The sequence below is a fragment of the Hemibagrus wyckioides genome, linkage group LG18, assembly GCF_019097595.1.
Source record: "Hemibagrus wyckioides isolate EC202008001 linkage group LG18, SWU_Hwy_1.0, whole genome shotgun sequence".
Lineage (NCBI taxonomy): Eukaryota > Metazoa > Chordata > Actinopteri > Siluriformes > Bagridae > Hemibagrus > Hemibagrus wyckioides.
This window is the reverse complement of record NC_080727.1, coordinates 23288017-23358238: the sequence shown is the minus strand read 5'-3', so window position 1 is coordinate 23358238 and position 70222 is coordinate 23288017. Positions and strand designations below refer to the sequence as shown.

Here is a 70222-nt window from a genome sequence, read left to right as displayed (position 1 = left end):
CCCCAGTTGCTCTCACTCTGTTTTTCCCTCTTTCTCTCTCACTCACTCTAACTCCCTTCTCCCTTGTCTCACCCCCCTGCTCTCTCTCTATCTCTCTCTCTCTCTCTCACTCCCACTCCCCCTTCCTTTCTCTCTCTTTCTCTCTCTCTCTCTCTCTCTCTCTCTCTCTCTCTTTCCCCACTCCTTCTTCTCTATTTCTCTATTTCTCTATCTCTCTCTCTCTCTCTCTCTCTCTCTCTCTCTCTCTCTCTCTGACTATAATAAGCTCTGCTTCCTTTCTCTTTTTATTGGTTGCCATGTTAAACAGTTGAAATAATAACTTTAAGACTTATTTAACATTAGCATTAAGACAGAAAAATGGTTATTGGCATCGGTGGCTAATTTTGTACTATTATACATAAAAGTATGCATAAAATGAAGTATAGTATAATTAAAAAAATCATTTGTTTAATTAATGAGGTTAATTAATCTCAAAATGGCATCTCTGTAATTATATAATCCTCATGAAACGTTCTTTAAAAAGTCATCTGATTCTAATATATATTTTGTGTAAACTAGGGGTGGAAAATATGACAAAATTATAACGATACTTGGAAAATATTTCTCCAGTAGTTGCTGACTGTGAGATCCTGCGTTGTCAGAGTTCCACTAAAAAAACGAGGAAATTCAGTGATACTTTTATTTAATGTCTTCAAAAATGAAAGGAAATTAAATGTCTTACTAACTTAACACCAAATCTGCTACTAATCAGTTTGTAATCATTATTCAAAATAGAAATTGCTTAGTATAAATTATTGGATATACACTATATTGCCAAAAGTATTTGGACGTCTGCCTTTACATGCACATGAATGTAATATGGAGTTGTCCCGCCCAGGACAGTCAAGTTCCTCCACACCAAACTCACTCATCCATGTCTTTATGGACCTTGCTTTGGTCACTGGTGTGCAGTCATGTTGGAACAGGAAGGGGTCATCCCCAAACTGTTCCCACAAAGAGCATGAAATTGTCCAAAATGTCTTGGTATGAAGCTGAAGCATTAAGAGTTCCTTTCACTGGAACTAAGGGGCCGAGCCCAACCCCTGAATACAATGATTTGGAGGGGTGTCCCAATACTTTTGATAATACAGTGTATATTCACATATTTTTTTATGTTCATTACACAGGTTTAGTCAACTATATAAAACTGCTATAAAAGAGAGGTGTACTGTAACCTAATTTATCACAGTCTTGATTAGATATCTTCCTCTTGCCTGGAAATGGAGCATCGGGGAGCTTTTCCAGCCTTCTTTATTCTTCATCTTGACCCATGTATTTTTTTTCACTAGACCCTCTAGACATGACAAATTATGTAAACACGTCTGAGTTTACCTGCAGCACAGGAAATGCAAATCCACCTCTGCAAGCCTTTCAAGTTTTGGAACAGAGTCAAAACCATGAGTCAGAAACGTCTGTGAAGCACTTGGACCAACGTGCTAACACAAAACACGGTGTTGCTCTGTCACTAAGCCTCCTGTTGCTTTGTGTGTGTCCTCAGCACACACTATGAGTTTTAAGCAGAATATGAGGTACGAGAGAGTACGCATATATAGCTTTGTCTGTTCTGCGCAGTGATTGTGGAGTGCTGAATGTTCCCTGCAGGTAATAATTTTATATTTGCGCATGGGCTGAGGAACTGCTGCAGAAGTATTGACTCGGGGAGAAAAAAATGCAATTTGTCTTGTAGTCTTGCTCCACATGAGATCAGGTTGTACGGTACACTGAGAGCAAGGTGTTATCACGACACACATTTTACACCGGGCGGCTTCAGCTTTTCATGCTGTCACGTTAAAAATCGTCTACTTAAACGCATCATGTGAGCGAATCTTCCGTCTAATTTCTTTGTGGAGCTTGATGTGCAGCATTTTATTAACTTCTGTCCATTTTGACCATCTCACCCTGTCCTCTCATCTATTGTCTCTTATCTCAAGGGTTCTTAAGAGACCTCTTTATCTGTGAAATAAATTTCTCAGACCTCTTCAGCACAGATTTTTTATTATTATTATTATTTTAATGAACAAGTGTGTGAACATTAGCCGCATTACTTAAAATGGGTGCGGTATTATTCTAGTTATTTATTTGAGCCATGAATCTTTATTTTTAATTTTATTCCTGAACTTTCCACCGATAGAATTCTGTTAGATTCGACTCGGCATTATTTATAAGCCTAATTGTTCGAGTTATTGATGTTTGGATTAAACCTAGGGGCGTCGAAAATGGCAGAAATCGCTCAAACAGTCTAATAATACTGTTGCATTGGTTTACAAACCTAGATATAGTTTGAATCAAAAATGGAAAAATGTTATTGATGTGGGAAAATTGATGCACGCTACAATCAATGAACACTCGCCGGTTAGCACGTGTGGACACACCCTCTGGGTCTAATGTTTCTCCCTTAACCTCCTAAGACCTGAGCTTGCATTTTAGATTTCTTCTACCTATTTGGGGTTAGGAGGAACCAATAAATATAATAACCAGATATTATCTTTGAACATGAAGCCACTTCTTTTTGTGTACAACAGGTTCCAGTTACAAAGAATTAAGTGTTATGATGCACACAAGCAAAAATGTGATGTCCTCGTATGAGGACGCCAGGTCTTAGGAGGTTAACATCAGCTCAGCACTTAAAGAAAACAAATATATGCAAAACAAATCCTGCTTTTTATGTTTTTGTGTTGTATCATACACATATAATGATTATATTATATTATATATATATAATGATGTAATTCAATTTAAATTTATTTGTACTGTGTTTTTAACTGTAGACATTGAGCTTTACAGGAATTTATAATCAGGATATAAATGATTGATTTTACATTTAAATAAATCCCTAACAAGCAAGCCAGGGATAGAAAAAAGCCAGGTAAAGCAAAACTCTGAGATTATATGAGGAAGAAACCTTGAGAGGAAACATACGTCCTAATCTGGGTGACCTGCGGATAATCAACCCAACTCAAGCTTTATTGTCATTCTTCCACATACACAGTGTACGAAAGAACGAAATGTCGTTATTAACGGACCAAGGTGTGATAAATATGAGGTAGATGTGATGAATTTGAGGTTGAAATGTAAGTAATATAAGAAGAAGAGTAAAGTAGAGTGTGAGTGCACAGTCAGAGGTGACCGTCTGCAAATGTGTGCAATGTCCAGTGTGTATATTTTAACAGAATGAGCGGACGTCTGTAGTAAACAGTGAACAGTTAACGTCCCTGTGTGCAGATGTCTGCAGATGTGCTACATATCCAATGTGCATTTTTAGTGCATTTACATTTCTGGCATTTGGCAGATGCCCTTACATTTTTAACTGAGTAGTTGAGGGTTAATTTCTCAGGGGACCAGCAGTGGCAGCTTAGTGGACCTGGGATTCAAACCCACAACCTTATCACAACAGTCAGAAATCAAACCCCTTAACCACTAAGCTACCACATCTCCCCCAGTAAAGTGGCTGAGTGCGGGTACGTGTTAATGGCCATGGAGTGACCATTAATGTCCATAGTGCACAGTTAAGGAGTTGGGAGCAAGGTGATGGGTGGCACCACGGTGTTCAGGGCTCTTGAGAGCTTGAGGGAAGAAAAGTTGTTGCAGAACCTTGGAGTGCAGGTCCTGATGTTTCGGAACCTCAGGGGCTTGAACAGACTGTGGGAGATGGATCCTTCACAATGGAATTATAAAACAGTATTTCCCTTAATCACTGTACTCTATGGTCAAAAAAATTTAATCATCTGAAAGAGGGAAGTTTAAGCATTTTCAAGGGTTTGGCTCAAGCAGAAAAAAAAACATATTTTTCTTCTTATTAAAATAATAAAAATATTGTATTGATTATTATAACTTTGTTAGTGGTTGGTTATGTCTCCAGACACTACTTTAAGAACCACTGTTTTATCATATGCATCTTTTTCCTTTCCTGTAGGATCCCATGGGCAAGAGCAAGAAAGTGTCCAAGTTTAAAGAAGCGAAGAAAGCTCAGAAGAGAAACTTTAAAGTGAACACCAAAAAGGTCTTCACCGACAATGGAGAGGTTTGTATCATCATCTTGGAGGTGTTCATCTGCAGAAGAAGCCATATTTGTAGTCCACTACTTGAACACAGCATAAATATTAGGACATTTTGTTTTACTGGCTAGAATCAGTTTAATATGAGAAATATTTTCCTTTTTAGTCTAAATGGCAAAAACTAGGCATCTGATTGAATAAAAAAATAAATCAAACGTATCACTATATGTATTTGTATCATCTTAACCATGGAAGGTGGACCTTGTTTGACTTTCAAAGCCATTTTAGAAACATTTAGTTTTACCAAATAAGAAGTTTTGAGTGATTTAAGCAGGTATGTGACCAGTATTCAACTAATTTTTTGGTGATTACGCTGCAGGCAGTGCAGCAGTGGCCTCCACTACAGAGGACCGGAGTGCCGGATGATGAGGAAGACGACGAGGATGTGGCCGGCATCAACATCGAAGCAGCAAAAGAGCGATTGCGCAGAGAGGACCAAGAGTTTGACAAGAAGGAACACAGCAGGAAGATTAAAGACAGACACCGGGTAAGACTTAACACTTCCTGTTTATTACCTACACAATTACAGTCTCCAGTCTGATTGCATGGCATGTTCTAAGCTATTTTAAAGGATTGAATCATTCATCATGTTTACATTTCTGCTTTAGCCTAGGATCTGATTTACAGCGTGTACTGAAAGACTCCTTCACATTTCAGCCTTACTTTAAAATTGATTCAGTTACTTTTTCCTCATCAATCTACAGATGAAATGCTCATTAAAAGCATAACCTTAAACAGGCTTTACTGGTGTCCAGATCAATTATTCAGATTTTATTGAATGAAAACCTCTGAGCAAACCTCTCAAGTTTAGTTTGCTCGGACAAGGAGTGTTGTATAGCTATTTTCAGGCCTCTCCAGAGAGGGGTCACTCGGGGACTTTCGCAGACTTGTCCAGAACATTGTCCTGGCTGCGTGTGAGACATTAGTTTAAAAGCGATGAAGAGATTGTAAAGGTGTCTGAATATTTCCCAAAACACCAAACAAGCTAAAACATGACTAAAAAAAGCAGATGTTGATGCTGATACTGCTATAGGCATCCTGGAAAAGTGTCACGTTTACAGTGGGTATAAAAAGTCTAAAACCCATGTTAAAATGGAAGTTTTTGTGATGAAACCAAGATAAAGAACTTTTTCAATAACAATCAAACGTTTTAGGGGGGAACAATACAATAATCACCTGGTTGTGTAAGAGTGCACGCCCTTTCACGTTCATGTTTAAAATTAATTATCATACGGCTGTCATCAATGAAACTACTCTCATTATCCCTAAAGAAGGATCAGCTGTTTCTGTAGGATGTTCTTCACATCATCTAGGCTGAATCCATGTTCCACAAAGAGCTGACAAAGCATGCGTGATATCTCACTTTGTTTGTTGAAAGATATCGATAAAGGAGAGGGGTGTAAAAGAATTTCCAAAATATTAGATGTACCATGAAACAAAGGCCGTCATCGACAAATAGAGGAAATACACAACGATTACATTGCCAAGAACTTACCTGGGAGGCTGCCAAGAGACCTACAGCCAAATTAGGAGCTGCAGGAATATCAGACAAGTACTGATTACTCTCTGCATGTGACAGCACACTCTCATATTCTTCACATGTCTGTGAGGTATGGGCTAAACCAACCCCAAAAGATATAATAACTCCATAATTGTAGTGCAGCATGGCGGTGGCAGCATCATCCTTTAGGGCTGATTTTTCATCAGCCAGAACTGGGGCTTTTATCAGGGCGAAGGGAATCATGAATATCTCCAATTTAGTGCAAAACCTTCATGTGTCTGCTAGTGAGCTGAAGATGAAAAGGAATTTCACCTTTCACCAGCATGGCAGTGTCCTAAAGCAGAACTCCAAATCAACAGACAAGGGGTTTAACCAAAAGGAGATCAATGTTTTTGCACTATCGAGTCCAACTAGAAATCTGTGGCCTGACCAGCATGCTGTATACAGGTGAAGCTTTTATAAATTGATGGATCTTGACATTTTTTGCCAGAAGTGCAAAGAGTGATAAAATATGGCAATATTTCCAGATAGGCCTAGGTGATAGACCCTTAACCCAAAAGACTGAGTGGTGTAATAAAATGAAAAGGTGCTTCAGCAAAGAGTTTATTTTATGTGTGTACATACATACACCTGATCAGGAATAACATTGTAAGCAGTGAGAAGTGAATAAGACTGAGTATCTCCTCATCATGGCACCTGTTAGTGGGTGGGATATATTAGGCAGCAAGTCAACATTTTGTCCTCAAAGTTGATGTTAGAAGCAGGAAAAATGGACAAGCTTAAGGATTTGAGAGAGTTTGATGAAGGGCCAAATTGTGATGGCTAGACCACTGGATCAGAGCATCTCCAAAAGTGCAGCTCTTGTGGGGTGTTCCCGGTCTGCAGTGGTCAGTATCTATCAAAAGTGGTCCAAGGAAGGAACAGTGGTGAACCGGTGACAGGGTCATGGGCGGCCGAGGCTCATTGATGCACGTGGGGAGAGAAGGCTGACCCGTGTGATCATAATGTTATGCCTGGTCGGTGTATGGTTATTGTAAATTCTTCTATTTCTATTTTTTCTGTTTACCCCCTAAAAAGTTTCTTATAGCTTTTCATTTATTTTTTTATAAATTGTAATTTCACATTGCGGCTGGAAAAAGTTCTGACATGATTTTTGTTCCCTGCCTAAACCTGCCATTTTAATCAGGGTGTGTAGACTTTTTTTTCACGATAAATAAATCCGCCGGATAAAACTATCGGCTTTGCCGTGAAAAGCTACAAATATTGTCCCTAGTTGAACTACAACAGGAATTAGCTGCCAAATAATCCCTGAAAATGCTGATCAAGGAATTGCAATATAATAATTATTTTCATAGTATAGAAATTTATAGCTTCCCAACCTCTCACTGTTGGCACAGTTACCTCTGCTTTGGAAACATACCTACCCAGCACTTTCATCACACTCATTATACCAGGCCTTATTTCCTGTAACAGAGCCAGTTTGATTTAGCCACTGGGTAAGTTAAAGTGAGCCCTTCTGTGTGTGCTGATCACATGTTGAGGCAGATAGGAATAGCTGAGATGCCTGTGTAGGGTGCACAGCGTTAGGCTTCAGGCAGTGTAATGGAAGCAGGCTCTTGAGTTATTACTGCAGATGCAGCTTTATGATGAGTTTCTAAATGATTTCTTTCCAGCAAGTTCGTACAGTTCGTGCCGCTCAGAGGAATGCGTTTTTTTCCCCCCTTTCTTTTCTTTTTTTTTTTTCCCCTTTTGGCATCAGCAATTCTGTTCAAGTATCGAGAAGAACGCCCAATTTATGTCGACCAGCAGAGTTCACATTTTGCTATTGATCTCTAAAGACGCTCCGTAGTGAAGAGGCATGAAACAGTGACTTCTGAAATTATGTAATAAAAAGCACGAGCTTGGAATTCATCAGTCCAATTTGTCACAGCCTTCTTCCATTTTCTCGGGAAAATAAAGCCTCTTGGTCAGTCTAACTCTGGGATAAGGCATCTGCTGTGAACAAATGCACTTCCCATTCATTCTGCTTACATCGTTCCCGACCCTGGTGGACGTGAAGAACGGTTCGGAGAATAACTTCACTGAATGGAGTCACAGGTGCATCTCCTGCGGGGCAATTAAAATGATATCAGTCTTGCCTAAACACTTTGGTGGACACGGGGCTTGCTTTCTTCTCCTCAGCAAAGTTTTATTTACTATTTTAATTTTCCGATGCTGTGACTTGGAAAACAAAAGAGTAACATATGAGCAGCCATTTTTTTGCGTTAGCCTCATTTTAATCTGCACATTTATTACAGTTTCCACCAATCTGACGAAATACAGTAAGGTTGTTCCGATCTGTATTGGCATTAGCATTGAAAACTGTAGCCAAGGTTGCAAATATTCTCTTCATCAGACAAACAGAAGTCACATTTAATGTAATTTACACTTTTTCAGAATAAAGCATTTATTTTTAATACCCTGTTGGTAAGGATGTTCTTATAGATGTATGAGAGTAAGGAATTTTAACCTGAATTCAATTCTCATTCTATGTGCTTCCCATGTGACACATCAATGCCAGCTTTATGTAATATTTACTTTGTCAACTTTGGTAATCAACATTTTATTTCTGAATGTTTAGAATTGGCAATAATTTTACATTGTTGACGTTTATTAATCTAGCTAAACCTGGGTTCAATTAGCGACAGCGCTCGGTGTAAACCACTTTTATTTCATTTCAGTTGTCTCTTTTTTTATTATTATTATTAATTTAAGAACACATCTAAGATAAAATGACATTCCCAATATTTTCTCGTTTCCACTATTATTCTACTTTGTTTCTTTAAACCATCAGTCATTAGCTAGCTTATTCTCAGCGTCCCTGTTTCCAAGTTCCCCTAGCAAGAGTGTTTTTTTAATAGCTTTAACCCCTTGAACACAGAGAAAGGTTCTAGCTGTCCAGCTTTGTAGAGAGGCATTCTGTGTCCAGTACGGTGTATTATAGATTTAAATGATAAATAAGCTTCATTATAATGTGGCAAACCTCCAAATTATACTATAATATTATAAATTAGAACTCTAGGGAATAGCATTGAACAGGGATGTGTGACTGGAACAAAGTTTTCACAGTGCTGAGCTACAGCAAGCCTAGACGACTTCAGCGGAGAAGTACCGAAGTAGTTTAAGAGTTATTTCAGATAAACATTCCTTCTGCATTCATGTGCCTTATTATATTATTGTGCATGTCTTTCACTCCTTATGGCTTTGTCTGGAAGAAGCCGTATTCAGAGTATCTTCTGTGCATAATGAAGCTGGCCTAAACATCATCTCACTTGTCTTTATATCCTGTCAGTGACGATGTGAAGCAGTAATCCAATAATTAGCAGTCTAAACAGAATACTCATATCAGGTCCACTCTGGAATCTGCACTGCAGTTCTTCTCACCGCTCCTCCAGCGAGCTTCTTGATGAAGTGAAGAACCTGATTAAACTTCTAGACAGTTTTTTTTTTGTCCCCCCTCACTCACAAATCCAAACAACACCTCATGAATTTGAGCTAATCCAAGCTGCTTCCATAACACTAATCCAGTTGCTTTGTAGCAGCAGCATTTAATCTGCAGTACACCGAGAGCATCGCAAATCAGATATTTATGGATATTCATGGCGCGTACATTCTCTTAGCCTAAAAGCATTTTCATCTCTGGCTATTGGATATGCATAACTATATATCATTATTCACCTGTCCAGAAGCAAGATTTATCCATGCATATCATTAGAGCTTCATACCTATTTTTTCCCCCATCATCTACGTCCCAGATGGATTTAGGTATATCAAGACTGATCTAGAGATTTCTCCACATGTGGATACTTTACTTTTTTAAAGAAATTAAAGCTCATGAAATACATCTGTTAACGGTCCGCCCCTACGAAAGCCCCAGCACAGTGGTTATAGTGTTTGTTACTGTAGTAGACTATTTATCTTTCAGCCCTCTGCATTAGGGATGGCAGTTCACATGAGAACGTTTAGTTTCGTTTGGTCTGTGTTCTTTCTGAAGGACATGTCCAGTCTCCTTCCGTCAGACCGTGCCCTGACTGTGCCGTCTCCTGCTCTTTCTATCTCTCCCCACTACGCTCTTTTATTCATCCTTTCTCGTCTCTTCTTCCCGCACAGCTGCATGTCGCTTTGCTCTTTAGCGTGACTGATGATATGTTTGCTTTCGTATCATGCTCTGCTTACATAAGGGCACTAGGGTGCGGGGTTTGTGTTGGCTTCAGCTTCAGTGCAGTTTATCAATCTGTTTCATGTGTTCCTAACAGGAGAAAAGGCTGAAAGAGAAGGCGGAACGAAGAGAAGCAAGCAAACGGGCTAAAGAGGTGAGTTGGAGTTTCCACAACACATCGGCAAACTTGGAGATTAGACTGCACTTCTGTAATGATGCGAGTTCCCTCTGTTATAACTCGGTAATCACCAGATTTGAGAATCGAATGGATTAAGTCACAGAGTTCGAACTGTGTCTGAACGGAAACCAGACTATTTTAAAAGCCATGTTTCTCACAGCCAAAGGCTGACATATAAAAAGAGGTTATCAGACCTTAAACCTAAAATTTCCCTGTCTGAGAAACTGTATGTGAGTCACACCACTATAGGGGTGCCCTTTAGTGTGCAGCCTGTCGACGGACAGCCCATAATTTTGCACTGGCAGCTGTCGCATGTCCACTCTTGGGGATATCTCAGTCTACATCCATATGGAAATGCAGCTGCTCATTCAATTGTCTTCTGATCAATGCAGCGGCCTGTCCAAGGACGGTTCATTATTCATCAAAACCCCCTAACCTCCCCAACAGAGAATTCCCCTGGCATTCATCCAAGCCCAGCACAATGTCAAATCCCTTCCCTGCCTCAGCATTCAGTATGCTCGTCCGGTCTTCCTGCTTCTGAGCCCAGCTGATCGTTACACCTGTAAATGAAGGCACTACAAGTGAGGCAAGGGAGAGATTTATTTTAATGGAGACCTCTGCTAGAGATGGATAATAGAAACACAATTTTATATACTAGTATGCATTACACTGCACACAGTTTTATGGAAAATTAAAAAGGCTAAAAGGCTCTTATGGCTTCGATTAGATTAACCAACTCACTTAAGTCTTTAAGAACTAAAACACAAATAAGTGCGTATTTTAAAAAAAGATTCCAAGGCTGCATTATGGTGTTTTCCATCCAGCTCTTTAAATGTGTAACTAAATACTGTAGCTGAGGTGGAAAATTTGGTGCATCAATAAAAGAACAGGCAAAAATATTATGGAACCAGGGTGCTGGCATAACATTATGACCACCTGCCTTATATTGTGTCGGTCCCCATTTTGCTACCAAAACAGCCCTGACCCGTCCTGCACTGTGTATTCTGACCCCTTTCTATCAGAACCTGCATTAACTTCTTCAGCAGTTTGAGCAACAGTAGCTCGTCTGTTGGATCGGATCACACGGGCCAGCCTTCTCTCCCCACATGTATCAATGAGCCTCCATGGCTCATCCATGACCCTGTCTCCGGTTCACCACTGTTCCTTCCTTGGACCACTTTTGATAGATACTGACCACTGCAGACCGGGAACACCCCACAAGAGCTGCAGTTTTGGAGATGCTCTGATCCAGTGGTCTAGCCATCACAATTTGGTCCTTCATCAAACTGCTCACAATGTTATTCCTCATCGGTGTATGTATAAATGATGTGATCATGTTTCAGTGGTATATCTTGAGCTCTAAACATAATCATAGCAAGGGCTCACATTCACAGGACAGCTTTCATTTCATCAATTTCATTTAATCAATGAAAGCTATGTGAAATATCTCTGTGGCCCTGGCCAGGAAACATCAGTTACGGAAAATAAATGAATGAATAAATGAATGAATGAAACGGCACACATTGAATTTATCCATTACATTCCTCTTCTCTAAACAGATTCCTTTGCATTTTCTTTATGAATAAATTCAGGATATCAGTTTAAAACTACTTTTATACTTTTATATTTTGGTTTTAAAAATTCCAATATATTTGAACCAGAACTTAACTATTCTGTCTATATCCATTTGGTTCCTGCTCCACAACATCTCAGTATCTCAGATATTGAATCTAATAACAAAATAAAAACCCAGCACTGGCTGCAATCAGCTGATGATGAAGTTGCAGTTGTACTTTTTAGGATCGCTCGCAGTACTTCATAAAAAACACGGGTCACAATCTATTACAGTTCCCTAAATTTGTCTTCGGAAATGTTTTAGATTTTTATTTGTACGCTCATTTAACAGTAATGAAACAAACCAGAGAACAAACGTCCAAGAAATGTTTATGGTCACCAGTAGCTGTGCTGAGCCACAAACCATTGTGACAGCAGTATAAAAGCACTCAGTTTTTCATCATATACTACTTTTACAGGGTTCAGTTTGGTTGTTAAGCTGAACTTATTTTACGCTATAAAAGAACACATCATACATTTTGTCCATTTATAGTTACAATTAACGTTGAATGGAATATCTGAGAATCAACATCCTTTTATCGCTTGCATTATAACGGCTGTTTCCCCTCCTCACCAGTCTTATGTTATGTTAACAAAGTTAATATGACGAAGAAATATTGCAGAATTTTAGCAGGAATTTGCAAAGAGCAATGTCTTCTCTTCTGGAGACTTACCCATGAGTGAAAACAGCTTTCCCTCTGACTGACACATGTTTTTATAAATAATATCATACACCTATCAGCCATAACATGACTGACCAGTGACCGGTGAAGTGAATAAGACTGATGATCTCCTCATCATGGCACCTGTTAGTGGGTGGGATATATTTGGCAGAAAGTCAACATTTTGTCCTCAAAGTTGATGTTAGAAGCAGGAAAAATGGACAAGCATAAGGATTTGAGCGAGTTTGACCAAAAGGGCCAAATTGTGATGGCTAGACCACTGGATCATAGCATCTCCAAAACTGCAGCTCTTGTGGGGTGTTCCCGGTCTGCAGTGGTCAGTATCTATCAAAAGTGGTCCAAGGAAGGAACAGTGGTGAACCGGAGACAGGGTCATGGGCGGTCGGGGATCATTGATGCCCGTGGAGAGAGAAGGCTGGGCCCGTGTGATCCGATCCAACAGACGAGCTACTGTTGCTCAAACTGCTGAAGAAGTTAATGCTGGTTCTGATAGAAAGGGGTCAGAATACACGGGTCAGGGCTGTTTTGGCAGCAGAAGGGAGACCAACACAATATTAGGCAGATGGTCATAATGTTATGCCTGATCTGTGTATTTTTGGTGAACAGCTTTAGGATCGTACAATGGGATGAAATCTCATTCGTTTCTGCTTTATCTCCCTCAAAAGAGATGTAAATGACTGAAGTCTGGATTATACAGCCGGTTTACGCGTGTGTACACTGGCATATGTCATGAAATTTTCAATGGATAAGGGAATATAATTATTACACGTGGCTGTGCGTCGACATGAGTTGTAAGTCAACACGTTATTCTCATTGAACTGAATGGTTGTGTTGTGTTTCTTCAACCGATAAAGTCATGAAGTGAACTGGAAATGAGGTTTTCTTTTTATTTACCAGTGTGTATGATGTTTTATGTGTAAAACTTTAAGATGCTCATTGAGATATTAAAGCAGGCACACACAATCAGCTTGAAAACAAAAACAACCTCATTTTCCTTGTGGTCTGTGAAGTGTGAGGGTACTTTTGCCTTGAGGTACTTCCTTAATGTAGTGCGCTTATGAATGATGAATGCTGTTTTAGGGCTAGATCAGCTGATTAATTAGTCTTCTGTGTAAACACCTAGCTTTAAATCAGCAGCTTAGGCTTGTAGGGTCAGATTTAACAACCTTATATTACTGTGCTATTAATCATATATGAATAAAAATTAGTTTTGCACCAGAAATTATTGTAGGAACTTTCTGTGGACTGCGCTTAATCACATTTACATAAACGCTATAAGGGATCGGGTTGATGCTGAAAATCTGCTGGACATGCTTTCCACTGTGTTTATATAGACCTTAAAGTTGGGATGTGTGCAAGATGCTTAGAAACATAAGAGTGTGAAGTTTACCAACACCACAGACAGTAAGGTTGCTCTCGCACCTTTTTTTTTATTTTCTTCTCACCACCCAGTACACATTTAATGTGTAATCCTACAGGAAGCGTGTGTGAGACAGATGGAATGTGGCTGGTTTTAAAGCTCTGTCATCTGTCGGTCTTTTCTCTCTCTCTCTTTTTTTTGGTGACAGTGGAGCTTCTAAAATTGACAAAAGTCAAACTTTTTCAGAAAATCATCCAATGATTTGATTTATTTGTTTTTAGCTCTCAGTCCATCAGACAGCGACTCGAGGTGGACCCGAGAAATAGCAAATGGACACAGAGGCAGTGTTATGGCATTAAAAACCCCTTCAATTTCCAAAGTGCACTGTAACTAAAAAGATCACCGTCTGTTCAGAAAGAGGGATTTAAAGAGAGAGAAAAGGCTGGAGAGGAGGAGCAAGGAGAAAGAGAGAGAGAGAGAAACAGACAGAGAGAGAGAGATATACAGACAGGGTGAGAGAGAAAGAGAGAAATAGGGAGAGAGATGAGAGATACAGACAGGGAGAGAGAGAGAAATACAAACAGAGAGAGTCTGTTGCACAAGATTGGTGATTAGTGGAGAGAGACGAGTGAGAGATGAAGGGGGGAGAGAGGTGGACAGAGAGAAAGAGCTGGAGAGAAAGAACAAGAGAACACGAGAGAGAGAATGAAAAGGATAATAGGAGAAACAGGGAAGGAAAGGCAATGAGAGGAAACATGGAGAGAAATGTAAAGAAAAACAGAGAGAGAGAGAGAAAACAGGGTGAGAGAGAGAGAGAGAGAAATACAGACTGTGTGTGTGTGTGTGTGTGAGAGAGAGAGAAATACAGACTGTGTGTGTGAGAGAGAGAGAGAGAGAGAGAGATAAGATGATTATTATAACAAAAGGCTCTTCCAGTTCTGTGAGTTGTGTCAGTTGACCTCTGACCCTGTTATATGAGGAACTGCTCAGAGACATCAGTAACAGTGAACTTGTGGGAAAGTTCTGAAAATGTCCAGAACAACCCGGGCTTTCTTTCTTTCTTTTTTTTTTTTTTTTTTTTTGAATCCAGTAATCCCGGCTGTGTGTTGTGGAGCAGTGGGAGTGAAACAGTGCTGTGGTCATTAGGATTAGTGATTGCAGTACACGGTCAGTGCATCCTGCAGAAATGTGTAATGATCGTTTGTCTGCCTGAATGACCCGATGTTGTAACCAGTAAAAGACCAAATCCTTTCTGGGGTTTTGTTCCAGCTTTTTTACAAAAAAATTTATTATAGTAAACATGAAGTACCGTGACACGCAGACATAAACATCTTTAAATCCAGAACATCAATGCCGAGTGTTCAGGAAGTGACACCGCTCTGATGAGGTCGTAAAATATAAATGGGTTGTGTTTTTCATTCAGTTATTCATCCTCCAGTGCTAGCTGTGTGGGGCAATTGCTTCTGGACTGGTGTATGTGACGTATATGTATATACACGAGAACCGATGAGACGTGCTTTGCCGGATAGATGACATGAATTTCAAGTAGTTGCGAGCCGCAGCCGTTTTAGGAAATGATTTCCCGGGCTGAAGCGATGGTGCCGATTTTGGGAGGGTGAGGAGGCTGAGATTGAGGAGTTATTTAAAGCAGGGAGCTGAGTGATGAATGTGTAAGTGAGAATGTGTTCAGCGTCGTGACTGGTGAGACAGGCGCCTAGGCCGAGTTCAAGCAAATGTCGGAAAAGGAGAAATGGCGCTGCATGCTAACCTAATGCATACTAATCACACCTCGCTAACGAGCGTGCAGCCATTTAAATCCTGAGCATGTTTCTCGCTGGAGTCTATCTACACTTATTGTGTTTTACCTTTTGCTCGTCCCCTCAAAATCCTCCTCTCCTTCCACTCCTCCTGCTTTCTCTCTCAGCAGTCGCTGTGTAAATCACCGAAGTTTCAGCTTTGCACATGTAGACATGAGTCTTAACCACAATTGTATCAGCAGAATTTTTAATGAATCTCACACGGTAGATATGAATCCCGGTAGATTAAATCCCTTAATACACAAAGAAATTTCCATCTAATCCCCAAACACGCAGGTTTATATCCCGACTCTGATTTAGTTCAGTATGGTTCAACGGTAAGGTCTAAAATCATGATGGTTAATTATCATCATTAGCCAAATTTTGTACTGAATTCAACACAATGCAGCTTTTTCTTTCACCTTATGCATCGACTGAGGAATGAAACATGACGCGGAGTTACTGTTAACACTAAAGAATTTTTTTTGCCTGAAAGTGCACTATTTCTCGTTAACTACAACAATTTGCCAACGATTACAAGTTTTATTTATTAAAGTTTATTAAAATTTATTAAAGATTTCATTTATTACATTTATTTTTTAAAAAGTGCATGGTTATAGTTACAGGGCAGCACAGAGGCTTAGTGGTCAGCACTGTTGCCTCACAGCAAGAAGATCCCGGGTTTGAACAGGCAGGGTCCTTTCTGTGTGGAGTTTGCATGTTCTCCCCGTGCCTGTGTGGGTTTACTCCGGGTACTCCAGTTTCCTCCCACAGTCCAAAAACATGTACATTAGGTTGATTGGTAATTCTAAATTGCCCATAGGAGTGAGTGTGTGTGTGGTTGTCTGTCTATATGTGGCCCTGTGATGAACTGTCCAGGGTGTACACCTGCCTTTCACCCAATGTGTGCTGGGTGACCTTAATTAGGAAGAAAGCGAGTATAGAAAATGAATAGAAAATTAACATTGAGAAATGTCCACAAGGTTCCTTATCACATATCACCGATATTATCTGTCTCTCTACTCTTTGTCTTAAAGTTAATATGACAACCAAAAAAAAAAGTTTGTTATAGAGAAAGCTGAACCTGAAGTCCTTTGTCCTGGACATTTCCTGTGGTGATGAACTTCACTGATACAAAGAGCTTAAGCGGGGAATTCCTTTCACATTGTTAAATCTCGCAAATTATAAGTTTCCCACAGGTGTAAGGTTTACCATATTCATTAGTTTGAGGTCAATATTGAAAGCCCAACTCTTCAGTAGAGATAACTGCTTTCTGCGGTTTCCTCAGTGACGCGTCAAGCTGCGGTTTCTTTTTGTTTGTGAAAATGAGACTTGCTTCCAGAAGAGACGTAACTAGAAGTGGATAAAAACTATAAGCTTGTTTTTTCTGCATTCTTTCATAAATTTTAAATGTAATTGCGTATTTCTGTGGTTTAAGAGGAATGAAGGAAAATGTTGTTATTAAAAAATATTGTGTCTACGTTTGTTGATTATTTTCCTAAAACAGCACGTTTTCTTTATTCTATTTATGAAGTAACTTTAGCTGATTAAAGAAACCCTTATTTTTAATTGCAGGTGATTTCCACAGTTAATAAGGACTGTGTTGAGACTGAATGGATCAGTAGATTAAACAGGGAATTTGTTTAATCACAATTTAAAGGGGTGGTGGTAGCTCAAGTGGTTAAGGCTCTGGATCGTTGACCGGAAGATTGGGGTTCAAGCCCCAGCACCGCCAAGCTGCAACCATTGGGCCCTTGAGCAAGGCCCCCAAACCCCCTGCTCCAGGGGCGCTGTATCATGGCTGACCCTGTGCTCTGACCCTAAACCCCTAGGAAGGGATATTCGAAGAAAGAATTTCACCGTGCAGTAATGTATATGTGACAAATAAAGACTACTTAACTAGCTTAATGAGACTCTTCCCTCTACTCAAGTTCACCAACCGTGTAGACATTGGTCCAGACTTTCTCCATTTTAACTAGCTAAACAGAAATGTGTCCAGTTTTACTCTTCCACCACATGCTGCTTTTTTCCTGCTGTGTTTCACAAGTTTAGTATATTAGCAAGACCTGAAATAGTTTCTTGATAAAGTTGCATATAAATATGTATTTGTTTCAAACAGGAGAAGAAAAAGAAGGCTGGTGTTTGGGATAAGGATGGAGATGATGATGAGGAGGAGGAGGAGGAGGTGGTGGCGTATCTGTCAGGGGCTGATGACGAAGAGTTTGACCCCAGCACACTCCCCGACCCTGACAAAGTACGCAATTCAGAGGATGAAGATGAAGAAAGGTAAGACTGCCTTTATGAAAAGGCTTGAACTGAAAGATTCAATTCATTTTGCTTATCCTTTTCATATTCCTCTGCCTCTGTGGGAAAAAAAACAGCACATCATTTCAGTGTTGCTCTGCTACTTCTTCTTCTTCTTCTTCTTCTTCTTCTTCTCCTTCTTCTTCTTCATACTGGTTTCTCTTTACTTTGCTTCCTGTCTTTTCATTCTCTCTGAAATCTGTGTGGAATTCTCTGTAGCCTCATTACAGGATTACAGTTCTATTGAATTAAATGATTTGTCTAGCACTTTAAAGAATAGACATTTTTACAAAGAAGCTTTACAAAATTCTCTAATTATAATTAAGAATAGGAGTTCTGAGCTGATCGTTTCTGCATTGTCTGAGTGAAATTATCCACTGCAGCAGGAAGGTGAGGTATAAACTGTGATGCGATTTTTATCTTATTAAAACAATTCATGAGCCAAATGGCTTCACTGAGCCTTTAAACTGCATGTTTGTCATCTTGAACCCCTGACAGTGTTTTTCTTTTACATTATACTGTACAGTACTGCTGAAAGTTGAAATTATCAATAAAAAATAAAAATATTCACAGCAGAGCTCAGTAAATGGGTTGATGAGAACGAGCACCAACTGAGCGAATACCTTTTAGAGGAAAGGTGTTCACTGAGCTCCAGAGAATTGCCTCAACTCTGAGGAAGACCCACAATGCACTTTTTTTACTCATTGTGTTGCCCCGCCCTCTTTTTTCATGCACTGCCTACCTGCTTTTGGGTGTGTGTTGCATTTTTTTCTCTGCAGTGTAGATATATCAAGTGCTTGATTTTTCTGCCCTGTTACTTTTGTGTAATTTGCTGAGACGTACAGTAACTCCGAAGCGTTCTATACTAAAGCAAAGCAGAGCATCGAATCATAAGCCTCTAATTATCTCAAAATGAGAAATTGATTCTTGCTGTACTTAATTACTGCAAAGGCTCTCACCGGGTCTGTTGGGTCTACGCTTTGATTAGGTTTGCAGCACAGTCACTCCTGTGTGTATCAGCTTCGGACTGCACCGCATAATTGCTTCTCAGAAGAACTTATTCCCTTATAGATGAACAAGATTCATTTATTGTTGGCGGTGTAAGGCATTGATCCTTGTGCTGGCAGTGAACTGTCTATAAAACGTGTAATTACATTCAGATTTAAAGCAGGGGATGTGGTGAGGGGAGGAATTATGTCTGAAATGTACTGTATATGAACACTAGTGTGGGTGCTTTACTGGAATTTGTCCCCTTGGAGCACATGTGCACAAGCAGATGTTGGCCTCTGAAGCCTAGCACTCCTCCATATTATTATTTACAAGATAAACAAAAGTGTATCGATTAAAAAGCTTTTCACGCTGCAGTTGGCTCTCTGCTCCGCATGTCTCCACTTCGTGTATGAAAGGTCAGAATTTCCTGCTCTGGCACAGCTTTTCATACAGCAGGTGAAAAATCACTTGTCTCACATCGTACACTGGGTTTTTTGCTTCCGTAGCAACCGAGCCAAAGCTGTGGGCACGGTCACGTCGGTTTCTCGTTTGTCTCCACCCATGCATGGAGCCTCTCTTTGAAAATGATTAGAGGGGCTAACAGTTTTCAGCTCCATGTGCAAATCTCTAAAGAGTGCTGGCACAAAGTTCACCTCTGTTAATGTGACTAGTAAATACGTAATAACCTCACATTTTTGTTAAAAAAGAACATAAAAATGTTGACCAAAAAAACTCTTTGTTCCTTTCCCATTTTATTACTTTATTGCTCTTGACCAGTTCCTGCCCACCAGCCAGTACTCCCTTATCATATTACAGCTAACACCCAGGGAAGGTAAGAGACTGTCTGCCCTCTGACGGGAAGGAAAGAGTAAATTTGCTCTCTTAAACTCCTGGCCACAGATGGCGAGAGATGAACTCACGATCTCCAGATGATTATCTGAACCCACCCTGAACCACCAGCCAGAAACCACCAAGTTTGAAGAGTCAAGAATTCAACAGCACTGTAATGTAATGTTAAAGATCACATTAATACTTTTACATTTCTGCCATTTGACAGACGCCTTTATCCAGACCGACTTATAATTTATCTCATTTTATACAAATGAGCAATTAAAGCTTAAGGGCCTTGCTCAGGGGCCTAGCAGTGGCCGCTTTTGGTGGACCTGGGATTTAAACTCATAACCTTCTGATCAGCAGTCCGACACCTTAACCCCTAAGCTACCACATCTCCAATATTATTAATACTTTATACTGCTGAAAAATCCAGCATGGTTCGACTGACTGCCACGTCCTAAAACATATTCCAAGCGGGTAGACGGAAAGAATTTATGAATTAAGACCGATAATCCAATATCACAAGGCAATTAGAAATCTCAAACATCTATTAATCAATTTAGTAAAGTAATAAGGAAGCTGGGAAATAACAGCCACCAGCTTTAATTAGCCCCAGAGAAGGCGTGACTGCTTTTTTGATGTGTTATAACATCATCTGTTAAAGACTGCACTGCTGTTTCTCTGTGTTCAGAGAGGAGGTTAGAACCTTTAGACCAAAAGTATTTTCTTCTTTAATTAATGTTCAATTTGAAGAGATTGAAAAACTTGTTTTCTCGCTCTCTCTCTCTCTCTCTCTCTCTCTCTCTCTCTCTCTCTCTCTCTCTCTCTCTCTCTCTCTCTTTCCGGTTTCATTTTTTCTTTTCTTTCATTTTTATTCTTGCAACATTTATTAATTTTATTCATTTATTCCTGGCTTATTTTACATTCCTTCCTTTTCCTTCTTCTCTTCCCTTCCTTTTCCCATTGTGCCTGTTTTTTTTGTTTAGTTTTTTTTACTGTTCCTGTGTTTTTCTGTTTCTCTGTGTTTCATTTAGTAAACACAATCATTCATTCGTTTGTTCATTCATTCATCAGTAAGCTCCATATCCTGCTCAGGGTCACAGTGAATTCAGAGCTTATCACAGAATCACTCGATAATTCCTTTTCACCCTTCCCTTCAGTTTATTAGAGATAGCGGCAGGTGATCTGGGCCACTCCCAGCGTCTCAGACAGCAGCACTGGATCTGATTAATGCCCGTTGGCTGGCTGTTTACTGCATGGCTACACTTGCCGAATGCAGGAGAGGCTTCAGGCACTGTAAATCTGAGCAACTTGCTCTCGGCTTCCCTCCACAGGCCGGTCTTAATGTGAGTGAGCCGCCGTTGCGTTACGCCTGGGCCCAGAGCCAGGTCCTGCACTATAGCTCTGGCTCATTTATGTGTGCTACCTGTCCTCCCTGCTCGCTCCGCTGCCCTCACACACACCACCTGTCACTGACCGTGTTCTCCTGGCTCTGCTCCACATCCTCCCACCTCTGGAGCCGAGCTACTTTATCCCCTGTCTACCTGCATTACCCACATCTTAAAATATATTGTTCTGAGCTTGGGCCTGTTCTTTACGGATGGCTCCGTCGATGCCTCTTGTTCGGAGCCGAGTGGAGCCAGCGTTTCCTGTCCAAATTGATATTCAGCAGCGTGTCTCAGTGCTGTTAGGAACTGGCCAGTGATTTATGGGCGTGAGTGCAAGTCGACATGCCTTAAAAGGCTAATGATGTGTGCTTGCTGACTGTTAAACAGATTGAATGACATTTAATGCCCTTTCATGCAAGTCTCAGTGACTGCGCAGATATGAAACACACATGTGAGGGAACGGGACAGTTCACTTAGTTTTATACTGTGAAGCTGCGGCCATGTTTACGTGCAGCTTGATATGCTAATATTCCAATTTTTAGCTGGATTAATTAGAAAATATACAGGCAACGTGTTCGTATGTACACTTACATCACTACTCAGTAATCAGATGAAGGTCAGACTGAATTCAGTTTCTTTCCACTCAAATGAGGAAGGATCTTTTGTTCTGTGATTTGTTAAATAGAAGAATTCTGATGCAGGACACACGTTACTTCTCATTGTAATGAAAGTTCTTCATTTAGCTGATGTTTTACACTGATGTGATATCATTTGAGATTTGTTAAAGCCAATATGAAAATAAAATTTTAGATAGGTTTATCCAGCAGGATGTTAACTGGATTGTAAAAAAGCAGCTGTTTCCATTGTTTAACCCTCGGTAGTCTGATTTGTGTCTTTTGCTTTTCCTTGTTTTAAAACCCCAATCACTCTTTACCTCAAATGCATGGTGATATTTTTTTTCCAGCTATAAATCAAATGAACCTTTTGGTCCATTAACTGAACTGTCTGGCTGCCAGGAGCCAAAAAAAGAAGTATCTTTATAAATTTGTGTATATTTAATTAAGAATTTGTTCATAACGATCAATTATGTATGCGTTATTTATGAATTATTAATAATATAAAAACATTAAATGAAAATCAATTAATAAATCTAGGCTTGAAGACAAGATTTTTATTTATTTATTTATTTATTTATTCATTCATTCATTCATTCATTTTGTCATAATATACCAATTCTTCAGCAAAAGTAGTCTTTGAAAGTTTCAAACCTCACCTTTTGATAGAACCTTTTTGGTTTATTCATGTGAGCTGTGAGTGAGAAACTATTAATATTAAATTATACCTTGCGTCTTGTTATGGGCTGCAATTTCAAGAAGGTTCGTATTTTTTCACCGCACGAAGACATTTACGGGAAAGCAAAAGCCATAAATAAAGACAAAAAGAAAAATTGAACCAAATAGTTTTTCTTCAGCCGTTATTTGCCTGGGCTTTAGGCTGATGCTTCATTATGAAATGGTGAAACAGTGATTGAGGAACGTTTAGATAAGAGGCTTAAATAATTCAGCAGCAGGCCTAGTTGAGCTCATTTAGCGGGATGATGCACGGGTGTGCTCCTGCATACACGTCGCTCATCACGCAGGAGCCTGGCGAGCTCTTTAAAATCGTCAGGAGTGTGAAGGGAATGCTTACAGCCGAGCTTGGAGGAAATTACGACTACACAATCTGAGTTCAGGCTGCTCCCGTGGCCCTGAGCCGGTCTGCAGAGAGAACCTAATTTGATACGAGAAGAGAGCGCACGCAGCACATACGAGCCTTATGGGGCCTTGTAAGAGGCACAGAACCACTTTTCTTTCCGCGAGTACGTGGATTAGTATTGCTGTTCTAAATACTAAACCAGCTTTTCATTAGGGACTGCTGTGTTCACATCAGGATCGTGTTAATCTTTAATTCTTTGCCTCTTGTATAGCAGTGATGGCCCTGAGCATGTGGGGAGGAAGAGGACCCACAGCGAGGGAGAAGATGATGATGGCGATGATGACAGACACTGGGGTACAGGGAGGAAAAAGGCCAAGCATCACCGCTCCGAACCTAAGCCTCTGGACACTGGTCTCTCTCTGGCAGAAGATGAGGAGCTGGTGCTGCATTTGCTGGGAGGCCAGAGCTAGTTCATTTCCACCCAACGCAGGACCATGTGACTGTGACCGCCGCCTCCCTTTACCTCACACTTCATGTAATGGACTCAAATTATCTTCCTCTCATGTATTTCTACAATGTGGAATTAGATTTTTTGTCAAATAAAATTAATGATGCCCAAAATTTTTTCATCTCACTGGAATTTGCTGGAACATCTTTCTCTATCTGTGTACACCAGCCTGTCCTTGTCTGCCAGAGATAAATCTAGAAATTGAAATTTCTTGTGGTTTCATGTTGTCCACCGAGTGTCAGTGGGAGGCGCAGATAACCACAATGCTGATTCCCATCTTAAAGCCCCTGGCATACTAAATCCCTGATTGCTTTTTGGGTCAATATTGGTCTTGTGGACACGGCCTGCATAAAATATTTGCTGACTTTTTTTAAGATCTAGAAATATTTAACCAGGACCGTTTCTCTTTGTGTAAAACAAGGGCATCAACTGTTAAAACACTGATTATTTTCCAACAGCAAGTTCTGAAATGTTTTATTCATCTTAAATGCCAACAATATTTTTTTTTTATCCTGCATACAAGTGCCTTAGCCGTTACTATGGAAGCAATAAATATAAATAATTTCTCTCGAAACTGGGACATTTTCAGAAAACACCTTCTGACCAATCAGAATCGAGCATTCACAGCATTCAACATCTTTTACCATTTGAGAAGAAGACTATAGTTTATTATATCATGGTTAGGTTTAGTTAGGCTGCTCATAAAAGCTCTGAGCGTGTAATGAGAAACACCAGACTCCTGATCACTCAAACAGCTTTCAGCTTTGACATTTTTATGCTTCTGCCACTAGGTGATGGAGACGTTATGTCTTCCAGTTGTCTGTGTGTCTGTCCATGATTCTCGTTAGCGTGATATCTCGAGAACAATCAGTAGGATTTATATGTTATTATGATTTGTAAAAAGCAAATGTCGGAAATAGGTTTCCTTCAATATATGCCATCATGTCTGAAATATATTTTAAGGGTTTTTCAAACAAACAAATAATTTACATTTACAGTTCTGGAATTTGGCAGACGCTCTTATGTAATATGGAGTTGTCCCGCCCTTTGCAGCTATAACAGCTTCAACTCTTCTGGGAAGGCTTTCCACAAGGTTTAGGAGTGTGTTTATGGGAATTTTTGACCATTCCTCTAGAAGCACATTTGTGAGGTCAGACGAGAAGGTCTGGCTCGCAGTCTCTGCTCTAATTCATCCCAAAGGTGTTCTACTCACTCATCCATGTCTTTATGGACCTTGCTTTGGTCACTGGTGGGCAGTCATGTTGGAACAGGAAGGGGTCATCCCCAAACTGTTCCCACAAAGAGCATGAAATTGTCCAAAATGTCTTGGTATGAAGCTGAAGCATTAAGAGTTCCTTTCACTGGAACTAAGGGGCCGAGTCCAACCCCTGAAAAACAACACCTGAACTCAATGATTTGGAGGGGTGTCCCAAAACTTTTGGCAATATAGTGTATATATATGATTATGATATTTCATTGCCAATATTCCAACACTGTGATGCAACAACAATCTATATAAAAAGATTAGACTATTTTTGGTACATTCACAGGTTAGGGGTGTTACGTCCCAGTCGCACAACCAGATCCTTTTATCTAGATTCCCTGCCTCTAAAGCTACAAAAAAAAGGCAAACAGCCTCACCACCATCTTTATTGCTGAAACTAGTTCTGACTGGTTAGAGTGTTGTTATGGTTACAGTGTTGATGTTGTGTGACCTGCTTTTCATGCAGTTCTTTGGCAGTTTCTTCGGCTAGTACTTTTCCTAAAAGCTCTCCAACTGTGGCAGTTTTTTTTTGTGTATACCAAGATGACTATAATTTGCAGTTTTATACATTGTGTGCAACTTGATTTATTCCTTCAACATTCCTCTTATTCAATAGAATATAAGGCCACACCCATTAGGATGGTTCACTCCTTGTTCTGTTCAGTGAACTCAGCTTGTGTTTAATCTCCATTGTAATTCTTTATTCAAATTTTGCTGGGTGTTTATCATAACGCTCAAGTTTGGTGTAAAACTAACTTTTACTATTTTTACACTGGCACTTTAAAATAAAAAAAAAAAGAAAACACATTCAGGTACCATCTGTATGTTCTTGTGTTTTAACTGCTCTCGTTATTTTTTATGTGCAACATTGTGCATCTGTCCAATCTCGGTCTCCTTCCACTTGGCATGCGCGGGTTTTATTCTCCTTGCCGAGTTTGAAATAGAAATGTCTAGAAGGAAAAGACTCTGTGAATGGCTTGTTATTCTCCGTCAAAGCACAAAGGCCATCTGCTGAAGTATGTATTTATCAGCATTCACCCAGCTCATCTCTGGAGAGCCTGTGCTTTGGCTCTTTGAGAAGAATTGACTCTCTGCCATGCTTTAGCACACGGGTGACTTTTGAAGTAGCAGACTCGAGTCATAGGAATTGTGCCATGGAGGACTTTATTGCGATTTGTCCTCGTTGTGCCTTTTTGGTTACTGCGGCTCTTTAAAATACAGCAGCACGCTTTGCTTTGTCGTTCACTCTGGGGTGCTAATTTCTGCTCGTTATCCAGCCAGGCCAAAATCTGAAATGGGACAGATGGTCTTGTGCAATCGCAAGTCAAACACAGTTGCCAAATAGTTTTTATCTCGACTCGGAAGTGATTTGTTGCACAGTAGATACGGTGAAGTAAGATGCATGCCATCCTGCGAGTCAGAGCTGCTGACATGGTGCTGATGAATTGTGTTTGTGTGCAGGCTAGCTGGAGTCACTCTTTTGTCGGCGTCTTTCAGTTTTTTTTGCAGCTGCACATTCGTCGGGTCCTGCCTGGAGAGCCATTTCCTCCTATTTCTCTGCTTTAATAAACCATTTCAGCTCAGAAAGACATGGAAAGGTTCAATTCTGCGCCTGAGCCATTTCTGAATAACAATAGACCAGAAGCACAATGGGAAGACCATCATTAGAAGTAATGCGAAGATCGCAAGCGCTCTCTCGTAGATTGAAAATGCGACGCTTGCTGCATGTAAATGCCTTCCTCGCAGGCAGTGGAGTATTTTTATTATTATTATTATTATTATTATTATTATTATTGTTATTATTATTGTTATTATTAGAAGAAGAAGAGTCCGGCCACATTAAAAGAGTGGGTGTGGGAAGACCTGATTTCCCTGCATGCTTTTTATTGCCTAGTGCAAAGCTGTTCTACACAGGATTGGATTTGTGCCTTGGCATAGGATACACCATTTATTGACGTGGGTAATTAAAGTATATGGATCCATGCCCGTGCCTCCTGGGAGAGGAGATGTGCTTGCTCGTCACAGTCCAATGGGCCAACACGGATTTATCGTATTTGGATCCTCTCCCTCTGTGACTCACTCGCAAGGTGTGAGAGCAGCTCCTAAAACTGTGGGGCATTGTGAGTTAATGAGTTGGCCTGGGGGACATATTTTTTTGGTTGTTTTGTTTTATTCACTCTTCACTTCTGTCCGTCGTGTTTTTTGTTTTTCTTTTCAGAGAAATGCACTGAATTTAGTTTAATAACCGGTGTTCAAAATGCACTTTAGTTTCCCCCCTCTCATTCTGAATGTAGTCAAATAGCCAAGATAAGATATAATGACCGTCTTCGACTAGCACGGCTACCCATTAAACAGTCTGCAATTTAACGCAGGATTATATCACACACACCTCAAATCATGCAGAATTGTCAAAACATGGGCAGAACGATGCAGCATGGTGCTCAGAGTCTCATTTAGGAGGTTCTCAGGGTTAGATTCTAGGTCTTTTGTGACCCAGACCTGGATAAAGTGCTCACTGGAGATTGAGTGCATCCACACTGCTCAGTGCTATACAGACCGCTATAAATTTCTTCACTTTGTTAGTAATGTGATTGTTGTACTGTTTTCATGACAAAACTAAAGAAAGAAGAACATTTTTTAAATAAATAATGATATTAATAATCATAAATAAATAATAATAAATAATATATTTTACAATGCTCAGGAATCCAGAAAATATTAAATGTGAATGTTTATAATCTTCACTTCCTTTTTTCTTACTAAGAATGCTTCTATTGAACACATTTAGGAAGAAAATTGAATCCAAGTGACTAGAGGGTGAAATTGCTGAAGTTCAGTTTGCAGGCGAGAGCTGTCAGTCGTCAAGCTCGGACTGTTCTGGAGTGACAGGACTCGTTTGGCACAAGATAAGCTGATAAAATAAAACTTCAGTGAGATGGCCTTTATGCCCCTCCATGGCCTTAGGCTTGATCTTACTTTTTTTTTTTAATCCAGAAAATTTTTAAACTGCGCTGGTTTAATCTGCTCTGTAGTGGTGACTCTATAGAGTTATATATATATTTTATTGTGTTTATTGTGTATACTAAAAATGTATCCAAGTGAATAGTGTGTGTGTGTGTGTGTGTGTGTGTGTGTGTGTGTACACTATATTCCCAAAAGTTCCCATAAACACACTCCTAAACCTTGTGGAAAGCCTTCCCAGAAGAGTTGAAGCTGTTATAGCTGCACAGGGTGGGACAACTCCATATTACATTCATGTGCATGTAAAGGCAGACGTTCCAGTTGTGGCCTGACTCACAGTCTCCACTCTAATTCATCCCAAAGGCGTTCTATCGGGTCAGCATCCCCAAACTGTTCTCACAGAGCATGAAATTGTCCAAAATGTCTTGGTATGAAGCTGAAGCATTAAGAGTTCCTTTCACTGGAACTAAGGGGCCGAGCCCAACCCCTGAAAAACAACACCTGAACTCAATGATTTGGAGGGGTGTCCCAAAACCTTTGGCAATAAAATGTATATCTAGTATCTGTATAAAGTTCCTTAAAAAAAACTTCCACATATGAGCATACTTTTTTCGTGTTTATGTGAGTAATCTGTGATGATGTGTAAATCATGAGACAAACCTCACATGCACATACTGCACGAATAAATGTCTAAGATCTACACGCCTTAAGGGGAGGGGGGGGATCCAGGTAAACTATTTTTAATAAGCTAAGAACCTTCGAAAGGTTCATAATAGCAAGGATTGTCCTTTGAGACCTTGGGATTATAAAGTTGTATCTGAAATGATAGAATTATTCAAATGAATCTTCATAACTGCAAAGTCTCACAGGGAATTTATTCTATATATGGGGCTCCAACCTAAGTAAAAGCAAATTATGCTTTTGGTGGAACCACAGGCAGTTATTTTTCTTTACTGGGTGGAATTACAGTGTGTATTTTCAGAACAGGTGCTGAAGTGTGTGTGTGTGTAGGGCCACAAGCAGCAAACAAAAAGGGGTGTCCTTTTATAGGGTGCGACATTGCACAATTTCTCAATGTGCTACTGCAGCCCCTGGCAAAATGTACCAATTTGTTTTAACAACAATGAAGTTATGTGGTTGTTATTTTCCAAAGTCGTTCCTCACAATCTTATTTCTGATTTTTGCTCAACACTAACCTTATTCCTGGACTTCTGTCGTCTTCAACAGTAAATCAGGCCACTGAATTCGGACACCATGGTCCTACAGAGCTAACTCTCACCCTGGATGTTTCAGTGCTTTCCCTTCACATTGACTGACACTAATAGTGTGATAATGATGTGGGAGTAAATGGAGATTACACACCGTAAGATTGTTTTTCTCAATACACATTGCTTCTACTGAACATCATTGTAAATGAAGAGGAACCTGTGCCAAATGCAAAATCTTAGCTACATGACAAACAGGACAGGAACGTCTCCCTGAAGGATGATTACTTCCACATAAATGTCAAAATGCAGGAATGAATTGAATATTTATGTTCTCCCAAAGAATATTTGAGAGATGTCAATAAATGTGCATGTGGCACTATTCAGAATTCAGAAATTTTATTCATGAAAAAAAAGAGGACGAAATGGAGGAATCTGGTCAGTGGTAAGTAGTGAAGATAATAAATGATTTAAGGATGATTGTAAGAAGTGTAACATTTGCTCACATCAATTTTTTTGGCCAAGAATTAGCAGCTAGAGGAAGTGGAACATAATTTTAATACTTTTAGTTTTGTTTTTTGTTTTCTTGCTAGAAATCTGCCAGGAGACGTTGGGATATCTTTCAAGCAGAAGTTACTCTTTATTGAGAACTCACTGTGCATCGCTGTAGTCATCCAAGTCTGACTATAGTTTCAGCACTGTAGAATTTATACTTTTACATAGAGGTGGAGACCATCTAAACAAAGCATGCAACTGCAGTACAGTAATCAGCCCGGTAACGGAATTTCCCCAACCCTGATCTCATCAGCATAACAGTGTCATTCAAATGCATAGGTGCTAATCCAATCAGCCTGACAGTATCACCCAGACCTCCACATTATCACAGAGACAAAGGCACAGCCTGGCCTTGAGATTAGCATTCACATTTAACTTGGGACCCTGCCCGGTGGCCTCAGAGGAACTTGACTGTCCTGCACAGAGTCCTGACCTCAACCCCATAGAACACCTTTGGGATGAATTAGAGTGGAGACTGCAAGCCAGACCTTCTCGTCCAACATCAGTGCCTGACCTCACAAATTCTAGAGGAATGCTCACAAATTCCCATAAACACACTCCTAAACCTTGTGGAAAGCCTTCCCAGAAGAGTTGAAGCTGTTATAGCTGCAAAGGGCGGGACAACTCCATATTACATTCATGTGCATGTAAAGGCAGACGTCCCAGTTTTGACCTGGCTCGCGGTCTCCGGCTCTAATTAATCCCAAAGGTGTTCTATCGGATTAGCATCCCCAAACTATTCCCACAAAGTTGGGAGCATGAAATTGTCCAAAATGGCTTGGTATGAAGCTGAAGCATTAAGAGTTCCTTTCACTGGAGCTAAGGGGCCGAGTCCAAACCTTGAAAAACAACACCTGAATTCAATGATTTAGAGGGGTGTCCCAAGACTTTTGGCAATATAGTGTATAAATATATACCCATAATAATGTTTTATTGGTGGCCTGCAGTGTCTAAAACCAGTCACAGTAAATGACTGTTTCTGTTTCAACAGATATAACAGTGACTTGATGTTTTGGTTACTGTCAGCCATTTTGGATTTCTTGCCAAAAATGCCAGCATCTTTCTATACAAAACTTCAGCATATCAATAATTACACACGGGTCTGTTTGCCTGTTACCATAGAAACAACAAGCTAATATTTAACCTTATAAACAGCCCATAATTGTATATACCATGCATGAAAGGGCTTTGAGAGGCTGGAATTGCTTGAGTGTTGAGTTCTTTGTCTCAGGCTGTCAGTCTTCAGGCTCTGATGCCCTGGACTGACAGGACACATCTGGCACAAGACCAGCTGCTGAAATTGAGCACAATTAGATGTGTTCTGAGGATGGGAGTGTCACTACATGGTAGTTGGCACTTTATGCCCTGTCACGGTGCCCAGTGGCAGCCCTGTTCCAGCCGATTGATTAGTTGGATGGGTGTATTAGAGAAGGAAAGACAACAGAATATATAAGAAAGGGAGACTCCCTGGACAGGGTTTGTAAGTGCTTTTTTTTTACCTTCAGAACTGGACATTTACAGAGCAATCTCTTTAAAGGTATGGTGTGCAGTCACAGTGTGTTTGGTACAATTTTACCTCAGGGAAGTGTTCATGAGAACTGACAAACTGAAGCTTTTTCTTAGGTTCATTAATCAATTCTCAAAGTCCATTCTGGAGAGGTCTAGGTGATCTAACACCTGAGCTGGTGAATAGATGAAAGGTCTTTGATGTAAGTTTGATTTAGGATTCTGACTGACATATGTTCTAGCGTCATGATTACTGATTAGAAACGTACATCACGGGTCCTTTAAGATGAGTTAAGAGTATTTAGCTTCTATTTTATACCATTTAAAAAAGAGGAACATTCAAGAGGAACATCTAAATAGAGTTCTTCATAAATGGTCCATTAAAAGGACAACTGAAGAACCCTTAAGTATTTTAAAGCAAACTGCTTTCTAAGAGACAAGCTTTAGGAGCTGCTCTTCAGGAAAGTCTCTCTGTGATGTCTTCAGCTTACTGTATTTGAATACAAACTAAACAAAATACAGGTTTCCCAGACAAACGGAAGTCATTCATTAAGCATTCACTCAGGCGCTGAATTGATTATTTATAACTGCCTCACCGCAGTGAGTGCTCCGTTTGACCCGTGATGACACACAGACGTCGGGGTGATGGCGATGACGTCACTGCCCGAGTTCTGAGGGGTGTGTATGTGCGTGTATACTGTGGGTCGGTGGGTGGGTGTAGGTATTGTCTGGTATGTAGGCATGTTTTTATATCTTTGTGGGAACTAAATGCCTCGTAAGGACAAGAATATCAAATAGTTTGACCTCGTGGCGACATTTGAATGGTCAGCAAAGCCAATTGATTTCCTTTCGAGATTAAGTTTATGGTTAGATTGTAGCTGTAGCATAGTATAAATTAGCTGCATTGATGTAATGATTATTTCAATAGAAGGGATAGGAAGACAGACGTGTGTGCTGTGTTGGGCTGTGTGTGTGCTGGGCTGTGGTGTGTGTGTGTGTGTGTGTGAGAGAGAGAGAGAGAGAGAGAGAGAGAGAGGGAGAGAGAGAGGGAGAGAGGGAACGGGGGACTCGGACAGCACTGCTCCCGCACAGGTTCGGACTGCTGGAACACTGGGAAGCCGGACTCTGTCCATACGTTTTTACTTGGAAACGTTTTATATGATACGGTCAGATTATAGTTAGTTTCTTCGGTGTGGTATTTATTAATTAACACTGAACAAAGGCGTCTATCAGTACCAGGACATTCACTCTTATCCCGTTTCAGAGCTGTCCGGCGAGCTCGGATTGTCGGTGGAACCGGCGCCACGGCCATTACCGGTTTTTTTTGGCGGCGGCGTGCACAAGGAAACCGACGCGTAACTGTCACCCAGCCCGGCATCTTTTTCAGTGTGGGATAGATCCCTGCAGCCCAGTGGAGATGAGTTTCAGGACCACGGAGAGTTGGCGCTGCGTTAATGGCACTTGCGCGGAGAAAGTTGAGCCCTTCCCGCCGCCGCTCTCTTCCACCTTCGCACTCATCCTCCTTGGCGTCGCGATCGTCGGCATCGTGGCGCTTTCTCTAACCACGCACCACTGCCATAAAGGCAAAATGAAGAGGCGGAAGATCCAACGAGCTCAGGAGGAATATGAGAGGGATCAGCTCAGCCCTGTCCCGGCTGCAAGGAAAGCGGATCGCTGCGTGATCGCGCGTCCTGCCGCCGGATGCACCGAACCTCCGCCTGGCCGTCAGGACACCGCCGAGTTATCCACGCAGACCGGAGCCGTGGAGGCCGGAGTCCTCGAGGCTGTAGCTGTATCACGATAACATGGAGATCCGAACTATACGGGACTTGTATATGTCCTGGATGCATTGTGAAACACCCATGCCGCTTAGTATTTCTATAACATACGTGGGACATACGTGCATTTTTTTCCCGTTTTCTTCTCCTCTATAGAAAAAGGAGCAAAAAAAACAAAACAAAACAAACAACACTCATTTAGGCTATGTGAATATGTTTTCCCTGCTTTTAATATATTCAATAGCCATCTATATATACTGCACTGTGTGTGGACATTAAAGATGTACAGAAGAACATCAGGCCAGCTGTGGATGAAGCTCCTCAACCTTGAGCTTGCAGTTTTACCTATCGCTGCTCTCCAAGGTGCTGATCCTATGATACTCCACGCTGATTTGCCTCCTGCTCTAGAGCGTTTCTGATGAACAAATAAAGTTTTTTATGTAATACGTATTAAAAAAAAAATTTTAAATATACTGAAGGGCTTTAAGGTCTGTACTGTATGAAAAAGCATTACTGTTTTTGCCTGAACTTGCATAACGAGAGAGAAATGTGAGAAAGCTCCTGACGACTGATGGTTAAAAGAATGTGAATTGTTCTTATTCATGTGTTTACTTATCAATTTGCCATATGTCATTTTAGACGTCAGCTTAGTCAGATAGCAATTATACCAAACATATATAATAAGAAATCATTTGTACATGAAGCGTTTACTAAAGTATAACCTACCTTTGCAGAACACTTAACTGGTTGAGAGAAGGAAAAAAAAGGATAATCAAGTCTAGTGTTGAAGGAAATAATATAAACTTTTACTGTTGTTTTTCTATTTTGTTTTTTTGAATATTTTATAGTGTATTAATGGAAGCTAGCTATTGTAGTTGCAAATTATTCATGCTAAATAAAAGGTATTAAACTATGCACCTGGTAAATTATTCATTATGAATTTCTGGCATGGAAATCCCACAGTATTTCTTCTTCTCCTTCTTCTTCAATAAAAATAAAAAATACATACACATGCATATGCGCAAATCTAAGATTACATCTGGGGGAACATATTAGGTTCTATATAGAACCCTACAAATGAGGGTACAAATGAGGGTTTTTGGTTTTTTGTACAGTCCACTGATAATCTGTTCCCAGTTTGATCTCAGCTTTAAATTCACAGTTTTTAGATGGTTCCATTTCAGAACGAAAGTCATTTATAATGGGCATCAGTTTATGTTTTTAATTTGATAGAGTGAGCAAAACTAATGTGGCAAGCCCATCAATATCCTTAATAATCAGTCTCAAAATATGTCACAAATGCATGCAGTGTACAATAACTGTCTTCGCTGTCTAAATACACAGATCAGGCATAACATTATGACCACCTGCCTAATATTTTTTCGGTCCCCCTTTTGCTGCCAAAACAGCCCTGACCCGTCCTGCACTGTGTATTCTGACCCCTTTCTATCAGAACCAGCATTAACTTCTTCAGCAGTTTGAGCAACAGTAGCTCGTCTGTTGGATCGGATCACACGGGCCAGCCTTCTCTCCCCACGTGCATCAATGAGCCTCGGCCGCCCATGACCCTGTCACCGGTTCACCACTGTTCCTTCCTTGGGGCATTTTTGATAGATACTGACCACTGCAGACCGGGAACACCCCACAAGAGCTGCAGTTTTGGAGATGTTCTGATCCAGTGGTCTAGCCACCACAATTTGGTCCTTTTGGTCAAACTCTCTCAAATCCTTACGCTTGTCCATTTTTCCTGCTTCTAACATCAACTTTGAGGACAAAATGTTGACTTGCTGCCTAATATATCCCACCCACTAACAGGTGCCATGATGAGGAGATCATCAGTCTTATTCACTTCACCTCTCACTACTCAGGATATTATGTCATAATGTCTGTGTTCATTTTCTTTGTAGCAGACTGTGAATGTTAATGTGGTAGGAGATTATGAATGAAATCACTCACCTGTAGGAATCCAAAATAAACTTGGAATTGAATAGTTTCATAATTTGCATAGATAGGTATGACTCTTGATATTTGAGGATGGTGTCTGCTACTTTATAATGTGAGAGACCGGCACAGGCAACACTCAACCCGCTTCAGCTTCCAAGAAAAGCTTGTTAATGATTCCACAAATCAGAACCCTTGAGAATTTGCCAATATTACTATTCATTTTTTTATTATGAGTCAAGAAGCTAGCAAAAAATCCCCTGCTGTGCAAAATATCAAGGTTTTTTTGGAGGATTTTACAGGGTGAAAATGTTATTATACTGAGTACTATGTCTGTGCATGACCTGGAATTAACCAAAAACCTTCACAGTTACATAACAGGTTAAAGCAGGGTAAATAAGGCTTCATGATTCAGTATTGCCAGCAGATCTTTCTGTTACAGCATGTCACATACCATTCAACTGTGCAGTAAATTTGATTCTCTTTCCTTTGGGCCAAAAGCCTATTTGAGAATAAAGTTCACTTGCCTCACACTGTCAAACCAATGTTGATTTGTGAGAGCATGTAACTTTCATGGCAAACAGCTTTCTTAATGTTCCACTTAGTATCAAAAACCAGAGGTGGGATTTCATGAGTCTGTCAGTCAAGCTGTTTGGGGATTTAGGCAGTATAATAGTGTACTTTTCAGCATCAATCAAAAGTTTCAACAGAAACAGCTCAACTGTATTCAGGCCTTGGGTTATTGAGTCGCTCTTAACATGTCTGAGGCAGATCAGTGCCTCTAGGGGAGACGCTGGCCTGCCAGTCAGCTAAGCTTGAACATGTGACTTACATTGGCACAGAGCTACAGCAAATCAGCAGCAACCGACGTGAGCAGGCTGTGTAAAGGCTGGTTTATTTAAAGGCCAGAGAGGGTGTGGGACAACCTGACTGAGCACCAGGACTCCTCTGCAAAACCTGGACCCCAGCTCTGAGACAATATGACTGACAGAAATGTTAAAATAAGTGGGGGGGCAGTTAGATATGGAGCCACTTATGGAGGCAACCGTCTGTTCTCAGGAGGCAAAGGAGGCGCAGGTTCTAACATAGTTCTGTCCCGTTCACTTGGCCTGGCAAGGGGCACTGGAGCCATCAGTGGAGGTCATGGTTTGGGGCTTGGATATGGAAGTCTAGGTCTGGGGTTTGGTGCTGGTGCAGGTGCTGGTGCAGGTGCTGGTGGAGCAGGCTTCGGCCTGGGTGGAGCAGGTTTTGGCCTGGGTGGAGCAGGTTTCGGCCTGGGTGGAGGCACACTTGCCCTAGGTGGTGGTTTGGGATTGGGAGCTGTAGGTGCCAGAATCAGCAGCTTCAGGGCCGGTGTGGCTCCTCTAAGAGCTCGTCTGGGTGGCCGTGTCTTCAAAATTGGAAGTTACGGTTTTAATCCTTCTTTTTTGAGTGCCAGCACCACAGTGGATGCAGGTGTCAGTCCAGTGCCCACCATTGACCCCACACTCCCATCCATGGACACCGTGCAGGTTACACGCTTGAAGGAGAAAGAAGAGCTGCAAACCCTCAACGACAAATTTGCATCCTTCATTGATAAGGTAAGGTCACTCTCAGAAAAGTACAGACTGTGGTTCTATGAGTGAGTTACTTCTTTATAGGATGGTACCATCGATCTTACATCTTTTGTACCTCTGAGGAACGTAATTTGTCCCAAATGAACTATTGTTGTATCTCTGAGATTCCAGGTACGTTGTTGTGCTTTAGGGACATAAATATTGTTTTCTGACAGTCTTTTATTTCTTACTGTAAATGTATAGCAAAATGATTTGTTAGTTTTTAGAGCAATTCTCTTCTTGTGAATGAATTGATCATTACTCTGTGTCCATAAGAAAGTCTTATTGTAAAGAAACATAATATCTCAGCACCAGTCAAGAGACATGTTCATGAAATTCATTAAAAAAAGTCTGTTCCATGCTCATACATCTGCCCCTGGGAGAAGCATCATGCTCATTACAGCTGTAACGAAATTAATGATGTTTACTGCCAAACGTCTACAGAAACCTAACTCTGATGTTCTGTGTGACCGATGTGATTCAGGCTCGGTCACTGGAGCAGCACAATGCTATACTCAAAGCCAAGATTGCCATGTTCACCAATCCTGAGCAGGGCGGTCCTGCCAACACCACCATCCTGCTCACATCAGCTATAGGAAACTACAAATTACAGATTGATGCCCTTACTGCCAATAAAGAGGCCATCATTGCTGAAATAGAACACTATAAAGGCATCATCGCTGACGTTCAAGCCAGGTAGGAAATGTGTGCTAGAAAATGAATGAGAACTATGTATGTGAGTTTGTATTCTGCTTGTTGTGGGAGATGTCCAGTAAAACATTTCTTTCCTGGCCTGTAAGATATGAAGAGGAAGTGGCTCAGACCAAATCTCTGGAGCCGGAGTGGAGCACTCTAAAAGAGGTAGGACATTTTCTCGAAATTTAGATTTTAGATGAAATTTAGAGTAAATATGTTCTACTGATGCGGTGCCATGCACAAGTATTTACAACCCCTTGGGATTATATGTCATGAATCGGCAATAACACTGAAGCAACCAAGAGGCCATCAAGAGGGTCAGCATGATACTACCAGCACCATGCTTTAATGGATGCTTTTAGATTTATGATATTTCACTTTCAGGTTGTAATAATGCAAAATGTTCGAGAGAGCTGAATATTTATTTGTATATTAATCATTTTTAATAGGAAGTGGACAACCTTTACCTTACCATTTTTGAGCTGCAAGCTGGCATTACTGGTCTGGAAGATCAGATTGCTTTGTCCAAGCAAGTGTATGATACTGTGAGTACACACACACTTCCACAGCTATTGAAAACTAACATTTTCTATAATGCATTATACATTGTTTTTGTGTTTACTGAAAACCATCTCACAGTGTGTGTGGCGTTTGTACCTTTCAGAAAGTTAAAGAGGTCAGGAATATTGTGACCGGCAGCGTGAAGTCAGCTGTCTCCATCTCTGTGGATAACACAGCACAGGCGCAAGACCTGACCTCTGCCCTTGCTGAGGTTAAAGCTCACTATGAAGCTCTGGCACATCGCAGCAAACAGGATGCACTTCTCTCCGTGCAGGACAGTGTAAGAATCCTCACTCCAAATCCTCCATTATCAAACAACAACACTCAGAGTCTCTGCTTAAATTAAACCCTACAGTCATTGTAGACACTGATTAGGTCATAAAAATGTTATGCCTCTGTCTCCCCCTAGTGGACATTTACAATAAAAACTTACTGATAATATAATTATTATTAATATAATATAATATAATATAATATAATATAATATAATATAATATAATATAATATAATATAATATAATATAATATAATATAATAATTAAAGACAAAAAGGTAATTCAAAGAAAAAAATATTGTTGAAATGGTAATAAAAACATTCTTAAGTAATATAAAATATATATCTATAATATATCTAAATATTAGCTTTATTGACAAAGAACATGTACAAAGCTAATAAAATGCAAATATATAATATAATATAATATAATATAATATAATATAATATAATATAATATAATATAATATAATATAATATAATATAATATAATATAATATAATAATAAAGTATAATATAATTATAGAATGTAATTTAATTTAATTTAATCATTTACTGTTGCAATTCTTTACTTTAAATAAGAGTTTTGCCATTTTGCATTTATCATTCAAGAGTTGTGGAACTTGATTAGGATTTAATGTCATGAATCTCCACAAAATGGCCAATATAATCGAAGAAATCAAAAGGTCAGGGGTAACTCACAGCATGATTAAAATTAAAAGCTTCAACACGTCTACATTCATGATACAGCAGGTGCAGGTTGTAATATATTTTGATAAAGATTCTTCTAATATCCCTGATGTTTTTGTGCTTTTAGCTCTCCATGATGACTGTTTCGTCTCAGCCCAGTATTCAGTCCCTCACTACAGCTAAAGAGGAGCTGCGAGTCTACAAACTACAGATTGACTCCGTGCAGAGGGAAATTGACCGACTCAAATCACTGGTGTGTGTTCACTTAGATTTTTTGTTGGAAATCTAGAGATATTCATCATCATTTATAACAAAATTTTTTATCTTATGTACCGTATGTGTAGCTTATGCACAATTCTGGCAAAAGTTTCATTTCATTTCCTTGTTCCGACAAAAAAAATGATGTGTATATATAGGTTGTTTTAACTGTGTGTGTGTGTGTGTTTGTTTTGGCCATAGCATTATTCTTGACTCTATATTTAAGACTGTGTATAAGTGTTTTTAGTGTGTGTGTGTGTGTAGTGTAGATTTGTTATCTGGATGATGTTTTTTTTCCTCTTCTAGAACGCCCAGCTGGAATCTCAGGTGGACGATGCTGAATCCCACTCCAACTCACACACAGAGACCTACCAGGAGCAAGTGGACGTGCTCAAGTCCCAGCTGGATGACCTCAGAAAGGTTCCCACTCTCACTCATCTACGTCTAAATGCAGCTCTATAGGTTAGATTGTGTGTTCCTGGTTTATATAAACAACTTTCATTCTGTTTCATAGCAAATTACACATTACGGACAAGAATACCAGGAACTTCTGGCCAGCAAAATGTCTCTGGATGTCGAAATCACAGCTTATAAAAAACTCCTGGACAGTGAGGAGAACAGGTACAGAGATATTCTACAGAGTTTTCATGCCAGGCTGCAAAAATATAAAATTAAAAAAGTACTTATTCTGTTCTCAGTTAAAGACACAAGACACTAATGTTGTTGTACATCCTATGTTTCCTATATCAAAACGACTTACACCGATCAGGCCTAACATTATGACCACCTGCCTAATATTGTGTTGGTCCCCCTTTTGCTGCCCAAACAGCTCTGACCCATCCTGCACTGTGTATTCTGACACCTTTTCGCCCCCCACGTGCATCAATAAGCCTCGACCGTCCATGACCCTGTCGCCGCTTCACCACTGTTCCTTCCTTGGACCACTTTTGATAGATACTGACCACTGCAGGCCGGGAACACCCCACAAGAACTGCAGTTTTGGAGATGCTCTGATCCAGTGGTCTAGCCATCACAATTTGGTTCAAATCCTTACGCTTGTCCATTTTTCCTGCTTCTAACATCAACTTTGAGGACAAAATGTTGACTTGCTGCCTAATATATCCCACCCACTAACAGGTGCCATGATGAGGAGATCATCAGTCTTATTCACGTCACCTGGCACTGGTCATTATGTTATGCCTGATCGGTGTAAAGATTGTTGTAAAATAGCCTCTGTGTATCATGTTTCATATTTTTCAGTTTTTGTAATGCTTTAAAATGACCTTTAAAATCTCAATCTAGAAACCTAGAAAATCGTTAAATAGGTCGTAGTACTCTCAGCCTACAGGGAAATGGGTTATATTGTAAAATATAAACTATAAATATAGGCTACCAGTCAAACATTTGTGAAGACCTAGAGATATTTCATGTTATTACAGATTCTATAATGCAGGTGAATTCTCAAATCTGGTTGGTTAGAAAGCATGTTATGTAAGTTATTGTTTTTATAGCACCAGATAATTATATAGTAGATAATCCACATAATCTAACACTAGTTATCACTAAGCCAGTAAGTTTTGCCAGTAAATTTTTAAAAAATCTTGATTTGTCAAAGAGAGAGTAATGAGGGAACGAGGATTGGTAACGGTTATACTGTTATAACAGGAACTGATTTGTTTTGAGAGCTTTAAATGTAGCTAGAAATATATAAAAGGTACACAATTTTTCACAATAAATAAAAAAAAATCGTTGATAAAGGAAGACTTAAATACATGAGGATTTGCTATTAGAGTAAAATAATTCATTTGTTTTTATTGTTTATTCTTTATTTAGTCAGGATTATTGCCCCAGATTGAGCAGGATGATACAGATTCAGATTTAATTTAATTTAATTGAAACTGCTCACTTTCAGATCCTCATGAAAGTGAAATATGTTTTACTAAAGCTGCGATAACATCACAGTGAAACCTGTTGAATAAAAGTATAACAAAAAATGTGCTACAGGTATCTGATTAGTCTGATAAAGATTTTGCTGCAATAAAATATTTCAGTTCTAACATTTTTTAAAATTCATAAAATATTTAATAGTAAACATTTCTTGTACTTCTATCTGTTCTGTGATTAAATGACGATATTTACACTGGAGGTGTAACTTTAACAGAAGCCATTTCTCATTCAGCTCTGTGTTTTTAAATGTCAGTTTGTGGGCATACAGAGAATGTCATTGTGTGTGTGTGTGTGTGTGTTTTGTGACCTAGGCTGAAGTCTGGGGGCGGTGTCACGGTGCACATGTCTAAGACAGCAGTAGGAAGAGCAGCAGGAGGTGCAGGAGGAGGTGCTGGAGCTGCTATGGCTCTTGCTGCAGGAGGAGGTGGAGGAGGAGGCGGCACTAGTCTTTCCCTCGGAGGTGGATATGGCTATGGTCTGGGTCTGGGTGTAGGTGGCTTGGGAGGTGGCCTTGGAGGTGGTTTTGGAGGTGGTCTTGGAAGTAGTTTTGGAGGTGGCCTTGGAGGTGGTTTTGGAGTGGGATTAGGAGGAGGAGGAGGAGGAGGAGCCGGTGGGAGTAGCTATGTATCCTCCAGCTTGAGCAGCAGTGCTCGTAAGTATTTATCTCTTTTTGTAATGTCACTGATTCTTGTCTGTCAGAATGATTTTAGCAGAATGTGAAAATATAAAAGGTTGAGCTGATTTAATGTTCATTAGAAAAACATTTGGCAAATTGGTAAAGAAATCGTGTTTAAAGAGAGACATTAACGACACGTTCTTCCTTCCTTCCTTCCTTCCTCAGTCTCAACCAGTGTTTACTGAAGAAACTGAATCATCCAGCCTCTTGAAAACACTGAGTGGCAAAAACAACAGCATTGGTCCAAATATTGCCTCCTGAATTACTCTTTATTTTTCTTCCTTAAAGCTATACTGTCTCCCATCTCCACAAACACTTCAAGATCCTACAGCTCGATGATATTGGCTTGTTTTATTTTTACGTATTCAATAAAACACTTCCTACTTTTAAAATTCATACTGCGGTAAGAGACCCAAATAAAACAGTGTTCAATTAACGACGTGGTGTGTTTTATATTTCTTTATATTTCTAAATGTGAGATGAGTTTAAAAGGTAGACTGCCGGATGGACTGTTTGTTTTCCTTTTTTGATTTTTCAGGTGCTTTTAGCAAAATAATAAGATACAGAATCCAAACTCTTGCTTGAAAAAAAGCTTTAAATGTTCTTCAGTTTCATATAGAAATTATTGATGAAGTCTGATTTTTAATAATGAGGTTTTTTTTTAAAGAGTTTTAGGCTGAGTAGTTGGAAGTTAAGGGGATGGTCGAGGCCCAAAAATAAACTTACCACACAATCTAATCTAATCTAATCTAATCTAATCTAATCTAATCTAATCTAATCTAATCTAATCTAATCTAATCTAATCTAATCTAATCTAATCTAATCTAATCTAATCTAATCTAATCTAATTCACATGTGTGTAGGCTTTCAGTCTTCACTTACCTGAGGTCTAACTGATGCCTTGATGCAGTACTACTAACATAAGCACAAATTCCGTCCCATCAGCGGAAAACACACTGACCCCTTTTAGCGTCACACACTAATGTATGTGTGACAGAACCATACATGCACATGTTTTTTCCACCTCCTGAAAACAAGTCAAAATTTCTCTCAAAAGTTAAAGCAGAGCCGGTTGTTAAGGATTAAGGATGTTGTCAGATGCAGCATTGTCACATGGAACAGTTGTCACAACTGTCACAAGTATTGCTCAAGAAATTAGTCTAAGAGTCTAAGAGTTCTTGTGTCATAATTCGTGACCTTTTACCACGTTCTCTTCACTCTTCTCTTCACTCTTCTCTTCACTCTTCACGTTCGGTTCACACCTAGGCTTTATTTTTGCACTGCTGATTATTATAGTCGAGCGTGATGCGGTATGGGTTTTTGAAGATACTAGGTGCAGTGATCAGATAACGAGATGACCTGTTATAAAAAGTTATAGGTCATATTACATTGTTTGAATCATTAAAAAAAAAAAAGAGAGATAGAGGTCACTTGATAAATCTCTCCAGTTATTAGAAAAATGATTTAAATTAAATTAAATTAAATTACATTTACACAACAAATAATAAAATAACAGTATAATAGCATTACTGTATAATTGATTATTTATTTCATAGTATTTTAAATATGCTCTTGATTTTTGTATATATGTTAAATTAATAAATGATTTTTAGTTGAACAAGTAACAACACTTCACTACCTTACACCACTACCTCACACCCCATCACCCCCACTGACTACTGCCACACAACACACTGAGCACCTTACTTATGTCTAATCTGTATATACTCTATCTTATGTATTTTTTATTGGATTTTTCATACATTTCTATTATTTTTATTCTTTTTGTAAGGGAGATGTGCAAAGTAAGAATTTCATTGTATGGTCTAAACCGTTGTGTTTTCATTGTGCCTATGACAATAAACCTCTTGAATCTATTACAGCATGGTGTGTTTAATAAATAAATACATTTTAAAAGGCTGATTCTGGTTCATGCTGATGCCCCTCAGGTTATGGAAGGTAGAAGGAAGCTAAAAAACCATGAGGAACTTGGAGTGAAGTGGTGTAGTGCATGAAGTGTAGTCTCATCTCCAGTCTTGTCAGTCTTGTTTTCTATTAAAATCCAACACAGTATGCAGCTTGAATTACAGGGTTTTATAAATTTGTTCAACTCTTTGAACAGCAGCACACGTGTTGCAGCACAGGCTTTATGGTGGTCTCCTAACCTGTGTCCGGAGCCTGAACACGCGGATGTGGTGAGGTTCAGTTTGAAACAGGAAACAGCATTTTCTCGCCCTGTACTTTTTATCAGACTTTTAGCTGAGACTGGAAGTAAGTGCAACAGGATGGGCGCACGCTAACACGCTGTTTAAGGTAACTTTTTAAAAAAAATAATAATAACAAATCTTGCTTAATTGTTAAATAATGAATGTTATTTAAAGTTATTGACACTTGTGGCTAGCAGGAGAAGGGTGACAGAACAGTAACGCCATTAGCAGAAAGCTTGTCTGGATGAATTTATAGATTGTTATGAAGGTGATTTAGAAGGACAAGCAAAGAAATCATAAAGTACATCGACTTAATCAGTTACATCCGCGTGTATGACCTAAGGGAGATTTGTAAAGTGCTCGTGATTTCCAAATGACAGTTACAAATATTAGATGAAACTAAAAGTCATGGCGTCTCACGTATCCTAATATAAAAAAAAGAAGAACTCAAGACTTAAGTAATTATTTCGCTTGCATCATGTGGCTGTTTTCAGGAAAACCAATGAAATTAAGGGGGTGAAGAGGAATTAGCTATTAGCATGGTTTTGTCATACTTCTGTCCAATATTTCAAGAAGCCTTTGTCGATTACATTTCTCACAATGTCTTAGCTGATGATACGGTCAGTCTATCTGATAGATAAACCATTAGGTGGAAGTGTGGAAACTGTGTACCTGCGATTTGTTTAAAAATAAAATAAAAACAACACCTATATACATCCTATGATTACATCCTATACATCCTTAAATGGATTTAAGATCCGAGTGTTCTGGATCTAATTCATCGTTTCTGTAGTAACAACTCGTTCACCGGGATGTGTATAATAACAAGTGCTCCATATCATCTAAACCTAATCACCAACAGGTTAAAAATGGAAAAAATTGAGGAATTGTTGATATGGTGAAACGTTCAGTAAGAAAATGTCTCACATTTACAGAAGGAATCTCCAGTGTCAGCGCTTTTCAAATCAGTTCTAATTCCTCCATGGGAAAATCTTGAGAGCAGAGGTCATTTGGTTCCTTCGTAACATGACAAGCTGCAATTTTTTTGTCTTCTAAACGTCAAGAGAAGGAAAATAGAGGCTGGTGAGTAATCGATATTTCTAGTTGTGATAACGTAAGTGATAAGAAAACAGGAAATAACTCAACAGATGTTCTAAAATTTGCTGTCAGTCGAAAGTTAAACCTTGGACACTGCTGCTGCTTGAACGCCACCCTGGCATTGATTAGTTTTCTGTAACAGTAAGGCATCTTGTTTTCTTATCTGATTACATAATTCCACATTCTGAGATCTATTCAGACTGCCTTTTTAATGCTTTAAACATCGCTGCTGTGCTTTTGGTTTGTACTTCTGAGCAAACTTACTGCAGTATTTTTACAGAAGATTTTTGTAAATTTGCTGTAAAATGTGAACTATCTTCTGTTGGGATCAGAAACCGTTCACTCAGTGAAATATTTGTCCGTTTATTTATTTTTTTCTTTGAAGCTATGATTGAGGTCACCAGTCAGCAAGGTGCTATCCTCGCCTTCCTATCTCTGTCCACCGTGGTCTTCATCTGTGCTCTCTGCGTATGCTGTAGAAAGAAATCTTGTGAGTGCTTTTCCTCACACACGCTCTTTACATCTCTCCATGAACATGCATTATTACTGGTGGTAAAATTTATTTATTTATTTATTTATTTATTTATTTACTTATTTACTTATTCCGTGCAGTGATTGTACAGGAGAATAACCAACTTTATATTCCACAAATACTGTAAGTTGTCTGAGATTATTTTTCTGGTTCCTTTATTATTAGGAAATAATTTATGAATTATACTTTACTGAGTTTTCTTTCTCATTTATATGCTATATGTGTAAATGATGGAGCGGGATTAAGGTGTATATATATATATATATCGCTATATATATATGTATATCGCTATATATATATGTATATGTATATATATATATAATATATATATATATTTTTTTTTTCTGTACTTTTATCCAGTCACAGAGAGGGGAGCAGGTTTGCTGTGACAAGGTCAAAAACAGGTTAAGAGCATTTTTTTAAGAATTCCTTGCTCTGTATTATTACTGTTTATTGGTTATTGGGGATGTTTCCCGGTTTTATTTGTGTCATTTTTGTGAATAGATTAAGGCCTGTACCACTGCCAGAGTTACTGTGAAAAATAAATAAATAAATAAATAAATTAATTAAAAAAAAAAAAAAAAAAGATTTTTTCATTAAAAAAAGAAAACTATAAGCACAGAAGTTTAGTACCTTATGCTGAAAGTGATGTCTATTTTGAGATAGAAGTCTTCAACTGAACCGGAGGTTTTAAAGTGTTTTGCTATGATTAGCTTTACCAAAAGTGCCCCTTAGACATGCAGCACATTTTTTTGTAAAATGTCTTGAAACGCTGTTAAAGTAACTATGATTGGGTTCATTGTACCTCGATGCTTCACTTTCCTTTGATTCTCCTTCATCTTCATCTAGCGTAGTGTTTGATACCGTACTGTCTTCTATGAAAAGACATTTGATAAACTCAGACAGCTCAAAGACATTTGATAAACTCAGACAGCTCAAAGACATTTGATAAACTCAGACAGCTCAAAGACATTTGATAAACTCAGACAGCTCAAAGACATTTGATAAACCCACGTCTGTGAAGTGTTCATAATCTGTCCTAAATGATGTTTTTTTTCCCCCCACATTTTCACAGTGACGAATGCTAACCAGATCAGCTCAAATCTGTCTCAGAGTTCAGGGTAATACATCGCAAAGCTTTTACCTTTAACCTCATATTAATCGTCATCGGAGCCGACGTTTTCAATGCAATTCGGTCATAATGAGTGGTTAAATCACCCAAACTAACACGCTATGGTTTATTTATATTTTTACAGGAATGTTGCACACACATCTAATAGCCAGCTAGAGTGTAAGTAGCGCAAGAAAAAAATGAGATTTCGTTTAGTCAGAAAACGATCAGCAATAACGCTGTATATTTTATGGCTTATTTCCCAGCAGCTGTCCCGGACCTCGAGGGCAGTTACCAGAACGTTTCAAAGCGTGGGTTTATGTAAGCTTTCTGAATATTTACTCATGTTCTAATCAATTGCACCCCTAAAAATCTCTCTTTCCTTTATTTCACCCTTTAGCAGCAAATCATGGAATTATGGATGCCACTTATGTGTAAGTGATGCACTTTATTCGGAGGAACTTGGGGGTGGTTTTAGGTCTCAGTGGTTAAAGTACTGCGCAGGTGGATGGAAGTTGTAAAGCCTCTGTGTGCTTTGTTTTTGGAAAGAGGTGCTTACATAAACAGTATATATGAAATGAGTTTGCCGGTGTGACGTCATCCGGTGTAAAAACAGGTATGCAGAGTGGACCAGAGCTGTGTAGAGACGCCACTTCATCTAAAATAAATAATAATCTCAGATTCTAAGATAATATCATTATTAGTATAACAAGATAATCCAATTCTTGCTTTTATTTTTTTTAGCCAGAACCTTGAGGCATAAATTTCCCACAAGACTCTCTTGTGTTCGAGAAGTGTTTAATCTTTTATGCAAATTTATTAATAATAAATTGAGGAAGGGGCTACATATTACTAGTTATGAAAAAATAAACAATAGACTATAAGGTTTAGATTAATATTGTTTTTAATAACCCCCCCCCCCAAAAAAAAAAAAAAAATTGGCAGTTTAACAGTTTAATGCTCGTTACTGACACGAAAATGAGCCGTCTGTGCAAATGACCGCACGTGTATGTGAATGTGTTTGTGTTTCTGTCCTGTGGTATGATGGAAGCTAGAGCTTTGTGTAATTGCCTGTGAATTTCACTGACAGGCAGTGGCATTGCTGTGTAGTGTTGAAATAGTTCTCACATGCAATAATGTGCACTAACAGGATGGAAGAACGTGTGTTATACCAGACGGCTTATTTATGACACTTGGCTTCATGGTGGCTGCAATAATTAGTTCACTTTTGTATGACTGCAGTGACGTACAGTATAATAAACCGTATAAAAGTATGTTTGAGACATCTACTTTAAGGTTTAAGGTGTGTGTCTGTGTTACAGTTTTGTGTGGTATATACTTAGATAGTGACTTTCTATAAAAAAAAAAAAAAAAAAAAGATGGATAATCTATGCCTTTATTCTTCATTCCTGAATTAACCAACTGATTTATTCCTACCCTGGTTTGTTTTAGAGACCCAATAGCAACACCACCGAATAATAACAGTGCTCTTGGTAAGTTCCGACAGCACACAGTTGTTTGTTCTCATTTTGCCCTCACTCGTGTGTCGATTGTATTTAAATGAGAGATGAAAGGAAGTGTTAAGGTTGGCCTCTGTGCTGTTGAGTAAAATGTCACCAGAAACCACGGCATCTGAAAGCTAGATGAAGATCAGCACAAGCGTTCTGCTGTGACTGCAGACTGTATGTTGAGTCTGTTCTACCCTGAAATGTTACAGGAACGCGAGGACAGTTTTCATTTCTTAATTCTATTTTCCATCATTTTTTTTGTTGAATATTTATACTAATACTACAATATGTAATACTAACTGTACGTATTTTATATAGATAGTGAATATGCAAATATTTATCGACCGGAAGACATCGATCATGACTCATCAGGTGAGTTTTTTTACACATGGCTTTTCTTTAAAAACAGAACATTCTATATATAAATAAAACGTTGTGATTTGTTGTGCATAATTTCTTATTTAAAACCAATCAAAAATGTTGTTCTTGCCTTTGCGTTAACAGAAGATTATGAAAACACAGAATTCCTGCAAAAGCACCAAATAGATGATAATGGTAATGAGCAGTCCTGACTTTTATTTCATGCTGATGATGATGATGATGATGAGATCTATAATACAGCGTCACTTACGTTTTCCTTTATCTTTCTAACAGATGAGTCAGATTACGTCAACGTAGAACCAAACTAACTAACTAACTGTTAATCAAGGTAGATGAAATATCTATTGGAATGGATTGACTTGTTTAATAGCACAAAAAAACATTGCATTGTAAACTAATATAATGTTTCATGGACTTGTGTGAACTTTTAGAGAAGTTATTCATGTAATAAAGGCTCGTGTCACTGTGAAGTGTACGCAAATTTCTTTTTGTAGAATTTAATGTTTTAAGTGCTTGTACACTAAAAATGAAATGATCTTGATTTTGGTTGTTTTGTTATAATGAGCGTTTTCTTACATTTCTCATATTACATTGTTAGATTTAATTATATGTATATTATTTCAATATTTTATTATGTGATGTAATCATCTGTAATTTTCCTGCACAAAGAATTCCCTAGTTTTCCCCTTGATGTATATAATTACTATTAATCACCACAACAGCTGAAAACAAATGTTGGGATTTAAAAATAAATGTTAAACACTGATTTTAAAACTGTATATTTCTGATAGGGTTAGATTTTTGACTGCATTTCTGCCATCTCAATTTCTATTTTTATATTTTGTCAATTTTTGCTTTCATATCTGAACCTAAAGATGTGTGAACATTTACGTCCTTTAATTAGAATAATATACAGAATTAAAATTAGCACAACTTAATAGCAGAATGTCGCTGCAATGAAATTAAATCAAGAACCTTGGAGAAACTTTTTGCATGAATAAAGTAGCTAAATTGTAGACGTTATGATTTTCCAACTTCTCTGAAATATCCTCAGCTTCATTAAACTAACCAATGCATATCTAATTACACTTAAAAAAAAACAAAACAAAACTTTTATAGCTTCTCCAGACTTGTTAGCCAATTACTGACTCACTTCCAAGCAATTATCACCACAACTTATTCTAGCTAAACTAATCCAGACCCAAATTAACCAGATTTAGCACTACTAGTAAATCTTGAGGATTAATTTTTTTATTGCAGCATCCTGCTCAGCTTGCCCTCAATTCTTTCACCTTGCAGGCATGTGGTATAGTATGAGTACAGGGTAAGGAAAAACTAGAAAAGTAATACAAATGGTCAAATGAATGGAGGGGAAAAATGACCATTATAATGACCTTTTGATGTAAGCAACGGACTAATTATGAGAGAAATGTAAAGATTTAATTTTTAACTATATTTCAGATGTGTATCAGACAATTCATTCTAAGCGGTCACTGGTTAAAGAGGTGTGTGTGTGCAACAGCAACACATGACAAAAAAAGTGAAAAACGCACGTTTTATTGTGGATTTCTTAAACTATTTACATTTAAATGTGATCAGTAAAATAGCTTCACTGACAGGTTTGGATCTCAGCATAGCTGCTGAGTACGAAGCAGTAGGCTTTAGCTGGCCTCGGGTGCTGCAGTCTTACTGCAGAGACGTCCTAACAGTCCAGCAAGCTGGAGGAGAGAGTTTACTCCTTCTACTATCTTCATGTTGGTGTAGCCAATCTCCTGAGAAAGAACATTACATAGATATACAAAGTCAGTATTTTATCTGGTAGACCAAGTGGGAAATCATTCATTACAACATTCATTCATTAAAGCACAATATACTTACAGTCTAGTTATATACACACACATTACAGCACTTAATCATACATTTATGGCAAATAAAAGCTGATTATAGCAGGTTAAACAGCTAGGTCACTTAAATGACTGGTGCTGATTCTATAGAATCAAGTATTAATAACAAGTGCAGTCTTTTTGACTGGGAGATTAATAACAGGAGTATTCATGGCCCAATTACATAAAAATGTCTTTAAAGCACCAAGACCTGAGGAGTAGAGATGTGTGAAAGAACAAAAAATATCATATTTACCTTGATAAACTCCAGTTTCAGGTACTCCGGCATTTGGAAGGTTTTACACACTCTGAAGATGTTCCCTATTATATCTTCAGGAGAGTAGCCGAGTGACCAGAGCTGTGATATTATCTTAATGAATGAGAATATAGATTTAGATATCGACATGCTGTTCTACTGTTTACTTTAAGTGTTTATGTTCCTATTCATGATTCATGATTACAGAACCGTGTCATCTGTACCTTGTAAGCCTCATCGATGTTGCCGCTGACACAGTGTTCAAGCATGTTTTTAACCAGCAGGGGGTGTGGTTCATCACATACCTGAAGAGAGACCATATGCATTCTGTTAAAGAGGTTTTCACCCTTACTCTACATGTTTAAGGTAATTGTTTGGTTTTAGGAAACAGAAAAGGAAGACTCACCTTAAACACATTTTCACTGTTGATGAAACCAAATCCGGACTGAGTGGACTGCAGGTTGTTTAGTGCCTGAAAACACAAAGACACTGCAACACTAATACACCAATATTTCATATTTTAAATGTTACAATGACCATAAATAAAAAGCACATTTCAAATGACCACAGTGTTTTTTCTGAGAAGTCTAATGCTGTGATGCCTAAAATCTTTTCAGTGTTTCAGCTCAGTATGACTGTGGTGGTGGTGTCGTCTCGGCTGCTCCCTGTTCGGGGTCGCCACAGAGGATCATTTGGTCCACATGTTTCGATCTGGCACGTTTTACACCGGATGACCTTCCTGATGCAACCCTCCCATTTAATCCGGGCTTGGGACCGGCACTGAGAGTTAACTCTTCAGTGGCTGGGTTAGTGCCCTGCCCGGGAATGATGAGAGCACAGGATCCTGGTCCACTGGACCACCAGGAGGCTACAATATGACTTTGATCTATACAATTTCACCATCTACAATACCAAATCAAATACAAAACTTCACCACCTACAAAAATGTACTAACAGGAAGGGACAGCCATTTGGGTCAACTTTTTTCCCCCCCATTTGTTCTCATTCCACTACCAAATTTACACCATTTGGGTTAAAGGTGTAATTGTACAAAGTAGCTAGAAATGATGGACGATAATGTAGCTCCAGTTACACCTAAAAGTTGTAACTACAGGGCTATCAGATATAAAACACTCACATTGCTCTGTTCGTACAGAAAAGAGGAATTTTTGTAGGAAGTAGTTGCATATTTCTAACAATTGAATGCTTATTAGATGAAAGAGCCACCCATTTTAGCATTTTTAAAAATATTTGTAATATGGTGAGATGTGAGAGAGGTCTATTCATTGTTAGCTATATTAGCTTTGGAACAGAGCAAACCTTAAACACCAATCATTTCATGCTGTCCAGTCTTACTTAAATGAAGATAACTGTTTTATTAATTAATTAATTAATTACTTACTTACTTACTAAATTTCTCCTTTAACTAAATAACTGGTCAGCCAACTGTTTGTTCACCGACCTGTCTCATGTCTCCTTGGGCGGTGAAGATAATGGCCTCCAGTCCATCGTTGGTGGTGTGCAGGTTCTCCTTCTCCACCACCTCCATCAGCCGCATCATGATCTGTTCATCCCTCAGCTTACTGTAGCGCAGCACGGCGCAGCGTGACTGAATCGGCTCTATAAGTACAGATATATAGTTAAATCTGGGAGTACAAGAAGGTGACACTTCATGGACTTCAAACACAAACAGATGGGTCACTCACCTATAATTTTATCTGATGCATTGCAGGCTAAAGCAAATCTGGTGGTCTTCGAATAGATCTCCATTGTTCTTCTCAGGGCTTGTTGTGCGCCATCAGTCATGCTTATTTTAGAAATGGCAAATTTACTTATAATTTCACTTATACATTTAAATAACTCAATAGCCTTAAAAACCTAATAGTAGTAATTGGGGGCAGGGTTTACCTGTCAGCTTCATCCAGGATGATGATTTTGTGACGTCCTTTGGGGAGAGTAACTTTTTGTTGAGCAAACATCTTGATCTTGTTTCGGACAACGTCAATACCTCTGAAACAACGACAAGAACAGTAAAGTTAAAGGGAATTCCATGCAAAGGAGAGAAAAATTCGGCAAGTAGAAGTTCCTGTCTTTGTCTATACTTCATTGTCTCTTCACTAGCCAAGTGTGTACTCTATTTTGTCTTAGTACCCAACAAATGACCACAGCATGCCGGAAAAGTCAGGAACCAATGAGAATAGGCTAAGCAAATATATTAAGCTGAATATGTTGAACAAAAACCAGAAAAGCATTAGAGAGCAGTTGACAGAACACATACACCACAAGAGTAAACATATACAGAACCTGATATAAATAATATGTAAATATATTTTTGCTTTGTGGTAAGGGGCATTATCCTGCTGAAAGAGGCCACAGCCGCCAGGGAATACTGTTTCCATGAAAGGGTGTGGATGGTCTGCAACAATGCTTAGGTAGGTGGTACGTGTCAAAGTTTCCCAGCAGAGCATTGACCAAAGCAGGACACTGCCTCCACCAGCGTGCCTTCCCCCCATGGTGCATCCTGGTGCCATTTGTTCCCCAGGTAAGAGAGACACAAGCACCCGGCCATCCACATGATGTAAAAGAAAACGTAATTTCATCAGACCAGTTTCTGATTTCATCCAGTTCTGATGCTCTCGTGCCCACTGTTGGCGCTTTCTGTGGTGCACAGGGGTCAGCATGGGCACCCTGACCGGTCTGTGGCTATGCGGCCCCATACACAACAAACGGTGATGCACTGTGTATTCTGACCCCTTTCTATCAGAACCAGCATTAACTTCTTCAGCAGTTTGAGCAACAGTAGCTCGTCTGTTGGATCGGATCACACGGGCCAGCCTTCTCTCCCCACGTGCATCAATAAGCCTCGACCGTCCATGACCCTGTCACCGGTTCACCACTGTTCCTTCCTTGGACCACTTTTGATAGATACTGACCACTGCAGACCGGGAACACCCCACAAGAGCTGCAGTTTTGGAGATGCTCTGATCCAGTGGTCTAGCCATCACAATTTGGCCCTTTTGGTCAAACTCAAAAAAATCTTTACGCTTGTCCATTTTTCCTGCTTCTAACATCAACTTTGAGGACAAAATGTTGACTTGCTGCCTAATATATCCCACCCACTAACAGGTGCCATGATGAGAAGATCACCAGTCTTATTCACTTCACCGGGCAGTGGTCACAATATTATGGCTGATCGGTGTTACATATATATATATATATATATATATATATATATATATGTGTGTGTGTGTGTGTGTGTGTGTGTGTAAGATTAGATTCAACTTTGTCACTGCACATGTGAGTACAAGGCAACGAAATGCAGTTAGCATCTAACCAGAAGTGCATTTTCGCAAATATAAACAATAAATAAAAATATATAAATAATTTGTATATTTATAAACAGTATACAGAGGGAGGTAAACACAATGAGTGCAAATGAGCAAATGATTATAGGTGGTGCAATAAAGAAGGTATTGAATACCATGATAATTAAACATGTAAACAGTATTCAGAGAAGGAGTTGAGTACAATGAGTGCAATGAGGAAGATACCCTAACCATGATAAATCATTTGCATATGTAAACTGTACACAGAAAGGGTTATATACAATGATGATAATGTGTTCAGTCAATGTGTGTGTGATCCACTACTCACAAAAAGTTAAGGACATTCAGCTTTCAGGTGAAATTTCAGGATGCACCTAAAATGCACTACAACCTTTCCAGGTGAACTTAATTTGACCTTCTGTACACTTTTGAATGCACATGTCCAACTGTTCAGTGTTTCAGTACTTTCTGCATAACTTGCTGTTCTCTAACAAGGTGCTTAACAGCAAAATTCACAACTGGTGTTTGATCCAAGAATCCACCAATAAATTTTCTGGTTCAATTAGAATTGGTATTTAAACAGACCTCTTCATCATGCTGTTCACATTCTGATATCATGAGACCAAGACCACACCTAACAACTGATCAACAGAACCTCACCATTGTGAGGCTTCAAACAGGATGTTCTCAGAGGGAAGTGGCCACTGAGCTTAGAATGTCACAGAGTGTCATCAGCAGGTTGGGACAGAGATACAGAGAGACTGGAAGAGTCACAGAAAGGCATAGAAGTGGACGTCCTTTGGCCACATCCCACGTTGATGACCGCTTCATTGTGAACAGTGCCCTGCGGAACCGGATGATGAATGCCACTCAACTCCAGGCACATTTAAGGGGGTGAGAGGAACCCAAGTGTCACGTCAGACCATTCGAAACCGTTTACATCAGCGCGGTCTGCGTGCTAGACGACCTGCAAGGGTACCTGACCACACCACCAGGCACAGGCGTCGGGGCCAGGGAGCATTTACACTGGACGAGGGACCGGTGGGCCTCAGTGCTGTTCTCTGATGAAAGTCGATTCACGTTGAGCAGAAATGATGGCTGCCAACGAGGTTGGAGACGTCAAGGAGAGCGCTATGCATCAGCCACTGTTGTGGTGGTGTTACAGTCTGGGCAGGTGTGTCCACTCAATACAGAACTGCCCTACATCTTGTGAATGGTACAGTGACAAGCCAATACCTGAATAACATCATTAATCCAGTCATTGTGTCCCTGCATGAACAACACAGGCCTAATTTCATTTTCATGGACGACAATGCTCCAGCTCATCGAGGTCGCATCATTAGGGAACGGCTGCTGGAGGCTGGGGTACCTCAAATGGAGTGGCCTGCACTTTCTCCAGACCTGAATCCCATAGAAAACCTCTGGGATCAGCCGAGTCGCAGTGTAGAGGCGCGTAACCCTGCACCCCAGAACCTCAATGACCTGAGGGCCGCCCTTCAAGAAGAGTGGAATGCCATGCCTCAGCAGACAATAAGTCGACTCGTGAACAGCATGAGACGTCGTTGTCAAGCTGTAATTGATGGTCAAGGGCACATGACAGATTATTGAGACATTGAGATTTTTTGTTGTGGTATACCCACCACTGTTGTTGGCTTTTGTTTCAATAAATTGTTTGAGATGAGGAAATCACCACTGCAGCTTCTACTTAAATGCCCTACTTTCATGATATTATATCACTGTAGTGTGAACTTTTTACATTTTCCATAAATTTCACCCAAAAGCTAAATATCCTTAACTTTTTGTGAGTAGTGTGTATATATATATATATATATATATATGATTATGAATACTATACAAACAACATTATATTACATTTTATTAACTCCAGTAATAAACAACTCATTTTGGACCATTTCTAAAAGTTTCCTGCTATCTGTTACTGTATGCACAGAAAACCACAGTAGAATTTTCTTTCCTAAGCTTTTCGTTAAACTGCACACAACAATGAAGAATTAATATTTTATTTGCAACCTTGATGTGAGATGCCTTTGCACAATAAAAGTACAGTTAAGTGAAGAGTTATGTACCCCTGCAGTTTATGATTAAATAAACCCCTTGATTCATGTGTTTTTCTTGCTCTCTGAAAGGGATTTAGCCTGATTTCATTCTCCCTGATTTATTTGTACTAGCATGAGGATGTGTTTTTCATGACTCTGGATAAGGCCATCTGCTAAATACTGTAAGAGTACATTTCCATGACTGTGACTTCAAAAACAATTTTCCTAAATTACAGACTATTCACACTATCAATAGCATGATCTCCGAGATAGTTACCGATCATTTGAGGCATTCAGCTCGAGCACAGCATCCTTCATTGCCGGGCCTAGAAGAGCTCTGGCCAAACACAAAATGCTTGTTGTTTTTCCAGTGCCAGGAGGTCCCTGAAAACACAGGGTCTTTATTACACATATTACTGAAATATAAATAACTATTAAGTGATGAATTAAAAATGAATGACTTACAGCAATAATGATGTTGGGTACATTTCCTTCTCTGGCAAAAACCTGTTTAAAACATCAGAGAAACACACAGTGCTGACTCGGTCATTAAAGATAAATATCTTCATTGAGGTTAAATGTAACAGTCACTACATTTGAGCTTATGGTCCAAAACTTAACAGCTGCACCAAGAACCTGTTTCAATATAGTTTCATGTTACTACCTTACAAGTAATCGCTGCTAGCAACTAGAAAAAAATAAACCACACACACACACACACACACACACAGCACCAGTGTGTACAATGAAAACATTAAAGAGCAGTGAAAGTTGTATTCAAATCATTTTCATGTGGGATGGTTTTCTGGTGGCCTATCACTAGCTTGTGGCCAACTCGCTTACATATATACAGCCCTCTAAATCATTGAGTTCAGGTGTTGTTTTTCAGGGGTTTGGGCTCGGCCCCTTAGTTCCAGTGAAAGGAACTCTTAATGCTTCAGCTTCATACCAAGACATTTTGGACAATTTTATGCTCTTTGTGGGAACAGTTTGGGGATGACCCCTTCCTGTTCCAACATGACTGTACACCAGTGACCAAAGCAAGGTCCATAAAGACATGGATGAGTGAGTTTGGTGTGGAGGAACTTGACTGGCCTGCACAGTCCTGACCTCAACCCCATAGAACACCTTTGGGATGAATTAGGGCGGAGACTGTGAGCCAGGCCAAAACTGGGACGTCTGCGTTTACATGCACATGAATGTAATATGGAGTTGTCCCGCCCTTTACAGCTATAACAGCTTCAACTCTTCTGGGAAGGCTTTCCACAAGGTTTAGGAGTGTGTTTATGGGAATTTTTGACCATTTCTCTAGAAGCACATTTGTTTATATCACAGATCTTAGGTGCCTGGAGTACGTAATAGTCAGTGCATTTTCCGCTACAGGAAAGAATTTATATTCTGATTTCTTATTAACAAGCTGTGAGTTATTTGCCGTATTAAATTTTAAGAGAAAGTAAAAATAATGAGAGTAAATTTGCGGAAGAGTGTATGTGGACAACAAGCATGATAATTAAGGAATTAGAAATTGTAGTATAAGGAGAAAACATGTTCTTATAAGAAAATAATCCATTTTGGGATGAGAACAGGTACTTTGCTTTGCTCTGGGGGCATCATACATTCATTATTTATTTATTATTTATTTTTCTTTACTATTATTTTTCTATAACATGTTGCCAAGAGTTTTATTCCCCATTCAATCAACACTCAGATTTTAACAGTGATGCTCTATAAAAAGCAGATCAGGTGATGGTGGTGGTGGATTATAAGAGCAGATCAGGTGGTGATGGTGGATTATAAGAGCAGATCAGGTGGTGGTGGTGGTGGAGTATAAGAGCAGATCAGGTGGTGGTGTATAACAGCAGATCAGGTGGTGGTGGTGGTGGTGGAGTATAAGAGCAGATCAGGTGGTGGTGGTGGATTATAAGAGCAGATCAGGTGGTGATGGTGGTGGTGGATTATAAGAGCAGATCAGGTGGTGGTGGTGGTGGTGGTGGATTATAAGAGCAGATCAGGTGGTGATGGTGGTGGTGGATTATAAGAGCAGATCAGGTGGTGATGGTGGTGGTGGATTATAAGAGCAGATCAGGTGGTGATGGTGGTGGTGGATTATAAGAGCAGATCAGGTGGTGATGGTGGTGGTGGATTATAAGAGCAGATCAGGTGGTGGTGGTGGATTATAAGAGCAGATCAGGTGGTGATGGTGGTGGTGGTGGAGTATAAGAGCAGATCAGGTGGTGATGGTGATGGTGGTGGAGTATAAGAGCAGATCAGGTGGTGGTGGATTATAAGAGCAGATCAGGTGGTGATGGTGATGGTGGTGGAGTATAAGAGCAGATCAGGTGGTGATGGTGATGGTGGTGGAGTATAAGAGCAGATCAGGTGGTGGTGGTGGTGGTGGATTATAAGAGCAGATCAGGTGGTGATGGTGATGGTGGTGGAGTATAAGAGCAGATCAGGTGATGATGGTGGTGGTGGTGGAGTATAAGAGCAGATCAGGTGGTGGTGTATAACAGCAGATCAGGTGGTGGTGGTGGTGGTGGAGTATAAGAGCAGATCAGGTGGTGGTGGTGGTGGTGGATTATAAGAGCAGATCAGGTGGTGATGGTGGATTATAAGAGCAGATCAGGTGGTGGTGGTGGTGGTGGATTATAAGCGCAGATCAGGTGGTGATGGTGGTGGTGGATTATAAGAGCAGATCAGGTGGTGGTGGTGGTGGTGGATTATAAGAGCAGATCAGGTGGTGATGGTGATGGTGGTGGAGTATAAGAGCAAATCAGGTGGTGGTGGTGGAGTATAAGAGCAAATCAGGTGGTGGTGGTGGTGGAGTGTAAGAGCAGATCAGGTGGTGGTGGTGATGGTGGAGTGTAAGAGCAGATCAGGTGGTGGTGGTGGAGTGTAAGAGCAGATCAGGTGGTGGTGGTGGTGGTGATGGTGGAGTGTAAGAGCAGATCAGGTGGTGGTGGTGGAGTGTAAGAGCAAATCAGGTGGTGGTGGTGGTGGAGTGTAAGAGCAGATCAGGTGGTGGTGGTGGTGGAGTGTAAGAGCAGATCAGGTGGTGGTGGTGGAGTGTAAGAGCAGATCAGGTGGTGGTGGTGATGGTGGAGTATAAGAGCAGATCAGGTGGTGGTGGTGATGGTGGAGTGTAAGAGCAGATCAGGTGGTGGTGGTGGTGATGGTGGAGTGTAAGAGCAGATCAGGTGGTGGTGGTGGTGGTGATGGTGGAGTGTAAGAGCAGATCAGGTGGTGGTGGTGATGGTGGAGTGTAAGAGCAGATCAGGTGGTGGTGGTGATGGTGGTGGAGTATAAGAGCAGATCAGGTGGTGGTGGTGGTGGAGTATAAGAGCAGATCAGGTGGTGGTGGTGATGGTGGTGGAGTATAAGAGCAGATCAGGTGGTGGTGGTGGTGGAGTATAAGAGCAGATCAGGTGGTGGTGGTGGTGATGGTGGAGTGTAAGAGCAGATCAGGTGGTGGTGGTGGTGATGATGGTGGTGGAGTATAAGAGCAGATCAGGTGGTGGTGATGGTGGAGTATAAGAGCAGATCAGGTGGTGGTGGTGATGGTGGTGGAGTATAAGAGCAGATCAGGTGGTGGTGATGGAGTATAAGAGCAGATCAGGTGGTGGTGGTGGTGATGGTGGAGTGTAAGAGCAGATCAGGTGGTGGTGGTGGTGGTGGTGATGGTGGAGTGTAAGAGCAGATCAGGTGGTGGTGGTGGTGGTGGAGTATAAGAGCAGATCAGGTGGTGGTGGTGGTGGTGATGGTGGAGTATAAGAGCAGATCAGGTGGTGGTGGTGGTGGTGGTGATGGAGGAGTGTAAGAGCAGATCAGGTGGTGGTGGTGTATAAGAGCAGATCAGGTGGTGGTGGTGTATAAGAGCAGATCAGGTGGTGGTGGTGGAGGAGGAGGAGGAGGAGGAGGAGTAGGAGGAGGAGGAGTGTAAGAGCAGATCAGGTGTTGGTGAAGCTGCATGTTTTCTGACTCACCTCCAATCTGCTGACAGTTTCTTCATTTCCAACGATTTCATTCAGCTTCAGCGGTCTGTATTTTTCAACCCTAAAAACAAACGAACCAGAAAAACGAAAGGAGAATCCTGTTAGCACAAAGCTATGATGTTTACTGTGCTGCTTTGCTTAGCTTAGCGTTTATAAGGAAGTTCTGTCATGTTCATTTAAAGTCGCTACAGATGAACACGACTGAGCTACTAGTTCTAGTTTGATTAGTAAAACTAGTTCACAGCTGCATGCTAACAGATTACCGATTTTAGCATCGGCTGCATTTATTCAGAACAATAACATTTTTAACCGGAAGCTAACATTACCAGGGGAGTTCGTATGTGGTCGTTGAAGACTTGGTAACATCTTTTTTATTATTCTGTGCGTCTGTTCGACTTTGTTCGCCATCAGCTTCTTTCATCTCCACGTCCATGTTGAATCCTGTAGCGTCAGACTTTCCCGCGCCTCAGCAACACAAGCAAGGCGGTCAAAGCGACGTCACTTCCGCCAACATGTCGGTACACGACCAGTGGGACTGGACAGTCTGTTGTGGTTGGTGAAGTCCACTGCAACGCATTTTACAAATATAATACCTCCATGACTTGCTGAAAAAATGGTGAAAAGCCCGATATAAATAATAAAACATAATAATAATCAGTGGTAATAATAATAATACACAGCAAAAAGAAGATATATTAGAAAGAGGAGATACTATTAATAAAATAAATGATATCTAATATCATAATATCATAATTAGATTACTATCTAACAAATAAAAGACCATTAAAGCTATTTCTACACATAATTACCTTACTACATATATATATATATATATATATATATATATATATATATAATGTGTGTGTGTGTATATATACATACACCGGTCATGGTATAACATTGTGAGCAGTGACCAGTGAACTGAATAAGACTGATGATCTCATCATGGCTCCTGTTAGTGGGTGGGATATATTAGGCAGCAAGTGAATATTTTGTCCTCAAAGTTGATGTGTTAGAAGTAGGACAAATGGACACAGGAGCCGTATAGCTGCAGACCAGTCAGGGTGCCTGTGCTGACCCCTTTGCACCGCAGAAACCGGCAACAATGTGCACGTGATCATCAGAACTGGACCATGGAGCAATGGAAGAAGGTGGCCTGGTCTGATGAATCAAGTTTTCTTTTACATCACGTGGATGGCCAGGTGCGTGTGCGTCTCTTACCTGGGGAACACATGGCACCAGGATGTACTATGGGAAGAAGGCGAGCCGGTGGAGGCAGTGTCATGCTTTGGGCAGTTTTCTGCTGGGAAACCTTGGGTCCTGCATCCATGTGGATGTTACTATCCATGTGGATGGTCCATGTGGATGGTCAATTTCATGTGCAATGCCACAAAGCAAAATTTTTTTAGGAATGGTTTGATGACCACAACAACCAGTTTGAGGAGTTGACCTGGCCTCTAAATTCCCCAGATCTCAATCCAATCCAGCATCCGTGGAATGTGCTGGACAAACAAGTCCGATCCACGGAGGCCCCACCTCACAGCTTACAGGACTTTAGGATCTGCTGCTAACATCTTGGTACCAGATCCCACAGCACACCTTCAGGGATCTAGTGGAGTCCATGCCTTGACAGGTCAGGGCTGTTTTGGCAGCAAAAGGGGGACCAACACAATATTATACAGGTGGTCATAATGTTACGACTGACTGGTGTATTTAAATGATGACAGTGAATCATCTAATTGGGAGAACGATATATTGATGAGAAAACAGGCAAAAATGAGCTAGAAGGTCCAGAAAACTACCTTCCAGAAGGTACCAGTGTACCTTCTCCACAATGCTGAATTAGTTTGACTTCTGATAATCTAATGTTGCCCTTACTGTCTGCAGTGAACAGCTGTGAACTTTCAGGTGGTTGTGCCAGGTTTCCTATAAACCTACAGTACACAGGTGGCTGATATGAAAAGATATGACTGAAGCGGATGAGCTTTATCAAGCTATATTTTACTTGCAAGCACTGTAGGAGTAGTAATAATAATAATAATAATAATAATAATAATAATAATAATAATAATAATAATAATGTATGAGTGGAATTAAGAAGATTCTATGTTAATAATATTGTGTATTTATGAATAGACCTTTATTTTTACTGGGAAGATTCTAAGGGACTTTTATTTTTGAACTGGGGGAGTAGCAGTGACTTCTTGGGGGGTCAGTGTAATTAAGGAGAGAAGAGAAATAAAATAGAAAAGGCTATGAATGAAAAGCTCATCATTATCTCAGTGTTTTATTATTGTTATTAAGCTCCTTAACACCCACAACACCGCAACTATTACAGTGATAACAACAATAAAGGTGTCTCATGATGGACCGGTATCCCCTCCATATACACTATATTGCCAAAAGTTTTGGGACGTCTGCCTTTACATGCACATGAACGTAATATGGAGTTTCCCCACCCTTTGCAGCTATAACAGCTTCAACTCTTCTGGGAAGGCTTTCCACAAGGTTTAGGAGTGTGTTAATGGGAATTTTTGACCATTCCTCTAGAAGCACATTTGTGAGGTCAGGCACTGATGTTGGACGAGAAGGTCTGGCTCACAGTCTCCACTCTAATTCATCCCAAAGGTGTTCTATCGGGTTGAGGTCAGGACTCTGTGCAGGCCAGTCAAGTTCCTCCACACCAAACTCACTCATCCATGTCTTTATGGACCTTGCTTTGGTCACTGATGTGCAGTCATGTTGGAACAGGAAGGGTTCATCCCCAAACTGTTCCCACAAAGAGCATGAAATTGTCCAAAATGTCTTGGTATGAAGCTGAAGCATTAAGAGTTCCTTTCACTGGAACTAAGGGGCGAAGACCAACCCCTGAAAAACAGCTGAATTCAGTGATTTGGCAATATAGTGATCTAAAATGGATCTATAAAGTTAAAAATGCTAAATTGGCAGGTTTTTGTAGTGCAAAAAAGGTTAAATCATATCTGAAAATTTTACCACCCTCAATATAAAAGTACATATATAAAAATGTAATATAAAAAATCAGGTAAAAAGGGGGAAAAAATGATGATAACCTAGTTCCATAAGTGTGTACACCACTAACCTTATAATTTGTTGAATGGTCGTTTGATTTTATTACACAACTCGGACGTTTTGGGTGAGTGTCTATCAGTGTGAGACATCTTGACCTACCAACATTTCCCCACTCTTTCTGGCAAAAACACTCTAGATCTAAGTCTGGGCTTTGGCAAGGTCATTCAAAATCATTGATCTTTTGGTTAAGCCATTCATTTGTTACCCCACACTACCCCATAGCCTAGACATGTGCAGAATTTGAAAGGTTGCTGTCATCAGCATTGTGAATTATTCCTGCAGCTCCTTTAATGTTGCTGTAGGTCTCTTGGCAGCGTCTCTGGTATGTTTTAAAGTTAATAAGACTAAATAACACAAAGTTTGTTATACTACAAAAAATGTAATGTTGTCTGACTTTCTTGTGCACCTTGGCACATGTACAGGGTGTCCACTATAGGTACAGCATGTCCACACCCTGGGTAAAATCACACAAAACTTTCCTGAATAATGGATTACATAAAAAGTACAAGAAAGTACACTTTTGGTGAGAAATGATTTATCTAATAGCTTAACTAAATGTAATCAATATTGTATATCTGTTTACTTAAGGCACTTTGTTAGGATAAGACTTTCCATAAACAATATGTTGAAATTCCCATGAATATCCTCCAGCCCATCTGTTGATATTCACACACTGACCAGTGGTGAGTGGCAGCTTTGTGTATATAAGCCTGGATTAATCCACTCACAGCCCTAACACACCGAAACCATGAAGGTTGCTTTTGCTCTGCTTCTCTGCGCTCTGTGTTTCCTGGGCCTGGATGCTCAGTGCCCAGAACCGAGCACCCTGAAAGATGCTGAGGGCAAGAAGATCTGCGCTCGCATGTTTGAAGACAGCAACTACTACTACGAGCAAAGCTGTGGAGGACAGTACATCGATGCCTATCCCGGTGATGACGTCCCTATCATTCCATGGCGCTGGAACAACCGCGTGTCTTCTATGGTGGTGAACAAGCTATGCTCCCTGACCGTGTGGTCTCGCATCAAGAAGAATGGAAGCAAGAGGAAGTTTTCTTCTGGCATCGTGTACCGCCTGAAAGACGTGCAGCAGGGCCTGTTTGGAAGCTGGGACAATGACATCTCTGCTTATTACTGCGTGTGCTAGATGCTTCCGAAGCAAGCAGAAGAACAGAGACTGAAAATTCATCAATGGAAAGAAAAAATCAATTAATTGTGCAACCTTTTTAAATAATTAATGAATTGTGCAACCTTTCAAATTAAGATGTGCATGCTTTTGCATTGAATAAAATGTTAAATCTGTTTCATCTGCAATCTGAAATGATGCTTTTTCCAAGCTCCACAAGTAGACAGCTTCATAACTACAGCAGAAAACCTGCTAAATTACAACCGTCACAAAAATGTCTTATTCTACGATGTGAAAAAAATTGCCTGTTTCTTGAAGGCCCACAGACGTCTAGGCTTGTCTAAAGGATCAAACTGAGTTGTGTGACTTCCCTGTAGCACTCTTGTGCTCCTTGCTGAGTGTAGACCAATAAATGAATGAAAACAGTGGCTAATGAGGCAGCTGACATTAAAGTCCGGAGGTGGAATCCAGACCCCTGTGGTGAGATCCACAACTCCAGTGCCACTGCTGACAGGCTGTGAGACAAGTGACAAAAAGATTGGACTTTCAGTTGCTTTGAGGGTGTGCATGCACATGACTGAGAAAGAGCTCTCTGACAGGTCTAGTTTAAATCTCAGCTCCAATAAAACTCACATCATTCTGCATGAAGCTTAGATTTTTTTTCTCTCTGATGTTTAATCTGACAGAAATGTATCATGAGCATTAGAGAGGTCGTGAAATCGTGCTTGGGTTACAGGTAAATATTTGTAGGGGGAGAGCAGAAAAACAGACCGTATCTCTGGTGACTCTGGCGAGCCGCAGGCTCTTAGTAACACCCACTGAAGTGGTTTCCAACAGGAGCGAATATTTGTCTGAGGTAATATTAAAGTTGGAAAAATTAAAAGATTCGTACAGTTCAGTATTTCTTATCTCGATATGAGGACATTACTCACAATAACCATGTATTTAAAAAAAAATAAGAGCACTCCATTTCCTTCTCCTCTATCCATGACAGACAGACTCAATAGAAGGTCACACCACATGAAGTCTGGGACTCACCTATGCAGCCCGATATGGGGGGGAGGAATAAACGCTAATTATGAGAGGAGGCAACCTTTCCCATCCCTCCTACCCACTTAACTCCTCAGTGTCTCCTCATTTGCTTCTGTAACATTGGTAATGTGAGCTTCGTATATCCAACAATAAAGTTCAGTTTCTGCAGTTAGAATCTTTCTTGGAGCTTCTCTGCGGTAAGTCTGCCTCTAAACCTTAAAATCCTCCTTCATGCAGAATATAGAAGTTATATGTGGGAATTGTAACCTTAATCATTTTTAAATGGGGATAAAAGAGGAAGGATAGCTAGAATGATGCAATAAGATGTATAGGATTAAATGTACAGGATTTGTAATATTGCATTTTTCCCCAATTAACTAAATGCAGAATAGTTAGACTGTACATATATCTATAAAATAGGACAATAAGAAAAGTACGCGAAAGACTCAGATACACTGATTGAATTTGTGCTTCTATTGAAATAAACTGTTTAAACTTCACTTCATTTATTTCACCCCATTCAGTCAAACCAACTATTGGTGGGATTTTGTTCTGAAATCTCAGGCAGCAACACTGTGTTATTAATTCAACGTGGCTTAAGCTACAATTAATCTAAAAGGTTAGTGAAGGGAAATTGTGCTAGACATGGGACGCTGAGCAGCTTATTGGCAGCCTCATGAGGATACCTGTACTTCTGCTGTCTTCTCCCACTGAGCCTCATGCTGCGTACGACCAGCTGAGACCCAGACAGCTTCAACAAAACAATTATTGCTGCTCCACCTCACCCTGGCCTCTAATGAGAGGAGGGGAAAAAAGAACATTTAGAAAGCAACAGGTGAAAATTGATTTAAAAAGCTATTAAGATTTAAATGCATTGTTTTGATGCTTATTCTTTTTCCTAAATTGCAGGCTCGTTATACAGACTGGAACAAATCACAAAAGCTATAAATATCACCAGAGAAGTTAAAAGTTTTTTTGTGTTTTTTTTTGCTTTAAATTTATTCCTGTAATCTGTCACTATAGGAGTAAGCTGAACCGCCTGCTAAGGATCGATCTTGGTTACGAAGTGTGCTGAGCAGAATGTCCAACAATATGGCCAAGATTGCAGATGCTCGGAAGACAGTGGAGCAGTTAAAACTGGAGGTTAACATCGACAGGATGATGGTGAGAGACCAACACTATACCGCACTCATCACCTAGACACACCCTTACTCCTATTTCTTGTTTATTCTGACTTAAATATTTTTAGTATATTCATCATTGTGTGTCATTGTGTATCCTAGCTGTTGATTATCTGAAATACCTTTTGTCCCACGGTTAACTCATAAGAGTTACTGCTGCTGTCTCAGAAGACTACATGTTCAAAAAAAAGCAGAACCTATTTATTTAAAATAATAAATAAAGTCTGTGCTGCAATACTAATGTCAAATGTTTAAGAAAGCCTCAGACTCAGGATCTCCTCCCGGCTATTCGCCTCCAGTGTTAAGCGCAATCTACGAGGAGACTCTCACAAGCCACTGAGCACATTTCTACCCAAAAGTTTCAGAACCCTAGAGGATGCTATCTTATTAGCTCTCTGATAACCATGCTCCATTATTTCGAGATAATTCAGTAGATTTAAAAAGGTTTACAGAATTCCTTGCTCAGATGTTATTAAAGCTGTTAGTCACAACAAAGATAAAAATGAATCTCTGTAGTGTATTTTAATAAAGGGTGGGATGTTATCCTCTTAAATGTCCAACATATTTATTTTATTTTGCAAAGGAAGTTTGTTCACCGTTATGCAATATAACACACACACACACACACACACACACAAACAGAGATACATATATATATATATATATATATATATATATATATATATATATATATATATATATATATATATATATACACTATATTGCCAAAAGTATTCGCTCACCCATCCAAATAATCAGAATCAGGTGTTCCAATCACTTCCATGGCCACAGGTGTATAAAATCAAGCACCTAGGAATGCAGACTGTTTTTACAAACATTTGTGAACGAATGGGTCGCTCTCAGGAGCTCAGTGAATTCCAGCGTGGAACTGTGATAGGATGCCACCTGTGCAACAAATCCAGTCGTGAAATTTCCTCGCTCCTAAATATTCCACAGTCAACTGTCAGCTGTATTATAAGGGTTTCCATGGCTGAGCAGCTGCATCCAAGCCATACATCACCAAGTGCAATGCAAAGCGTCGGATGCAGTGGTGTAAAGCACACCGCCACTGGACTCTAGAGCAGTGGAGACGCGTTCTCTGGAGTGACGAATCGCGCTTCTCCATCTGGCAATCTGATGGACGAGTCTGGGTTTGGCGGTTGCCAGGAGAACGGTACTTGTCTGACTGCATTGTGCCAAGTGTAAAGTTTGGTGGAGGGGGGATTATGGTGTGGGGTTGTTTTTCAGGAGCTGGGCTTGGCCCCTTAGTTCCAGTGAAAGGAACTCTGAATGCTTCAGCATACCAAGACATTTTGGACAATTCCATGCTCCCAACTTTGTGGGAACAGTTTGGAGCTGGCCCCTTCCTCTTCCAACATGACTGTGCACCAGTGACCAAAGCGAGGTCCATAAAGACATGGATGACAGAGTCTGGTGTGGATGAACTTGACTGGCCTGCACAGAGTCCTGACCTCAACCCGATAGAACACCTTTGGGATGAATTGGAGCGGAGACTGAGAGCCAGGCCTTCTCGTCCAACATCAGTGTGTGACCTCACAAATGCGCTTCTGGAAGAATGGTCAAAAATTCCCATAAACACACTCCTAAACCTTGTGGACAGCCTTCCCAGAAGAGTTGAAGCTGTTATAGCTGCAAAGGGTGGACCGACGTCATATTGAACCCTATGGATTAGGAATGGGATGTCACTTAAGTTCATATGCGAGTCAAGGCAGGTGAGCGAATACTTTTGGCAATATAGTGTGTATATATATATATATATATACACCAATCAGGCATAACATTATGACCACCTGCCTAATGTTGTGTTGGTCCCCCTTTTGCTGCCAAAACAGCCCTGACCCGTCCTGCACTGTGTATTCTGACCCCTTTCTATCAGAACCAGCATTAACTTCTTCAGCAGTTTGAGCAACAGTAGCTCGTCTGTTGGATCGGATCACACGGGTCAGCCTTCTCTCCCCACGTGCATCAATGAGCCTCGGCCGCCCATGACCCTGTCACCGGTTCACCACTGTTCCTTCCTTGGACCACTTTTGATAGATACTGACCACTGCAGACCGGGAACACCCCACAAGAGCTGCAGTTTTGGAGATGTTCTGATCCAGTGGTCTAGCCATAACAATTTGGCCCTTTTTTCAAACTCGCTCAAATCCTTACGCTTGTCCATTTTTCCTGCTTCTAACATCAACTTTGAGGACAAAATGTTGACTTGCTGCCTAATATATCCCACCCACTAACAGGTGCCATGATGATCAGTCTTATTCACTTCACCTGGCAGTGGTCATAATGTTATTCCTGATCAGTGTATATGTGTATAGTTGTACCTGTAGATATAAGGTAGGCGTATCTAATAAATAGACCACTTAGTGCATTTGATCTATTTGCTTGACTAACTTTACATCCCCTTTTTTTCAGGTGTCTAAAGCAGCCGCTGAGCTGATGTCATACTGTGAATCTCACGCCAAAGAAGATCCGCTTGTCGCTCCTGTGCCCAACTCTGAGAACCCCTTCAGAGAGAAGAAGATTTTCTGTGCAATTTTGTAGCTTCTAGTTTACTCTCCTAATCAAATTCGACTGTTTATTTCAGTGGTTAGGTCCATGAACACGTTTAGGTCAGCTTCATTTTTAAGGATACTGTTCCCACCTCTTCTCAGCTGAACTTGTTCCAGATGTTCCAGTAGAACTGTATTAACAATAGCGCCATTCATTTGTAGAAACATTTTATTGAATATCATTTGTTTAGTTTCCTTTTTGTACACATGAATTCAAGAAAATGATGATGATGATGATGATGATGATGGTGATGATGCACCGCAACATCTACACTAAAAAACTTAGTGTAGCATGAAACGTCTTCATCTCTAATAAATCAGTCCATGACCTTAGTGTTATAACATTCTTATAACAACTCTTTAATCTTACTCCATTAATCAGCGGTAATGCAGCTAAAGTACTACATTTAAAATATCGTCTGAATTTCACCAGTTTAATCATGTGACTCTTCACACGTGATGTTTGTATCATATTTCTGTGAGCGCCGTTGTCATTTCTGTCATGCAGGGCTCATAAATTATTCAGCATTCTTTTATAATGATGAGTAACTGTACACTGAAGACGCCCTCATGCTTATTTTTCAACCCTGAGGTATGCCGAAGCCTCATTCACAAGAACAGTGACACAAATACTATAAATTTCAATGCTTGCTTTTTCTTTTCTGAGGCTTGTCAGTGCTTGTGACTACACGGACATGGAAGATGTTATCTTAGCTCTGTGCTCTGAGCTGCGGATTGGCTCGTGGATCGCCATCGACGCCGAGGATTTCTTTGGCGTGACTCAATTAAAAATGCATTTTGAAGTCAGGAGCAAAGTTCCCTTTGTCTCTGCTCATTCAGGCACGTTGTGTCTGCTAACTTCCGTGAAGAAGGTTTAAACATTAACCTGAAATACAACAGCCTCACCCATTCAGTAATCATGCTCAGAAGACACACAAAAGATCATGTTTCATAAGCTCACCCTGTGTGTTACTATCTGTAACTCTGCAAAGGTCAAAATATATTCATTTTAATGCACAGTTGTTGTTTACTAACTGTGACTAAGCTGTGACTTAGTTGTGACTAAATCATTTGCCCCTGTAATATTAAGCAATGTTAAAGAGAAGACACACTGGACATTTATTACAGTTTTCCCATTACTGGAAATAAAATAATGGAAAATGAGACAAGTCACTAAGTCCTCAATCAGTTCATTACTTCTGTATTTAAGGATTTCATTCACAGTCTCAGTTATGGACCTTCATTAAAGATACTGTATATTAGAGCCCCTGTTTAGTCAAGCAATTACTGTACAGATGGAATTAACTGTAAGCTGAGATTTGCCATACATTTGCTGTTAGAGTGTTAGAATAATGCACACAGGCAGTTTCTAGCTAGATCTAGATTTTTTTTCCAATAAAATAAAAATCTGTAAATATTTCTAATTTCACTCACCTATACCTGACAATTTCTTACTACACTACCAATCAAAAGTTTGGACACACCTTCTAATCCCATGGTCCCATTTCCTGATGTTTATTTCTCTCTACACTGTAAAACAATGCTGAAGGCGGCCGAAATCCACAATAATCTGGTTTGAACAGTTGATATTGAGATATGTCTGCTACTGATGCTCTGTAAAGCCTTCATAACGCCTCTAATCTGAGGGGCTGTTAATTGGTGATTTCTGAGGCTGGTCACTCTAAATGAACTTCTCCTCTGCAGCAGAGGTCAGTTTTGGTCTTGCTTTACTGGGATGGTCTTCATGTGAGCCAGTTTCATCATGGTGCTTGATGGGTTTTGCAAATGCACTTGACAATACTGTTCTTGCAAGAACTATTCCAGAA

At 39.8% G+C, this 70222-nt stretch overlaps 7 protein-coding genes across 15 annotated transcripts in view; 6 read left to right on the top strand and 1 right to left on the bottom strand.

Moving 5' to 3' along the window:
* The window catches only part of ddx10 (DEAD (Asp-Glu-Ala-Asp) box polypeptide 10), a 41041-nt gene extending 17851 nt beyond the window's left edge, over nt 1-23190 (top strand). The window contains exons 14-18 of one of the 2 annotated variants that reach the window (XM_058415816.1): nt 3953-4060; nt 4414-4581; nt 9891-9947; nt 17544-17710; nt 22910-23190. In XM_058415816.1, the coding sequence (XP_058271799.1) occupies nt 3953-4060; nt 4414-4581; nt 9891-9947; nt 17544-17710; nt 22910-23105 (696 nt within the window). In that variant the 3' untranslated portion in view covers nt 23106-23190. Of the gene's footprint in view, nt 1-3952; nt 4061-4413; nt 4582-9890; nt 9948-17543; nt 17711-22906 lie in introns of both variants that reach the window. The other variant, XM_058415815.1, reaches the window with a different exon arrangement.
* An 8151-nt stretch (nt 23191-31341) lies between these two features.
* On the top strand, nt 31342-33285 carry si:dkey-183i3.9 (uncharacterized protein C11orf87 homolog). Its single transcript, XM_058415858.1, has one exon. It carries the CDS (start codon nt 32052-32054, stop codon nt 32436-32438), a length of 387 nt encoding a protein of 128 aa, XP_058271841.1. The 5' UTR covers nt 31342-32051; the 3' UTR covers nt 32439-33285.
* Nucleotides 33286-35262: 1977 nt separating this feature from the next.
* On the top strand, nt 35263-41485 carry si:dkey-183i3.5 (uncharacterized protein LOC566445 homolog). Its single transcript, XM_058415997.1, has 10 exons — nt 35263-35933; nt 36433-36644; nt 36749-36809; nt 37094-37189; nt 37309-37485; nt 38296-38421; nt 38733-38846; nt 38941-39047; nt 40685-41025; nt 41215-41485. The coding sequence occupies exons 1-10, from the start codon at nt 35334-35336 to the stop codon at nt 41232-41234; spliced, it is 1854 nt and encodes a 617-aa protein (XP_058271980.1). The 5' UTR covers nt 35263-35333; the 3' UTR covers nt 41235-41485.
* Nucleotides 41486-43039: 1554 nt separating this feature from the next.
* On the top strand, nt 43040-49391 carry si:dkey-183i3.6 (LAT2 domain-containing protein). Of its 8 annotated transcripts, none has more exons than XM_058416097.1 (13): nt 43043-43362; nt 44192-44339; nt 44740-44844; nt 44967-45009; nt 45247-45290; nt 45962-46007; nt 46143-46177; nt 46267-46308; nt 46398-46431; nt 47450-47490; nt 47824-47877; nt 48010-48060; nt 48160-49391. In XM_058416097.1, the coding sequence occupies exons 3-13, from the start codon at nt 44742-44744 to the stop codon at nt 48192-48194; spliced, it is 528 nt and encodes a 175-aa protein (XP_058272080.1). In that variant the 5' UTR covers nt 43043-43362; nt 44192-44339; nt 44740-44741; the 3' UTR covers nt 48195-49391. The 8 variants fall into 8 exon arrangements, with proteins under 8 accessions (XP_058272082.1, XP_058272087.1, XP_058272086.1 ...); XM_058416096.1 differs by having other exon boundaries at nt 43044-43362; nt 46264-46308; XM_058416099.1 differs by lacking the exon at nt 46398-46431 and having other exon boundaries at nt 43040-43362; nt 46267-46318.
* A 30-nt stretch (nt 49392-49421) lies between these two features.
* rfc2 (replication factor C (activator 1) 2) lies at nt 49422-59884 on the bottom strand. Its single transcript, XM_058416095.1, has 11 exons — nt 59727-59884; nt 59392-59461; nt 55874-55915; nt 55686-55792; nt 51934-52035; nt 51732-51832; nt 51488-51645; nt 50432-50497; nt 50250-50330; nt 50026-50139; nt 49422-49658 (listed from the first exon to the last, which is right to left on the bottom strand). Exons 1-11 carry the CDS (start codon nt 59831-59833, stop codon nt 49548-49550), a joined length of 1059 nt encoding a protein of 352 aa, XP_058272078.1. The 5' UTR covers nt 59834-59884; the 3' UTR covers nt 49422-49547.
* A 3327-nt stretch (nt 59885-63211) lies between these two features.
* On the top strand, nt 63212-63789 carry LOC131368757 (syncollin-like). The gene has a single exon (XM_058414850.1). It carries the CDS (start codon nt 63239-63241, stop codon nt 63632-63634), a length of 396 nt encoding a protein of 131 aa, XP_058270833.1. The 5' UTR covers nt 63212-63238; the 3' UTR covers nt 63635-63789.
* Nucleotides 63790-63932: 143 nt separating this feature from the next.
* gng8 (guanine nucleotide binding protein (G protein), gamma 8) lies at nt 63933-68719 on the top strand. The gene is made up of 3 exons (XM_058414851.1): nt 63933-64842; nt 65669-65809; nt 68260-68719. Exons 2-3 carry the CDS (start codon nt 65726-65728, stop codon nt 68386-68388), a joined length of 213 nt encoding a protein of 70 aa, XP_058270834.1. The 5' UTR covers nt 63933-64842; nt 65669-65725; the 3' UTR covers nt 68389-68719.
* Nucleotides 68720-70222: the final 1503 nt, after the last annotated feature.

What these genes read in the sequence shown, in the direction of transcription:
- si:dkey-183i3.6 (XM_058416096.1), top strand. Translation starts at nt 44,742, where the DNA reads ATGATTGAGGTCACCAGTCAGCAAGGTGCTATCCTCGCCTTCCTATCT. An exon ending in CTTTATATTCCACAAATACT is followed by an intron (nt 45,010 to 45,246) that starts GTAAGTTGTCTG and finishes ACTTTTATCCAG; the next exon opens with TCACAGAGAGGGGAGCAGGT. An exon ending in AATCTGTCTCAGAGTTCAGG is followed by an intron (nt 46,008 to 46,142) that starts GTAATACATCGC and finishes ATATTTTTACAG; the next exon opens with GAATGTTGCACACACATCTA.
- rfc2 (XM_058416095.1), bottom strand. Translation starts at nt 59,833, where the DNA reads ATGGACGTGGAGATGAAAGAAGCTGATGGCGAACAAAGTCGAACAGAC. An exon ending in CTGAATGCCTCAAATGATCG is followed by an intron (nt 52,036 to 55,685) that starts GTAACTATCTCG and finishes TCGTTGTTTCAG; the next exon opens with AGGTATTGACGTTGTCCGAA. An exon ending in ACAGTGAAAATGTGTTTAAG is followed by an intron (nt 50,331 to 50,431) that starts GTGAGTCTTCCT and finishes GTCTCTCTTCAG; the next exon opens with GTATGTGATGAACCACACCC.
- gng8 (XM_058414851.1), top strand. Translation starts at nt 65,726, where the DNA reads ATGTCCAACAATATGGCCAAGATTGCAGATGCTCGGAAGACAGTGGAG. An exon ending in TTAACATCGACAGGATGATG is followed by an intron (nt 65,810 to 68,259) that starts GTGAGAGACCAA and finishes CCTTTTTTTCAG; the next exon opens with GTGTCTAAAGCAGCCGCTGA.
- si:dkey-183i3.9 (XM_058415858.1), top strand. Translation starts at nt 32,052, where the DNA reads ATGAGTTTCAGGACCACGGAGAGTTGGCGCTGCGTTAATGGCACTTGC.
- LOC131368757 (XM_058414850.1), top strand. Translation starts at nt 63,239, where the DNA reads ATGAAGGTTGCTTTTGCTCTGCTTCTCTGCGCTCTGTGTTTCCTGGGC.
- si:dkey-183i3.5 (XM_058415997.1), top strand. Translation starts at nt 35,334, where the DNA reads ATGACTGACAGAAATGTTAAAATAAGTGGGGGGGCAGTTAGATATGGA. An exon ending in AGCTGGATGACCTCAGAAAG is followed by an intron (nt 38,847 to 38,940) that starts GTTCCCACTCTC and finishes TCTGTTTCATAG; the next exon opens with CAAATTACACATTACGGACA. An exon ending in CTGGACAGTGAGGAGAACAG is followed by an intron (nt 39,048 to 40,684) that starts GTACAGAGATAT and finishes TTTGTGACCTAG; the next exon opens with GCTGAAGTCTGGGGGCGGTG.